At 57.6% G+C, this 61820-nt stretch overlaps 3 protein-coding genes across 31 annotated transcripts; 2 read left to right on the forward strand and 1 right to left on the reverse strand.

Moving 5' to 3' along the window:
- Positions 1 to 3859: 3859 nt before the first annotated feature.
- On the forward strand, positions 3860 to 10115 carry PAFAH1B3 (platelet activating factor acetylhydrolase 1b catalytic subunit 3). 4 transcript variants are annotated; one of them, XM_055250383.2, is made up of 6 exons: positions 3860 to 4246; positions 4358 to 4451; positions 4653 to 4742; positions 6380 to 6496; positions 6575 to 6697; positions 9785 to 10115. In XM_055250383.2, the coding sequence occupies exons 2-6, from the start codon at positions 4374 to 4376 to the stop codon at positions 10070 to 10072; spliced, it is 696 nt and encodes a 231-aa protein (XP_055106358.1). In that variant the 5' UTR covers positions 3860 to 4246; positions 4358 to 4373; the 3' UTR covers positions 10073 to 10115. The 4 variants fall into 4 exon arrangements, with proteins under 4 accessions (XP_055106358.1, XP_055106359.1, XP_055106362.1 ...); XM_055250384.2 differs by having other exon boundaries at positions 3860 to 3984; XM_063621093.1 differs by having other exon boundaries at positions 4008 to 4246; positions 6575 to 6658.
- Positions 10116 to 11354: 1239 nt separating this feature from the next.
- CIC (capicua transcriptional repressor) lies at positions 11355 to 38685 on the reverse strand. Of its 21 annotated transcripts, none has more exons than XM_063620871.1 (21): positions 38599 to 38685; positions 32594 to 35397; positions 20225 to 20374; positions 19905 to 20139; positions 19696 to 19825; positions 19418 to 19600; positions 19170 to 19335; positions 18050 to 18252; positions 17736 to 17961; positions 17199 to 17302; positions 15684 to 16917; positions 15405 to 15592; positions 14944 to 15065; positions 14684 to 14850; positions 14291 to 14584; positions 13869 to 14194; positions 13314 to 13558; positions 13062 to 13216; positions 12847 to 12978; positions 12416 to 12541; positions 11355 to 12327 (listed from the first exon to the last, which is right to left on the reverse strand). In XM_063620871.1, exons 2-21 carry the CDS (start codon positions 35385 to 35387, stop codon positions 11960 to 11962), a joined length of 7548 nt encoding a protein of 2515 aa, XP_063476941.1. In that variant the 5' UTR covers positions 35388 to 35397; positions 38599 to 38685; the 3' UTR covers positions 11355 to 11959. The 21 variants fall into 21 exon arrangements, with proteins under 21 accessions (XP_063476941.1, XP_055106073.1, XP_063476950.1 ...); XM_055250098.2 differs by having other exon boundaries at positions 12416 to 12547; XM_063620880.1 differs by lacking the exon at positions 38599 to 38685 and adding an exon at positions 37812 to 37943 and having other exon boundaries at positions 13062 to 13213; positions 13869 to 14191; positions 14291 to 14581.
- Positions 38686 to 52753: 14068 nt separating this feature from the next.
- On the forward strand, positions 52754 to 60318 carry ERF (ETS2 repressor factor). Of its 6 annotated transcripts, none has more exons than XM_055250166.2 (4): positions 52754 to 52917; positions 57342 to 57576; positions 57963 to 58078; positions 58167 to 60318. In XM_055250166.2, the coding sequence occupies exons 1-4, from the start codon at positions 52896 to 52898 to the stop codon at positions 59438 to 59440; spliced, it is 1647 nt and encodes a 548-aa protein (XP_055106141.1). In that variant the 5' UTR covers positions 52754 to 52895; the 3' UTR covers positions 59441 to 60318. The 6 variants fall into 6 exon arrangements, with proteins under 6 accessions (XP_055106141.1, XP_055106143.1, XP_055106142.1 ...); XM_055250168.2 differs by having other exon boundaries at positions 52773 to 52791; XM_055250167.2 differs by lacking the exon at positions 52754 to 52917 and adding an exon at positions 53640 to 54044.
- Positions 60319 to 61820: the final 1502 nt, after the last annotated feature.

Genomic DNA, 61820 nt, shown 5'->3' on the forward strand with positions numbered 1-61820 from the left:
GCCTAGGAGGTGGAGGCAGCAGTGAGCCATGATCACGCCCGCCTGAGGGAGAGGGCAAGACCCTGTAAAAGAAAAAAAATTAGGCCAGGCGCAGTGGCTCACGACTGTATATCCAGCGACTCAGCAGGCTGGGGCAGGAGAATTGCTTGAACCTGGGAAGTGGAAGTTGCAGTGAGCCGAGATCACACCACTGCACTCTGGGTGACAGAGTAAGACTCCATCTCAAAAAAAAGTTAGTGTAGTGTTGTGATTCATAGCTAGGCTTGGTTTAAATGCCCAAAATGGCACAACTGGGCTGTGTGACCTTGGAAACGTTTGTAACTGGTCAGACTTAGTTTTCTGACCTGTAAAATTGGGTTGGTAATAAAACTACCTTCCTTATTTGGTTGCTAGAAGGATAAACTAGACCAATATGTCTAACTTGAAATGGGCCTGGTGAATGAAGAATGCCTGGAAGCTTTGTTTCTCACTAAGCTTTTCTTCAGGAACTGCTCCAACTTATCCCCTCAGACTTTATTTTTAAAAATTTTTTTCTTGGTTGGGTATGGTGGCTCATGCCTGTAATCCCAGCACTTTGGGAGGCCAAGGCAGGTAGATCATGAGGTCAGGAGATCGAGACCATCCTGGCTAACACAGTGAAACCTCTTCTCTATTAAAAATACAAAAAATTAGCCAGGTGTGGTGGCACACGCCTGTAGTCCCAGCTACTCAGGAGGCTGAGGCAGGAGAATCACTTGAACCTGGGAGGCAGAGGTTGCAGTGAACCGAGATCACGCCATTGCAGTCCAGCCTAGGCGACAGAGCGAGACTCTATCAAAAAAAAAAAAAATTCTCTCTTATTATATCACTGACTTGAAGGCATAATTATGACTTTTTTCTTTTCTTTTCTTTTTGAGACAGAATTTCAATCTGTCACCCAGGCTGGAGTGCAGTGGCACAATTTCGACTCACCACAACCTCCACCTCCTGGGTTCAAGCGATTCTCCTGCCTCAGCCTCCCAGCAGCTGGGACTACAGGCGCAGACCACCTTGCCCTCTTTGTATTTTTTTTTTTTTTTTTTTGAGACGGAGTCTCGCTCTGTCACCCAGGCTGGAGTGCAGTGGCGCGATCTCGGCTCACTGCAAGCTCCGCCTCCCAGGTTCACGCCATTCTCCTGCCTCAGCCTCTCCGAGTAGCTGGGACTACAGGCGCCCACCACCACGCCCGGCTAATTTTTTTGTATTTTTAGTAGAGACGGGGTTTCACCATGGTCTCGATCTCCTGACCTCGTGATCCGCCCGCCTCGGCCTCCCAAAGTGCTGGGATTACAAGCGTGAGCCACCGCGCCCGGCCTAATCTTTGTATTTTTTAATAGAGACGGGGTTTTGCTATGTTGGTCAGACTGGTCTTGAACTCCTGACGCCAAGTGATCCGCCCACCTCAGCCTCCCAAAGTGCTGGGATTACAGGAGTCAGCCACCATGCCTAGCTGATTATGACTTCTTTTTTGGGGACAGGGACTCACTCTGTCACCCAACCTGGAGTGCAGTGACACAATCATGGCCCACTGCCACCTCATCTCCCAGGCTCAAGCAATCCTCCTGCCTCAGCCTCCCAACTAACTGGGACTACAGGCACTTGCCTTTTTTTTTTTTTGAGACGGTGTCTCGCTCTGTCACCCAGGCTGAAGTGCAGCGGTGCCATCTTGGCTCACTGCAAGCTCCGCCTCTTGGGTTCACGCTATTCTCCTGCCTCAGCCTCCGGAGTAGCTGGGACTACAGGTGCCTGCCACCACACCCAGCTAATTTTTTGTATTTTTAGTAGAGATGGGGTTTCACTGTGTTAGCCAGGATGGTCTCAATCTCCTGACGTGATCTGCCCACCTTGGCCTCCCAAAGTGCTGGGATTACAGGCGTGAGCCACCACGCCCGGCCTTTTTTTTTTTTTTTTTTTAGACAGGGTCTCACTATGTCACCCAGGCTGGTCTCAAACTTCTGAGCTCAAGCGATCCTCGCACCTCAGCCTCCACAGTAGCTGAGACTACAGGCATGCATCACTGCATCTTACTCCCTCAGACTTTGTTTGTTTATTTTTGTAATTAAGACAGAGTCTCGCTGTGTCACCCAAGCTGGGCCACTGTCGCCCAGGCTGGGCTGCAGTGGCGCTATCTCAGCTCACTGCAACCTCTGCCTCCCAGACTCCAGCAATTCTCCTGCCTCAGCCTCCCAAGTAGCTGGGACTACAGGCGTGTGCCACCATGCCTAGCTAATTTTTCTTTTTTTTTTTCTTGTATATTTAGTAGACACACGTTTTTGCCATGTTGGCCAGGCTGCTTGACCTCAAGTGATCCGCCCATGTCAGCCTCCCAAAGTGCTGGGATTACAGGCATGAGCCTCCACGCTGGCCTCCCTCAGACTTTAAAATCAAGCTATTCCACGATATTCCCCATGCCTAATAAGAAAGTGATTACCTGTGTCTTTTCTTTCTGCTTGCCCATTCTTCATTATCTTTCAGATCCGGCTGAGATACTATTCCTAGGAAACCCATAGTCCTCAGAGTCCTTCTCCTCTTCCTCCCCAGAGGTCCCTGTCTCTCCCTCAAACACAACTTTGACACCCCTACACCTCTGTGTCTGGATCTGTCTCCCTAAACACATTGGGACAAGGTCAGGAGCTGACCCACTCATTTACTACTCATTCAGCAAGTTCTTGTGGAATAACCACTGTGTGCCCGGCCCCGTTCCAGGAAAGTGGATTGAAAAGGAACATAAACGGCCAGGCGCGGTGGCTCAAGCCTGTAATCCCAGCACTTTGGGAGGCCGAGGCAGGCGGATCACGAGGTCAGGAGATCGAAACCATCCTGGCTAACACGGTGAAACTCCGTCTCTACTAAAAATACAAAAAATTAGCCGGGCGTGTTGGCGGGCGCCTGTATTCCCAGCTACTCGGAGAGGCTGAGGCAGGAGAATGGCGTGAACCCAGGAGGTGGAGGTTGCGGTGAGCCGAGATCGCGCCACTGCACTCCAGCCTGGGGGGCAGAGAAAGACTCCATCTCAAAAAATAAATAAATAAATAAACACAATGAATAACACTCATCTCTGTTTCGGTATCAATCCACCTCGAAGGAATGAATACATGGGAAGGTCCCACCTGGAGTGGGGCTACAAGAACATGACCAGGACGTTTAACGGGGAGTGAGCCCCCTACCTGGTCCCAGAAAAGAAGGAGATGAGAAAACACTGAGGTCTGAGAATAATTTGGGGCAGCGTTGGGGGAGAGGCGCGACCCTAGGTGGCCTTGGCTGTGGATGTAGGTTTCAGAGCTCAGACACACCCAGTTGGCCTGTGGGTTTAGAGAGGGTGTAGAGGCTGCAGATCTGCAAGATGATCTCCCGGAGGGACGCCAGACTGGACCTGAGCCCTGGAGGCGTCTCTAATTTCCTTTCTCTTTCTGCACCTTCTTCTACCCTCCACGCAGGTCCTATGGTGTCTTGAATGCAAAGATATGTAGTTTATATGTTATGCCACGCGCGCGCACACACACACACGGTGTTTTGAGTAGGGGTGCTGTGATGTCTTGAATACAAAGATATGTACTTTAGATTTCCACACACACACACACACACACACACACACGCACGGTGTTTTGAGTAGGGGAAGCCCACGAGCAGATAGGCTCACTAAAGCCCTGGCGCGGCCTTAGAGTGGCTCTTTAGAACGGAGCCTCGAATTTTTACATTTTGTCATCTTCCTTTTCTGCCCTCCACATCAGTAGAAAATGGGAGCGTCCGCCCCAGCCAGGTGCATTCGAGCCACCCCTTCAAGGGAATACAAGAATGGACTCGTCCACTCGCTCCCCTCCCCCCACCACGTGAATGGGCCACCCACCCCCCGCCCCCGCAACAGTAGGTGGTCCCTTCCGCACATTTCACTCTGTACAGCAAATGGTTTCTTCCCATTTGCTAGACAGAGGGCTAGATTTTCCCCGCCCACTCTCGACTCTTCAGGTAGTTCGCCCCTCCCCGTGACCGGTGGGTGGTTTCTCCCTCCTCCCTGCCTCGGGAGCTGGATGGTCTCGCCTCTCCTTCCCCCAACCCCGTGCTGGGTTCGCGGCCTGGGAGTCAGCGGCCCGAGCGGGAAGCGCCGGGCGAGCCCACTGTGCGGCCGTCGTGGGGGAAGCGAAGGTTCCTGATTCCACCTCCCTCCTAAGTGAAGGTTTCCGTCCCTGGAGAGGAGGCGACGCCCTGTATCGGCCTTCGTCCTCCGCGGGTGTGCTAGCGTTGGGACGGTCCTTTGTTGCCGCGAGGGTTAGGAGTGGGCGTGGCGGAGCCAGCTCCGTCCGGAACACTCCCGGGCCGACCCGACACGCTCATCCTGCAGGAGCTGCGGCGCCAAGATGAGTGGAGAGGAGAACCCAGCCAGCAAGCCCACGCCGGTGCAGGACGTACAGGGCGACGGGCGCTGGATGTCCCTGGTGAGCGTTCCCACCTGGGATATTGAGGAGTCCAGGGTGCGGGGGCGGGGGGTGGCTCAGGAGAACGGCTGGTTTGTGGCACTCTCACTACCTGATTGGGAAACTGAAGGCATGCCGTTGAGGAGGCGCTGCCTAAGGGAGCAGGGCGGGGCGGGCCCTGGAGCGTGCGTGCCATTGACTCCCTTTCGCGCGCTCTCGCAGCACCATCGGTTCGTAGCTGACAGCAAAGATAAGGAACCCGAAGTCGTCTTCATCGGGGACTCCTTGGTCCAGCTCATGCACCAGTGCGAGGTGAGGGCAGTCCCTCTCCCCCTGCCCCATCCAGCCCTGTGCCCATGCTGACACATCTGGACCAGAACCCAGGCCAGGTGGGGTATTATGGGAGTACCCAGATTGGCCTGAGGCAGCCCGAGGCTCTGAGAATCTTGGTGTAAGGTGCAACATTCTATTGAGAAAGAAATGTATGCCTTGGTTTTATCAGATTGGATTTGTGTATAATGTACTAAGAGCTAAAATGAGGCTTTCCTGCCATAGGCTTGCCTAAAGTGAGGCTCTTTCTTGTTTGCTTTAAGTAGTGCGCAGCCCTGTTGGGTTTACACAAAGCTGTAGTCACTTTACAGGAAGTGAAGGTCAACTCTAATGGCACTCCACAAAGAGGACTCAATCATAATAATATCTTTCCACAAAGCATGTCCAACTGTAATGGCTTTCATCAAAATAAGTTTCAGCTGTAATGCCATTGGTTCAATACATGGCTCAAGCAGACTGGATTTTCATAAAGTCAGTCTTGCTTCTATGGGGCTTGGTTTGTTTTGTTGGTTGGTTGGTTTTTGAGACAGGGTCTTGCACTGTCACCCAGGCTGGTGTGCAGTGGTATGATCCCTGTTCACTGCAACCTCTGCCTCCTGGGCTCAAGCGATCCTCCCACCTCAGCCTCCCAAGTAGCTGGGACTACAGGTGCACATCACCATGCACCTGGCTAATTTTTGTAATTTTTGTAGAGATGGGGTTTTGCCCTGTTGCGCAGGTTGGTCTTGAACTCCTGGGCTCAAGCAGTCCGCCCACCTCAGCATGAGCCACAGAGCCTGGGGCTTGGTTTAAGTGAGAGACTCTAGGCAGGGTGTAGTGGCTTACGCCTGTAATCCCAGCACTTTGGGAGGCCAAGGCAGGCGGATGACCTGAGGTCAGGAGTTCGAGACCAGCCTGGCCAACATGGCGAAACCCTGTCTCTACTAAAAATACAAAAATTAGCTGGGCATGGTGGCACATGCCTATAGTCCCAGCTACTTGGGAGGCTGAGGCAGGAGAATCGCCAGAACCTGGGAAGCAGAGATTGCAATGAGCCGAGATCGCACTACCACACTCCAGCCTGGGCGACAAGAGCGAAACTCTGTCTCAAAAAATAAATAGGCCGGGCACCATGGGCTCACGCCTGTAATCCCAACACTTTGAGAGGCTGAGGCGGGTGGATCACCTGAGGTCAGGAGTTTGAGACCAGCCTGGCCCACATGATGAAACCCCATCTCTACTAAAAATACAAAAAATTAGCTGGACATGGTGGCATACGCCTGTAGTCCCAGCTACTCGGGGGGCTGAGACATGAGAATCACTTGAACTAGGGAGGTGGAGGTTGCAGTGAGCCGAGATAGTGCCGCTGCATTCCAGCCTGGGTGACACAGTGAGACTCTGTCTGAAAAATAAAATAACTCTGTCTCAAAAATATAAAATAAAATAAAATAAAATAAGTGAGAGACTAATAGATTTCTATAAAGTGAGGTTCAGCCATGCTGGAGTTTGCTGCAGGTGAAATTTTAAGACTGCTTCCATGAAGTAAGGTTCTTCCATAATGGCATTTGGTTAACACTTGGACAGAGGGGGATGGTCCATGTGGACAGTGCCCTTGTGCCCATACCACTTCTTGCCCATAGATCTGGCGGGAGCTCTTCTCTCCTCTGCATGCACTTAACTTTGGCATCGGTGGTGACGGCACACAGCATGTACTGTGGCGGCTGGAGAATGGGGAGCTGGAACACATCCGGCCCAAGGTGAGCGGAGCTTGGGTGGGGCTCTAAAACATCTTTTGGCTGCCCCCTCACCGCTGCTTCATGTCTCTTTTTCCACAGATTGTGGTGGTCTGGGTGGGCACCAACAACCACGGACACACAGCAGAGCAGGTGACTGGTGGCATCAAGGCCATTGTGCAACTGGTGAATGAGCGACAGCCCCAGGCCCGGGTTGTGGTGCTGGTGAGAGGCTGGGAGGGTGGGAAAGGAAGAATGGCAGTGGTCTGGGACCCCCTCAGATATAGCCACAGTTGGCACGGTTCTAGGCAGCTTGACATAGAGCAGTGGCTTTCAGGCAGAATCTCACGTTGGAGCTTGCTACACCCTTCAGAGTGGCTGTGGTTGAGAATGTGCTCAGAGACCAATTAGCCTTTTTTGCCCAGGGATGGCTTGAGACTTTGGAGGTATTGAAAAACTAAAAAACGGGCCAGGCACGGTGGCTCATGCCTGTACTCCCAGCACTTTGGGAGGCTGAGGCAGGTGGATCACCAGGTCAGGAGATCGAGACCATCCTGGCTAACACAGTGAAACCCCATCTCTACTAAAAATACAAAAAATTAGCCAGGTCTGGTGGCGGGCGCCTGTAGTCCCAGCTACTTGGGAGGCTGAGGCAGGAGAATGGCATGAACCCGGGAGGCAGAGCTTGCAGTGAGCGGAGATCGCGCCACTGTACTCTAGCCTGGGCGACACAGCCAAACTCTGTCTCAAAAAAAAAAAAAAAGAAAAACTCAAAAATGATTGGGCATGGTGGCTCATGCCTGTAATCCCAGCACTTTGAGAAGCCGAGCTGGGAGGATTGCTTGAGCCCAGGAGTTCAAGACCAGCCTGGGATATAGCAAGACATCGTCTCTACTAAAAACTGTTAAAAATTAGCTGGGCATGTCTGGGCGCGGTGGCTCACACCTGTAATCCCAGCACTTTGGGAGACTGAGGCGGGTGGATCACGAGGTCAGGAGATCAAGACCATCCTGGCTAACACGGTGAAACTCCGTTTCTACTAAAAATACAAAAAGAATTAGCCGGGCGTGATGGCGGGCGCCTGTAGTCCCAGCTAACTCGGGAGGCTGAGGCAGGAGAATGGCGTGAACCCAGGAGGCGGAGCTTGCAGTGAGCTGATATTGTGCTATTGCACTCCAGCCTGGGCGACAGAGGGAAACTCCGTCTCAAAACAAAAAAAAAAATTAGTTGGGCATGGGCTGGGCGCAGTGGCTCATGCCTATAATCCCAGCACTTTGGGAGGCCAAGGCGAGCAGATGACCTGAGGTTGGGAGTTCAAGCCTGACCACACGTGGAGAAACCCCATCTCTACTAAAAATACAAAATTAGCTGGGCGTGGTGGCACATGCCTGTAATCCCAGCTCCTTGGGAGGCTAAGGCAGGAGAATCGCTTGAACCCAGGAGGCGGAGGTTGGGGTGAGCCAAGATTGCACCATTGCACTCCATCCGGGGCAACAAGAGCGAAACTCTGTCTCAAAAAAAAAAAAAAAGCCAGGTGCGGTGGCTCACGCCTGTAAACCTGTAATCCCAGCACTTTGGGAGGCCGAAGAGGTAGGATCACGAGGTCAGGAGATCGAGACCATCCTGGCTAACATGGTGAAACCCCATCTCTACTAAAAATACAAAAAATTAGCCGGGTGTGGTGGCAGGTGTCTGTAGTCCCAGCTACTCGGGAGGCTGAGGCAGGAGAATGGCAAGAACCCGGGAGGCGGAGCTTGCAGTGAGCTGAGATTGCGCCATTGCACTCCAGCCGGGCAACAGAGTGAGACTCCATCTCAAAAAAAAAAAAAAAAAAAAAAATTAGCTGGGTATGATGGTGTGCAAAACCTGTAACCCCAGCTACTTGGGAGGTTAAAGGGGAAGGATCACTTGAGCCCAGGAATTCAAGGTAACAGTGAGCTGTGATCATGCTACCGCACTCCAGCCTGGGTGACAGAGACCCTGTCTCACCAGAAAACAAAAGAAAAACCCTCAAAAAACCTTGAATAGGCCAAAAGTTGTCAGGCATTCCTGGGGTAAATCTAGGCTCCGTCACTTGTAGGTAGCTAGGACATTTCCTCTTCTGAAAGGGGATTGATCCCTTGGCATGAGCCATGATGTTGGTATCTTTTATTTATTTATTTATTTTTTTGAGACAGAGTCTTGCTCTGTTGCCCAGGCCAGAGTGCAGTGATGCAATATGGGCTCACTGCAACCTCCTCCTCCTGAGTTCAAGTGATTCTCCTGCCTTAGCCTCCACAGCAGCTGGGACTGCAGGCACGTGCCACCATGCCTGGCTAATTTTTGTATTTTTAGTAGAGATGGGGTTTCACCATGTTGGCCGGGCTGGTCTCAAACTCCTGACCTCAAGTGATCCACCCACCTCAGCCTCCCAAAGTGCTGGGATTACAGGCGTGAGCAACCGCTTTTGGCCTATTTATTTTTTGAGACAGGATCTGGCTCTGTTGCCCAGGCTGGAGTGCGGTGGCATGATCTCAGCTCACTGCAACCTCTGCTTCCAGGGCTCAGGTGGTTCTCCCAAGTCAGCCTCCCGAGTAGTTGGGACTACAGGCACACGCCATCATGTCCCGCTAATTTTTGTGTATGTTTGTTAGAGATGGGGTTTCACCATGTTGCCCAGGTTGGTCTCGAACTCCTGGGCTCAAGCAACCCATCCAGCTCTGCCTCCCATCGTGCTGGGATTACAGGCGTGAGCCACTGGACCTGGCCAATGTCAACATTTTTCTAAGTGATACTTGGAAAGAGGCTAGGCTGGGCGCGGTGGCTCACGCCTGTAATCCCAGCACTTTGGGAGGCTGAGGCGGGCAGATCACGAAGTCAGAAGATCGAGACCATCCTGGCTAATACGATGAAACCCCGTCTCTAATAAAAATACAAAAAATTAGCCGGGCATGGTGGCGGGTGCCTGTAGTCCCAGCTACTTGGGAGGCTGAGGCAGGAGAATGGTGTGAACCCGGGAGGCAGAGCTTGCAGTGAGTCGAGATTGCGCCACTGCACTCCATTCTGGGCGACAGAGCAAGACTCTGTCTCAAAAAAAAAAAAAAAAAAAAAAAAAAAGAAAGAAAAAAGGAAAGAGGCTAAAACCCAGAAGTCTCTTGCTAAATGAGGGCTAGGATGTGATATTTAGGAACTACCCTCCCACCCTCCCCACTTGCCCATCCCTAGTGTTTTCTGCAGCTGGAAACTTCATGGTGGTGGGTGGAGGACAGGTTGGCACAGAGAACAAGATACTCAAATGCTTGTTTCCTTACTACGCCTCGTGTTCCTGCTCAGGGCCTGCTTCCGCGAGGCCAGCATCCCAACCCACTTCGGGAGAAGAACCAACGGGTGAACGAGTTGGTACGGGCGGCACTGGCTGGCCACCCTCGGGCCCACTTCCTAGATGCCGACCCTGGCTTTGTGCACTCAGATGGCACCATCAGCCACCATGACATGTATGATTACCTGCATCTGAGCCGCCTGGGCTACACACCTGTTTGCCGGGCTCTGCACTCCCTGCTTCTGCGTCTGCTGGCCCAAGACCAGGGCCAAGGTGCTCCCCTCCTGGAGCCCGCACCCTAAGCATCCTGCTGCCTTCCCACAACATTAAACTCTCCTTCCTCAGTGTGCTGTTTCCTGCTTTGTGGTCGAACCTGTCTGGGTATCTGGGTACCACCACTAGTCCTTATCCTGATCTGTGACCCTGCAGTTCTGCAAGGTGTTTTTTGTGTGAGACAGGGTCTCTCTCCGTCACCCAGGCTAGAGTACAGTGGTGAGACCACAGCCCACTGCAACTTCAACCTCCCAGGCTCAAGTGATCCACCCACCCTCAGCCTCCTGAATAGCTGGGACTACAAGCATGTGCCACTACGTCCAGCTTATTGTATTTTTTGTAGAGAAGTGGTTTTGCCATGTTGCCCAGGCTGGTCTGACTCCTGAGCTCAAGCAATCCACCTGCCTCGGCCTCCCAGGGTGCTGGCATTACAGACGTGAGCCACCATGCCTGGCCATGGTTCTATTTCTGCCCAGGGCAGGCATCACTGATCCATTAAGGCACTGTGATTCTTGTGGTTAGGTTAATTTCCACTATCACAATAGTGTGCTTCAGGCAGGCGTTACCAGTCAGTAAACACTAGGTAAGACCAGCTTGCCAGCACTATCCTACAGGACCAAGGTCAAGCAAGAATAATGGGAACACAGTGACCCAGTGCATATGCTGTTGCCCTGGCTGGAACTTCCTGGTGCTCCATCTCTAGCTTAGATGCCACTTCTGTGGAGGTGTCCTGACCCTCCCACTCCTAGTTGTCATCCCTCCACACAGGGTGTAGGTATCTTGTCACCTCAGGTGGGCACTGTGTCCCCATGCTGAGCGGGAGGGGTGTCACCCAGGGGAGTTCCTTCAAGCCTGCTTGCAGTGCAGGCCCGGGCCACATGGGGGCAGCAGGGGTCACACTGAGGACCAAGGGTACTCCAGGTAGACTAGGCTCCCTCCCACCCACTGCCACCTCTGGGCTAGGACCTCTTGGGGCCTGTTTCCTGAGTACAAATGACCCCGGAGCCAGTGAGGGTAAACCATCCCAGTGGCATCTTGCCTCAGGCCTTCCTGAAACTCACACAGTCCAATGGCTAAGAACAGGGCTGGCAGGCACTGAGGCTCCCTGAGCACACAGGCTCCTAAACTGGAGAGGGGCCATCTGGTCCACAGCAAGTCAGGGACCTGGCCTGTGTGGTTCCTCTGAAGTTGGGGGCAGTGGTACTGGAATTGTTGCCCCCGCCTCATGGAAAGCCTACCACTCCATGACAACTGAGGACAGTACTGGTACAACCAACAGCCCTCCCTGTTAAGAGCCTGCAGCCACACAGGTGTGTTAAACAGCTTTAATCTCGCTCATTGCGGCTTCTCGGCACAGTAAGAAATATTGCACATGATCAACATGTTTTGTTCTGGGGAAGGGGGCAAGGGCAGGGGGAATCACCTTCTTAGAAAGTACAACCCAAGTTGGGAGGGCAGAGGGGGTGAGGAGAAAACCCTCCCCATGCCTGTGGCAAAGTGCAGGAGCCCCCACCCCCAAACTAACCTGAGTCCAGCCCCTCTGGGGAAAAAAGGGGTGCATGAACTCCCCCTATTCCACAGGCGCCTCCCTGTGGCCCAAGGCCCGCACCACCCTCCAGCTTGCAGCCCTCACAGGAGCCATTTTGCATAAAGTGAAAAGCTCTGAAGGTCACACGCTCCAGGTTATGTACAGGGGCTTGGAGGAGGGAGACTGCCCCTGCAGCCCCTCAGCTGCCCCCCGGCACCGGGAGGGAGCTTCGAGGGAAGGGGGTATTTACAAGAGGAGCAGGCCTCATTCCGCCCCAAACTGGAGAGGACGAAATGGCTTTACCCGGGAGGAGATAACCTTCCTGCCCCCACATACTGTCCATGTCCTGAGGGGGTACCATAAGTCCTGGGATCTTCTCAAGGGTCCCTCACCTGCCTGTGGCAGCTGTGGAGGGACCTGGGGGTGGGGGGGAGGGCTGGGGAGCCCCCTCCCAGCCAGGCTGTCCAGGCCCCGACTCTGGGGGTGGAGGCAGTGGCGGGGCAGACTGGGCCGTGCCAGAGTCCGAGCTGGGTGAGGTGGGGTCAGGCCCCCCCGCGGGGCTGGGAGTGGGGGCAGGGGCAGCAGCGGTGCCAGTGGGGGGCGGTACAGGGAGAGGAGCCTCAGCTCCGGGGGGCTGCTCTGTGGGAGTGGCAGCCTGCATGATCTTCTGGCGCACCTCACGGATCTTCAACTGCAGACAAACCTTGGAGGGGAAGATGTCTGCATAGCGGGCCTGGAAGGCGGCTGTGGCCTGGGCTGGAGACAGAAAAACGGTGGGGAGCACAGGATGAGATGTGCAGGTAAGTCCCACCTGAGTGACCCCAAGACTCAGAGACAGGCTCACCTGACGGGAAGAAGCCATGGTCCTGGAAGAGCTGCATGACCAGGGCCCGGCGCTGGTCCAGGGTGCGCCGCAGGGAGGAGTACGGCACCTTCTCATACTCTAGCTCCCCAAGCACATCCTCGGCTTCTGTACCTGTGCAGGGCACAGGCAGCATGGCAAGGCTGCAGCAGCGGCAGGGCCTTCCTGCCACCGTCTGAGTGCCCACCTGAGCCCTCACTGCATTCTATTTCACAGGGGAGTCAGAGAGGGGTCCCGCCCACAGTCACAGGGCAAATTAGGGGCCTACCAGACTCCAGAACCCACCCCTGATGGGCTGTGCTTCCTCCCAGCCTGGATGGACCCACCCTACCTCTCCCACTCTCTAACCGCCTTCCAGAGACCCACTCCTCTTGCAAGCCCCCAGGCCCCCACGGTTCTGCCCACCACGGCACCTGTACGGTCAAAGGTGAAGATGTCCCCCTCGCACTTGGCACTCTTGGGGGTGTTGGGTTCCGAGCTGCAGCTGGAGCGTCTTCTCATCTTGCGCTTGGGCGAGGTGGGGTCCTCGGGTGCTGAATCCAGGTCTGGCCAAACAGAAGCAGACTCAGTGCAGGTGGCCCCAGTCTGCCCTCCACCTAAGGACCCTGGGTGCCCGATGCTCGCCTACCCGTGGAGTTCTTCCTCTTCTTGCGGTAAGAGCCCAGGATGGCCCGGGGTGAGGTGGCCAGAGACTGCAGGGTGGGGGAGGGCAGCACCTCCTCAGGCCGAAACTCAGGCAGCTCAGCAAAGCGCTCTTCGAAGTCCACTTCTGACAGGACCCTGCTGGAGGGCCGGCAGGGTCACCTCCCCCGCCTCAGCCTGCAGCTGCTCCCACTCCCACCACCCTACACGCTCCACCAAGGCCCCAGCCCATGCTCACTTGTCCACAGAGTCAAAGGTCTTCTTCAGGGGCGGGGGCCGCACCTTCACCTTCTTGCCAGTACCAGCCGCCTCCTTGCGCTCGGGGGTGTCCCCGGCTGCCCGCCCACTGCTGCTCTCGCTGCTGCCACCAGGGGCTACGGCTGGAGCTGGGGCTGGGCTGGGAGGAGTGGGAGGCTCCCCACGATTCTCCAGGCCCTGCCCAGGGACGCGCCAGTCTGAAGATGAGCTGGGGAATTTGCTGGCCTGGGGTGGAGATGGGCAGGGAGATGGAGAACACTGAGCTCAGACTCTGGGGCAAAGGCCAGAAACAAAGAGTTGGATCTGAGCCCGCCCAGGAGACCCCTTGAGAAGGCCGTCACACAGCCTCAGGAAGGCCAAGACAGGGGCCTCAGATGGGAGGGGAGACAACACAGGCAGGCAGAAGGGACAGAGGGGACCCTTTAACCTGAGACACACACAGGCATGGAGGGAAGAGTAGGACAGAAAAGCAGAGACGTCAACGGAGGGGCACAACCGAGTGGCAGTGGAAGCCCCACAGCCTGCAGGCGCTCACCATGGTCTCAGGACCCTTGGCACTGGTCCGCTCCTCAGCAGGTGGGGGCAGTGGGGGGCTGCTCCGGGCCGTGGGAGTCCAGGTCTCTGGCAGGGGTGGAGGGGCTGGTGGTGTGGGCTGCCCCTCAAGCTCAGACTCTGGGGCAGTTGGCTCTCGGACTGGGCCAGGCTCCAGAGGCTGCCGGGGTGCAGGGCCAGGCCGCCCAGAGGCACCTGCCTCAAAGGACCCCACGGGAATGCTGGCGATGGCTGCCTTCACTTTCTGGGGGGCTTTCGGGCTGGGCCGCTGGGCCTTGGGGGCCACTAAGCTGTAGGTCATGGAACCTGCTGGTGGGGAGAAAAGTGTTTGCTGAGCCAGGCCTGACTGGAGCCCATCCCCTGGGTCCCCTAACTCACTCTGCTCTGGGTTGATCTGACACCTACCTGTGGCACTGGGGAAAGGGCTAGTCGGGGCTGGGGTGGCCGTGGCAGGGGCTGACGGGCCCTTGGGCAGAATGGTGGCTGCAGGTGGGGTTGTGCTGGTGGCCACAGTGTAGACCAGGCTTGGGGGGGCCTGGGATGGCTGGGCCAGGGGTGCTGAGGAGGTGGGTGCAGGGCTGCCAGAGTAAAACGCCGTTATGACAGGACCTCCAGGGGCTGCACAGGCAGGCGGCAGCTGGGGACTGGGCACAGGCGACACGCCCACCTGACCGGGAGCCAGCAGTGGGGCTTGGCCTGCTGAGAGACAGAGAAGGAGAAGCAGAAGACCAAGTTAGGGCCTGGACTGCCTCAGCCCCACCCTGGGTCCCCAGCACTGCCTGCCAGGCCGCCCCTCACCTGAGAGCAGGGGCTGCACGAAGGCGGGGCCGCTGGGCCCCAGCGAGGTGAAGCCTAGAGCTACAGAGCTCGTGGGCCCGTACGAGGTGACTGTTCCAGCCTGGCTGGACGCAGGGCTGGTACCCAGGGGCAGCGCGTGCCCGCCCGCTGACTGCACATAGGTGATTCTGCCGCAGGGAGAGGAAATGGGGACGAGTGAGGTAAGCCGGCCCCGCCCCACCCCTTCCCTGGCCTCTGAGTGTGGGCTCAGCTGCAATTACCTGGTAGAGGAGGGCAGCAGGACCTTCTGAGGCTGCGAGGTGGGTCCAGGGAGTGTGGCTGGGCTCAGGGGTGGCACCAGGCCGCTGGGTGTGCTCACAGGCACCGGGGTCAGCTGGATGATCTGTGGGGAAGGGCACCCATAGGGCAGGATGAGCTGTGGCCCCAGACTGGGGCAGGGGAAGACCAAGACCTCAAGTGGGACTCTAAGCAAAAGCAAGGAACACAGAACTTGGGGTGAGAACAGGATGGGCAAGATGACAGTGAGAGGTGGGGACACAGAGAAGGAGTAGGGTACAGACACTGAGAACTTGAGAGAGTCAGGATGCACAGAGACATCACGGAAGATGGCAAGACAGAGAACCAGAGACACGGAAAAGCAGAAAAGACTGAAAGAAAGACAAAGAAATGATGGGATACAGGGGCCAACACCCAGCAGGTGAAGAGAAAGGCAGGCCCTCACCTTGCTGGGGGGCTGGGCACCATTCTGCACAGGTACTGAGAAGGGCGGGCTCACCAGTGGCAGCGGCTGGCCGGCCCCTCCACCCCGCACTGACATGCTAGGGGCGGCCAGGGGCACTAAGACCTTCCCAGGTAGCAGCTGGGCTGAGCCACCCGGGGGCGGGGCCTGCACGGGAGAAACTGACTGGGCTGGAAGTTAAGAGGCAAGAAAGGAAAAGGTTACAAGGGAGCCAAACAGGACTATGGCCCCTCTCCTAGTGCTGCCCGGCCCAGGTCTCACCTTTGGGGGGTGGGGCGGAGGGTACAGACTGCAGGATGGGGATGCCAGGAGTGGGTGCAGTGGCGGCCAGGACTTTGCCGTTGGTGGAAGTGCCCGGTGGGAGGGTGAAACGGATGCTGGTGGTGGGTGCAGGGCCGCTGGGAGCCGCTGCCTTGGTCCCAGGGGCTGGTGCTGGGGCAGGTGCCACCTGAAGCTGCTGGGGCAGCGTGGGCAGGATGTACTGTACCTGGGTGATTCCCCCAGCCTTGCCCAGGGCACCTGGTTGCAGGATGCCCAGGGGTACTGGCCCATTGGGGCCACTCCCAGCACCTGCTCCTGAGCCCGCAGTGGTCCCACCGCCAGGGGCCCCCTGGGCGATGAACTGGACAGCAGGGGGTGCAGGGGCCCCATACCCCGGGGTGCCCACCAGTAGGTTAGTGACAGTGGCAGGCGCCTTCCCCACAGTGCCCAGCAGGGGTCCAGCCACCAAGTGTGGGGCTGGTGAGGTGGCTGCTGCCGACTTCTTGTCCGAATACACTAAGCTGACACCCAGCGGGGAGCCCCCAGGCACCCGAGACCCAGTGCCCATTTCAGTCCTGGCACCTGCTGTGTCATTTGGAGACGCCTCAGCCCGGCCAGAGGAGGGGAAGGGCTTAGAGGCGATGGGCACAGGTGTGCTGCTGACAGGCCGCACCACGTTGGTGACCATGGTGGCAGCAGGACGGGACAGGGGAGCTGCTGGGGCCCCGTAGGCCAGTGATGGGGCGGGGGTGGAGGGCACTCTGGCTCCGCCGCCCTCTTGCTCCTCCTTGTTTGGAGGCAGCACCAGTGTCTGCAGGATGTTTCCTCCTCCGCTGGGAGGGGCTGCGATGACCGAGGGGCCTGGTGGCTCCAGGCCACCCACACTTTCAGGTCTCTTGCGCCGGAAGGTGGCAGGATCCGTTGGGAGGAACCGGGTCGCCTTGGAAGGTGTCGCTGGACCCCCAGCCCCAGGGGGTGGGGGCCGTAGGGGGCCCGCTGTGCTGCCCTGACCAGACTCCTGGGCCTTGAAAGTTCCTGAGCCCAGTGAGAAGGAGGTGGCTGCCGAGGCTGAGGAGGAAGCAGGCGAGGACGCAGAGGAGGATGGGGCGGAACCATAGCCTTTGCCAAAGCCTACAGGAGGATCCGGGGGCCCTGGGGGCTCAGGGTCCAGTGGGGGGCGGCAGTGGGTAAAGGAGGAACGGATCACAGGTGAAAACACCTTCCGACCAAAGCCCTGCATGAAAGGAAGGGAGACACCCCAGCTCAGGACACTCCGACACCTCAATAGCAGCCCCCTAGCCATGCCCATCCAGCCTGTCAGCCAGGCCAGCCTAGGGCTGCATCCCTGCCAACTGAAGGCCTCAATTCATCCTGGCTGTGACCCAACTCCCCACGAGGCAAGCAGCTTGCCCTCTCTGGACCTTAATCTCCCCCTCTCAAGCACCCGGGAGAAACAGACATTCCCGTGGCTTAGGAGGGAGTGTGATGGGACAGCACCGTGACCCAAGCCCTCACCTTGTTGCCCTCTGGGTCCTCCCCAGAGCTGTCCCCACTCTCGCTGTCGGTCACCCGCTCCTTGCACTTGAGATCAATGTCGGTGGTGCCGAAGCCATCGTCAGCTGAGGGAGTGGAGGGAACAGTATGGGGAAGGGGCTAGATGCAAGGGGACCCAGGAGGAACAGTCTGGAGCCTGGATCTCAGCTCTGCTCCAAACCGGCAGAGAGTGCTGTCCAGGAAGGCTACTCCTCAGCCCAGGGCTGTGCCCACATGCCCAGTGCCCAGTGCGGGAGCCTATGAGCCTGCAGGAAAGAGCCCCTAATACTGCACCTGAAGATCTGGTCACACCCTTGTCCTCCAGATTTCCTGCAGGGCTGGGGGCTTCCTGAGGGCAGGGCTGGGTTTATTCAGCAGGGCCTGAACTGGCCACATGCAACCAAAAACCAAGTGGAAAAGAAACCAAAGGGGCCTAGGGGCCTGGATCCAAGTTCTGCCCACCCTCTGAGCCTTGGCTTGCTGGGTCCTGGGCAAGATTCTGGGCCCTGCAATGCTCACCAATGACATCATCATCCCCTTCCTCCTCACAGATGACCATGCGCTCCTCATCACTTGTCATGTCCTCACTGGCCGCACGCTGAGAACGAGAAGCTCGGGTGGGCAGCAGCGGCGGCCGCCCAGTGGCCGCCAAGGCACCTCCCTCACCAGGGGCTGCAAAGGGTCCTGGAGCTCCATACTGGGTAGAAGGCTTTGGGCCAGAGTACGATGCAGGGCCAGACACCATCTGCAGGATAGGTGGCAGGGAGGGTTCAGCGGGGCTGCTGCCTTGGACAGGCTCCCTGCCCACCCCCCAGGGGGCCTGCACCCCAGACCTGCGTCAGTTCCTGTAGCGCCTGACTGTCTACTTCTCCGCCGTCCAGGCTGTGTACCCCACTGTGGGAGAAAGCTCGGGGCCGGGCTGAGCCAGGTCCCCCAACTGTGTGTAGCCGTTCTGCTCCACAGGAGCTGCTCCCCGGAGCCTTGGTGTCTGAGCTCAGGAGTGTCTGGGCTGCAACGGACAGGAGCTCAGAGGACACTGTAAAGTGGAGGAGGGAGCTATGACAGTCAGTACGCCTGTCACCAGCACCTAGACTGGCCCAACAACCCATAGATATTTCTAGGTACTAGGCAGAAGCAGGCTGGAATTTCTGGGCCACTTGGTGAAAAAAAAAAAAAAAAACACCACCCACCACCAGTCCAGCATCTCCTTCCTGCTGATTCCTGCCCTCTGGGGTTGCAGCAGGCCCATTCCCTGGGGGACAGCCCTCCTGAAAGTAAGGAGGCCTGGAGAGAGGTTCACGTGGTGCTGGCTAGCCAACCGCTGGCCTGAACCTCGGTTCCCTCATCTCAAAGAGGAAGTAACTAGTGTCCCCACTCTCATAGAAGTGCATATCCATAGGAACTATCCATCTATCCTCACAGAACTGCCATACCCATAGGCTCACTCCAAAAATGTGCCCCAGAACATCGCCAGGCACACCAGACACCCTCAGTAAGTGGAAGCAGCCCATCAGGGGTGTTTGTGAGCTGCAGTGGCTCCAACTATGGTGTTGGGGGCCAGCCAAACTGGGGTTTACATTCTAGCTCTGTCACTTGCTTGTTTATGACTTTAAGCAAGTGATTTTGCCTCTCTGAACCTCAGTTTTTTCTTCTAGAAATAGAATGGGGTTTTGTAGACTAGAGCTTATATTCCCTGTAGTGCCTGGCACATAGTAAACACTCATTAAACAACAGTTGATAATGAGATTGCTGTTTGGGAATCTTAGTATCTGTCCGGATCTCCCTGGCTCCTTCACATGAATCAACTGCCGGTTCCTTTACGGATAAGGGTAGCCAAATAAAAGCGATACAGCAGAGAGGAGCTGCTGGGGCAGGGGAGGAGCAAGCAAGGGGGTAGCTGGTGGCTCTCGGGGAGGAAGGTGGCAGGGTGGGAGAACCAAGGGGCTGACTAACCCCCAGGGGCAGCAGCAGTGCCCGTCTCCGACATGCTCCGCTCCCGCGTCTCCTTGTGCCCTCCTGCCAGCCCCAGGCTCGTGGGCTTGGCCTCTGAGCTGGACTTCTTTCGGTCCTTGTTGCACCACTTCCAATCTGGGTGGGCCTTGAAGTGGGCCTCCTTCACCTGGCAGGAGAGGGCAGGGCAACCCTTCACTCACCCACCCCACCAGAAGAAGCTGGGAGGAGCCAAGAGGCAGCTGCATTACCTGGAAGGCCAGGTCGTGGTACTTCTGCTTCTCCTTGGGCCCCAGGGCGTACCACCACTCGCCCAGGATCTTGCTGACGGTCCGGTTGTCCTGGTTGGGATGACGCTGGTGGACCAGGGCCCGGTGCCGCTTGCTGAAGATCATGAAGGCATTCATGGGCCGCCGGATGTGGTCCTTCTCCCGCTGCATTAAACACAGCCCAGAGCGGGACAGTTAGGACCAGGGAGACAGGTGTGGGTGGCCACAGGGTGAGCACGGGACAGGCAGGGATAAAGTACCTTGTTGGGGCTGCGCCCATCCTTCTCAGAAGATGAGTCCCGTTCCTTGGGTAGGGCACTGAGGGACTGGGTCCGACGTTTTCCGGGCGGTAGAGGCAACTGGATCTCAGGAGACATGATGGAGAGGAAGCTGCGGCAGGGCAGCAGGGACAGTGAGGGCCATGTCTCTGGCCATCCCACCCTCAAGTCCCAGGCCTCAGGGAACTCACGCATCATCATGATCACTCTCTGTCTCACTGTCCAGCCGGGGCTCTCCTGGGGGGCCGGGGGCCTCCTCCTCTGTGGTGGGAGGCGGACCCTTACCAGGTTCCACCACCCCCAAAGGGTGTGGGGGTCCAGGTCCTGGGCTCTCAGGGCATGTGGCTCCAGGGGGCCGCCCAGGGTCAGCACTCCCTGTCCCACCTGGTGGCCGTTCATGAGCAACAGCTGCCGACTCAGCAGGTTCTGGGGACACAGAGGTAGATCAGAGGGCTCCTAGGCCACCTGGACCCCACACCCTTGCCTGCCCCCAGTCCCCCCTAGCCCTCACCTTTGCTCTGGTTGGAGGCCACTGGGTGGCTGGCAGGTTGCTGGGCCTCGCTCGGCTGCACGGAGGGGTCAGGCTGGCTGGGTGCCAGGAAGGGGACTAAGGAGTGCCAGGGGAACACAGCCACAGAGCGAGGTTCCACATTCGTCCACACTGTGGAAAGGAGCCAGGTGAATGTGCAGCAGGAGGGCCTGGCCCCAACCCCAACTCAAGCTCTTCCCCACCCTAGATGAGGTAGCCCCACCCCTTTTGTCTACCCCCCACCCCCAACACCAGAGCCTCTTGGACTCGTCCATGCAACGTCACTCAGGAAAAACTCCTCCCTGAAAGGTTTCTAGATTTATAAAAAAGAAAACAGAAGCGGGGAAGGGAAATAGTACTCACGCCCCACTCCTCCCCCCACCAATCTACACCAGCCCTGCCACCAGGGACCAGGCCAGAGGAACGATTTGCTCCTGTCACAAACCAGGTCATGCTTGGCTGCCATCCCACACTCCCAAGGCCCCAGACCTCTACGGGCTGGGACCCCCCACCTCCGTCATGCCACATTCCCAGCAGCCCAGTCGCCACCCAACACAGCCTCTCACCTTGGCCTCATGCTCTCTTTCCCTTTCCTGAGGCTTACGGCCCCACGTCCCCTCCCCTCCAACTCTCCGTTCACTACCCACAGGCTGTGGGGTCTCTTACAACTGTGGCGTGGGAGAGGTCCTGCTCCTTGCCTTCCTCCCCCACCACAAACAGAGTGCCAGACCTGCCCTTCCTGGCTGGGCACAGGTGGCTCCAGCAGCTCTCTCCTTTGCCCCCACAAAGACAATGCACCATCCACAAATCGGCCTCCCAGCCTCCCTCGCCATCAGCTCCTCGGCTTATCTGTAGTCCAGGGTCCAGCCCCCTTGCCCAAAACAGGGGAGGGTGTGGTAAACTCCTTGGAAGAAAAACCACGGACAATGGGCCAGAAGACAGAATTGTAACAAGTCTCTACCCAGAGAGGGCACAAGTGCCAGGTGTTTCCTTGAGGATATGCACAGGAAGATGCTTCCTCACCAAGAGGCTGGTCCCAGGGGTCCAACCTTCAGCCCCAAGAGGTGGGTGGTGGAAGAGCAAGCCCTAGGCTGGGACCTACCCCTGGCTGGACTTTTGGGGAGGGCCTAGGATACGAGTGGGCTTCCCCTCGCACTGCCTGGCTCCCTGGGGGAAGTGGAACCAGCAGAGGAGAGAGGCCCCTGCTCGGGGAAGATGAAGAAGGGAGGAGGGAACCGCCCTAGCCCTGCTCTCCATCATTCCAGGCCTTCCCTTGATCCAGATCAACCTGACCTGAGGTGACCTCCCCATGCCTTCAGAAGCCTGGACAGGGGGGAGCTCTGTGCGAGGCACTGGCCTCGAGACCTGATTCTGTGAGGGGCTGACAAAGGAAAAAGTAGACCTCAGGAAACAAGGGACTGGGATCACGAAGACAGCACTGAAGAGCACTCAAGACTACGATGACCCTGTCCCTTACCCCTGAAAACCCGCTGGGCCCTCCAACCCCATATAAAAGCCTCCAGGGACTTAGATCTGTGTCTCTCTTTGCAAAGATCTTTCCCATCAGGGCCTCCTCCTTTCTGGGGGGTGGGGAAAAGGGACCCAGCAGACAATGGAGGGCAGTCCTTTGGTCCTGCTCCCTCCTGAACCCCTCCCCAGTGCACAACCCTCCAGGTTCTTAGGTGTCGCGCTCTCTGCAAACTACACCACACACACTGCAGCCCGTCACTCTGATCTCAGCGAACAGTGCCTCACTCGCTTCCTGAGCCCTGTCCTGAGCCCCACTACCCAATCCAAGCCTCCTCCCCTAGGACCAGCAGGTCTCGTGCTGTTCCTATTCTACCCCATGCTCCAGAGCCAATTACTCTGCACCCCTCACCTTTCTATTACAGCCGACCTGTGCCATCCCATCACTTTAACATCACAGCTGTCCCCAGATACGCCCCACTCCGCTACACTCCCACCTGCCATCACTAACCACTCGGCCCGGCCGAGCTCCGTAACTTTCCCCGTCATCCCTTTACTCTGCCTCTACTGTTCTCTCCCCTACTATACCCCCATCACCGTTACTCCGCACTTAGCACCCCGACACCTTGACCCCTGCAGTCCCAGGGCCCAGGCGCTACTGACCGAACATGCCGAGGCCACGGGAGGCCGCGCTGGACGCGGGCATCAGGGGCCTGTGGGCGGAATACATGGTCCGGCGCAGGGGGGACCCGGCAGGGGCTCGCACCTCCTCAGCGGCCGACGCCGCTCCGCCCGCAGCCCGCTCCTCGGCCGTCGCCGCTTGGGCCCGGGGGGAGCGGGAGGCCGTCGCCGCATGCCCCCCCCCGCCGCCCCCCTCCGGCCGCCCCACGCGGGGGTCTCCGCCGGGCGCGCCTGCGCACAGCGCCGCCTGCCTCCCGCCGCCCGGGGGGCGGGGGAGGTCAGCGCGCACCGGTCCCGCCCCGCCCCCCGGCGCGCGCGGGGGCCGTCACGGGGCGCGCGGCACGGGGGCCATCGGCGCCGCCCCCTCCCTCTCCCTCCTCCCTCGCGGAGTCCGGCGGGCGGGGCAGGCGGGGCAGGCGGGGCGGGGCGCGGCGCGCGTGCGCGGGGGCGGCCCCCTCCCTTCCCCGCTCGCTGGCTCGCTCGCTCGCTCCCTCCCTCCCTCGCAGCTCCGGCGGGTAACGGCTCTGGCCCCGCGCGCCCCGGCTGCCGGCGCCGCTGCCCCGCCTTTCCGGGCCCCGGGCCCGAGGCTCAGCGCCGGGTCGACCTCCGGCCCCGGGCGGGCAGACGGACCAGCGTGCGTGCGTCCGTGCGCTCCGAGCGAGCCCCGCGCCGAACCACCGCCGCCTCCCCGCCCCGCCACTACTACGCGCTCCCCTCCCCCCGCCGCGCCTCCCCCCGCCCCTTCCCCGCTTCCCCCGCGGCCTTCCGCGCAAGCCCGGCCCCCCGCGAGTGAGCCCATTGGCTGCCGCCGCCGCGCGCGGGTCAGGCCCCGCCGCGCCCGCCCCCATTGGCCGCCCCGGGGGAACGTCAGTCATATGCAAATAAGGGCAGGGCGGGGCGGGCTCCTGTTGGCCCCGAGCCGGCCGGGGGCGGGGCCGCGGTAGGAGGGTGGCAGGGAGGGCGCACTGCAGTAAAGGCACCGAGCCAGGGGGGCGGTTCGGGGCGCCGCGCTGCGGAGGTCCCAGGGTTGTGCGTGGTGCTGTTGTGTGTCCAGTCCACGCGAGGAACACGCTCACGCGCGGCTCGGCCCGCCTCCCGCACACCCGCCTGGGCGCGCCTGGCCCCGCTGGGCAGACAAACTGCGCGTAGGGCTGGGCGAGGCATCCTGAGCCCTCACCTACTCACACTCACACTCCTCACAGACATACACAGATACACTTTCGTGCCACACCCATTATCTCCTACACACCCCACGGGCACATATGCCCTCTGTCTTACACCCACACTGTCACACCTCACATACCTGCTCACACATAAGTACAACCTCACATGCTCACGGTCCATCGCTCCCCACCCACCATCGTGCATTCACCCGTCCTGTTCACATCACCCATCTCATCCATGCCCTGTCACACATGCCTCGCCAAGCCGCATCCTCATCACACCCCCACCAGCCCACATGAATCATGCAAACAGACAACATGTCAAACAGGAGGAACTCAGCATAGCCCTGCTTGTCCACTACACACACTCCACACCCCTCCCACACAACCACACACTCCTCCGTCACACACACAGCCTTCCTAGCACTCACAAAGCGCCTCCTATCCCCAGTGCACACTCAGCTCTCACAGACACCATCATACCGACCCCACCCTCTATATAATCCTACCCTAATGGGCGCTACCTGCTTCAGTACGCAGGCCCATCAGGTATACAGAGCTCAGTGGCCACTGCCATCATTCAGCCACCCACCCTGACACTCATTGGCCACTCTGGACCCTCTATCTAGCAGCATAAGGCAGGGAACCACAGAGCACACCATGGATGGCCCCACCACATTACTCTGCCAGCCACCCACTAACCCCCACCCCCCCAGAAAAAAAAGGGCCAGGAAGAAAGGAAACTAACACTTACTGGGGCTGCTGTGTGCTGGGAGCTTGTATGTATTATCTGGTTCATTGAATCCTCACAGCCACCTAGGGAGGTATGCTTTATTACACCCATTGTTCAGGTGAGAAAATGAGCCTCAGAGATTGAATAAATTGTGGCAAGATCATGCAGTCAAGATGTACCAGCCCAGAGCTCCAACTCAAGTGCTGTTTCCATTACTCAAGGCTTAACCTCAGGGTGGACCCAGGGAGGGAACTCCAAACAGAGGCTGGGGAATATAGTTAGACAATGATACAGAGCCACGTGGACCACAGAAAGGTGAGGGGGCTCACACGAAGACACAGGCAAGGATGTGGAGCCCATCTGGTAGAGACCCAGAGGCCCTGGATCACCCAAGAGGGGCCCTGGGGCCATACCCGGTAAAGGCACAGGACTGGGGTTACACACTTGGGCACGTAAAGGTTGCACAGGCTCAGATGGACCAAGACTGGGCTCTTACACAGGCTGGATGGTCGACAGGAGCGGACGAGCCCTTTCCCCAACCTGCCTCATCCACTGACAGAGCTGAAGGAATGGAGAGGGGGCAAAAACTGGGTAACCTGAGCCCAAAAGGGAAGGGAAGGTCTGTAGCCCTCTGACCTCCAGAGACTGCAGGGCCAGACACTTGGCTGTGAGCCTGGAGGGGCAACCAGAGGGACTATTAGGTGACTGCCCCCTCCTTCCTATGCAGCCCCAGACTCAGACCCTCCATTACCTCACTGCCCCAGGGACTGCAATGTGAGGCACGAATTGAGGCTGAAATCAATGTGGCCCGCTATCTCCCCACCACTGCCCCCACCACTGCCCCCTCCTCTCCCCACCGGTGAGTGAGTCACCTACTGGCAAGTTAACCCCTTCTCTACTGCAATACAGTCCAAGGACAGAGCTCAGAGGAGCTCTGCCCCGCAGATCCCCCACTTCTGTTGGTTGAGAAAAAGAGCCAGGCATGGCACAGGAGGGAAAGAGGGCCCCACACATCTGGGAGGGGTGCACATCTGGTAGAAGACACAGTGCCCACGGAGGAGAGATGGGAAGAGGCCCCTTGCGGGGCAGGGTACAACCAAGTGGGGGCCTAGCCTGGCAGGGAGGGGCGGGAATCCGGGCGGGAAGGGCCCCCCTGCCCTGGGCGCTGGGCCAGCCCTATACTTAGCTTCTATTGTTCAGGGTGGAGGAACCCTGGGTGGGGGTGGATTAGGAGCAGAGGGGAGGGAGCAGGTCCTATCCCTAGACAGCTCCCTCTCTTTTGCCATCCCCAACCCTAACTGGGGTCTCCCTAGTTGGAAAAAGGTACTGAGCACGACTGTGATGGCAGCCACCCCCCTGCACCAACCCCTAACCAACTCCACAGAAGGACTGCCCCTAAACAGCCCCCACGGTGCCACCACACCCAGGCCTGGGGACAGGGAACCCAGACGAAGACATCAACAGCCACCCGGGCAGGCGGTACAGGCTGAGGCCTGCCCAGAGGCCCGGGGCCAGCAGCCAGGGATGCTGACAGACTGAGGGACAGGCAGACGCGCACTCTAAACTCACGGGGCCCATTTATTGAGCCCGCTAGGCACCGCACCCCTGCCGGCCGCCTGCGGCTCCCCACCCTGCTCTCCAGGCCCGGGTCCCCGCCTCAGCTCACCACCCCGGTGTCCCCAGCTCCCCTCACCCGCTTTCCACATACACACCCACCCACCCACCCCGGGCGGCGTCGGCGACGGCCAGGGTTGCCTGGGGAACGAGCCCAGGATTGGGCTGGCGCGGCTCGGCAAGGATGGGGGGCTAAAAATAGCGCTAGGGTGAGTCAGTGTGAGTGGGGCTGGGGTGGGCAGGGGGACCAGGAGGAAAAGACAGACTGGGGAGAGTGTGTGGGGGATGGTCCCCAGGGATTGGGAGATGGGTGGGATGCGGGAGTGGGGGTATTGAGAGACGTGGGTTTGGGGAAGGGAAGGTGCGGGGGCGGGAAAGGGGTGTACAGGCGCTGGGGCTGGGAGGGTTGGTCGGCGCGGGCTGAGGGAGGCGCCAAGGCCCGAGCAGAGGAGGGGGCGCCGCCCTGCGTTCCCTCCCCTCCCCGCGCTCACGAGATTTTCCACTCGCCGGCTGGCCCCCAGCCAACCCCCGGCAGGCCCCACAAAGCTGCTTTGTGCAGGGAGGGCGGGTGGGTGCCCGGCCGGCCTGACACCCACGCGGGCCGCGGCGGGGCGCCGGCCAGCTGGCACCCGAGCTGTCTGCGGTGGGAGGGAGGGTCCCCCACCCAGCTCGAGGACGCGGCCGCGTAGGGGTTAATCGCTCAGAGGCGGAGAAGCAGGTCTCGGCCAATCAGCGGTCAACGGGCGAGACGGCAGCCAATGGGAAGGACGGAGGCCCGACACAGGAGGCCTGCACCCAGGGGCGCGCGGGAACCCACACCCCTGGGTGCCAGCGGGGGCTGGGCGCGGCCCTCGCTGGGTGCCAGTCCGCTTCTACACAGCCCCCGAAGCACCCGGTTTCCCTGACTACTTCGCAAGAAACAGGCTCATAGGGGGGATAGCATCTTGCAGCCGCGAGGTGGCACGGCCGGGATTTGAACCCAGATCTATCTGGCTTCACAATCAGTTTTTCCGCCGAAATAGGGGGACGGGAGTTCCTGCCCGGGCCCTCGTGGGGAGCGGGAACAGGGAATAGGGTGGGGGTGAAGGAGGCGGCGCGGCGGGCTAGGGTCCAGCCGCCTGCGGTGCAGCCGCTGCCGCCGGTGGTAATGGGAGCCAGACGCCGTCGCCGCCGCTAATGCGCCTCCCTCCCGGCCACTAATGGAGCCATTAATACCCGGGCGCCGGGGGCTCCGGGACGTACCCCCCAACCCCCTCTACCGCGCATGCGCGCGCCTGCTATCCCACCGCCGCCTGCCGCCCCACCGCCGCCTGCCGCCAGGAGGCAGCCTGAGGCCTCGCAGCTCCTGGTGCTGGGGGCTGCTAAGCTGGGGGAGCTGGGGTCTCTTCTACAAAGTCACCAAGACTCCTGCAACTTCACAAGCTCTTCCTCCTCTCCTCCTCTTCCCCAAGCCATCTTCTTCCCAACTCCTGCCTTTCCAGGGCGGTCGCCAGGGGTCTCTGACACCTAGATCCAACATTTTCCCTCCCCTGCTCTAAATGCCTTCTTGGTTCTTTACTGGCCCGCGTAGAGCCCCAGCTTCTCAGCCTGGCATTCAGGCTGGGCCTGTCGTCCACGGCACCCTTCTGCTAAGCCTGGACTCTGGTGTCAGCTCCAGCCTCAACTAGCCACTCGGAGTTCATGCACGTTCACTCCTCCTGGTCTTTGCTCAGGCAGCTGTTTCAGGTGGAATTGCCTTTTCCTTTCTTTGACTACTCTGAAATCTACTCATTCCTCATACTTCAGCTCAAATGTCACCTCCAATGAGAAACCTACCTGATCCTCCCTTATCAGCCCCCATGAACCACTGAGTTGTCCCTGCCCCCTGGCTTCCCCAGACTCAGTACCTCCCTGGGCTCATCCTTGCCTGTGCCTGCATCCACATCTGCCTTCCTCACCCACTTGCCCCAGGACTGCTCAGCCCTGGGCCTGGCAGAGGGATGAGGAGGGAGCTGGCTCCTGCTGGTGGAGATAGGGTTCACTGTTTGAGACAAAATGGAAATTATGGTGGGCACTACCTGGATCTGGGGAGTCAGGAGACCCAGGGTTAACCCCTTTGGCCCCTCTTTTTCCCCACCTGCCCAAGCATAGTTGGTAGGTACTGCCTGGTCTCTGAGGCCCTACACATTGCGATGCACTATATCTGGGACTCGTTTCAATGAAGCTGGCATCAAATGAAAGGCAAGGGGTAACGGGGGAGATAGGATGACCTGGGTCATGCCCTCTGGCAGGTGGGTGGGCACAGAAGCTTCTTTCCTGCCGCCCCCTACAGCTGGATCTCCTAGCTTGGTCCACACAGCCCCCACTTTCCTGCCTGTCTTGGGAACAGGTGCTTGGATGGTGGATGGGTCTGCAGGATGGATGTCAGCACATCTCAGCAGATTTCAGGGACAGTAGTAGGCAGTTAATTTGTCAAAGAGCATGGGGGGCTCCCTGGCCTGGACAACCTCCCAACACTCCCCAAGAAGGAAGTAGGAGACCTGGTGCTTGGCAACTGTCCACTGTCTTAAAAGAACAGAACACCTGATATGCACAGGGTGGGGCTGGGAGGCTGGCATGGGGGCAGCAAGTCCATCTAAAGAGTGGGAGTAGGAGGGCCAAAGAGAGGCCAAGGCTGGCCCAGAGACACAGGATGCCAAGAATGGCAGCCACAACAGAAAGAGGGTGGGCTGAAAGCTCAGACAAGGACTGAAGTCCAGAGAGGGACAAACCCAGGAAGACATAGGGAGCCCCCAGACTCAAAGAAGAGTCAGACAGACAGAAGTCCAAAGAGAGACACATGTATAGACCTAGAGATAAGAGACCAGAGAGAGATATAGGAAGCCAAGGATAAGACAGACAGACAGAGCCAGACCGCCAGACAGAGGCCCAGGAGAAGGCGCAACGCCTATCAACAAGGGGAAGCCAGGCAGGAAGCTGGGAGCTGGGAGGGAGGCCATACCAGGAATGGGGCTGAGACATCTGGCCTCCTGGACTGGGGCTGCAGGCCCTGGGGCGGGATCCTCTCCTGGGGAGCAGGCGGGAAGATTCAGAGGGAGGTGGCAACGGCAGCTGGCTGGCCATGCCATGCGCAGAATGTGGAGAATGCCAGCCGCCTGCCCCAGCAAGTCCTCCAGCGGAAGCAAATGCCTGGCTGGGGGCAGGAGCAGGCAGGCTGCCCTGGGCCGCCCCCTCACACCTGCTGCCCTCTGATGGAGGGTCAGGCCCTGGCACGGGCCAGCAGAAGGGACCAAGCCTGCAACCTCACTATACCACTGAACACGGTCTGCCCTATCTGGGCCCCGTGGGGAGAAGGCTCCAAGCTGCCTACCTCCCAAGGGCTTAGGGAGGCCTCTGGGAGAAGAATGAAAGGGCCGGCTGTTCAGGAACCTGAAGGCAGCCTGGATACCTCAGCATGGGTGTTGTTAGGGAGGCGCTCCTCAGAACTGCCAGGATAGGCACTGGACAAGTTATGACAACCAGGTGGCCCCCAGCAAGGGGCCTCCCTTCTCTGATCCTCAGTCTACCCCTGGACAACAGGCCTGGCAATCTGCTTCACAGCATCAGGTGGAGCTGATGAAACGGCCCCAAGCCCGGGGTTAGGCACACAGTCTTCACTCAGTAGAGTAGGTATTATTGTTATCATTGTTATTATTGAAAGTGCTTAAGGGCCTGGGATCTGGAGCCAGACAGTCTGAGTTCAAATCTCGGCTCTCGACAGCTGGGTGCGGTGACTCATGCCTGTAATCCCAGCACTTTGGGAGGCCAAGGTAAGAGGATCACCTGAGGTCAGGAGTTGAAGACCAGCCTGGCCAACATGGTGAAACCTCAGCTCTACTAAAAATACAAAAATTAGCCGGGCATGGTGGCGCACTCCTGTAATCCCAGCTACTCAGGAGGCTGAGGCGGGAGAATCACTTGAACCCAGGAGGCGGAGGTTGCAATGAGCCAGGATTTCGCTACTGCACTGCAGCCTGGGTGACAGAGCCAGACTCTGTCTCAGAATCCTGGCTCTCTCTCTTCCTAGCTGGGGGACCCTGGGCAAGTCACTTAGCCTCTCAGGCTATGGTTTCCTCCTCTGTCCAATGGAACTAATAATCATGGTACCAGCCTGGGGCATTGTGAGGATTCAGGGAGTAAAGGCTCAGCAGGACTCATTGAAGTGTGCCAGGCATGTGCATCACCAGTGCTGCTCGGTGAGTTATTATTACTGCCACTTTTGGTAGTGAGAGTCCCACAGTCCAGAGGTTGGGAGATGACTCAAGGCTCTCATCCTGCCCCTCACTGGCTGGCTGGCCTCAATCAAGACTCTCCATTTGTCAGGCCTCACTTTTCCTCATCTGGAAAATGGTAGCAAGAGCCCTGCTGGGCCTACTCTGGTAAGCCTCAGCATCCCCTGCACCAGAGCCATTCCTCCCCACACAGCAGGAGTGGCCACATGAGACAATGCTGTAGGGGCCATGTTGGGGGTTGTGGGCATATGGAGGGGTGAAGGGTAGGGGAGTGGTTAGAGACCCTCTGATTTAGTTTCTTCATTGCCTAAGGACAGAAATCCCTGCTGTGAAATTTTGCTTGTATCACCTATAACAACAAATGTAAAAAATGTTGGCGTCAGGGTGAAACACACAGCTCACAGCCTCAGTTCTGTACATGAGCATGAAGGGCAGGCATAGCCCGTGTCCCTGTGCCCTGTCCCTAGGGACTGGCCTGGGCTGGAGCCCCAAAAGGGCAGGGCCAGGCCAGTGCTCCTTCCTGAAAGGGCTCCTGCCCCAGCCCAAGCCACAGCGGCTCCTACCCACATCCACACCCAGCCTCCTTCCTCCCTGGTCTCCCTGCTTCTGGCCTCAGAGACTCAAACACACCCTCTATGGTGCAGCAGTGGTTGAATCTGCTCAAAACCTTCCATGGCTCCCTAGTACCCTCAGGATGCAGTTCATAATGATCTTACTTAAGAGTCCTCTCTCATCTGACCCTTGCTCACCAATCCAGCCACACATCCCCAACACCCACCCGCCATCTAGAGCCTTTGACTTTGCAGATTCAACATCTTACAGATATCTGCTTTTGCCTTAAGGCCTTTGCACAAACTCTTTCCTCTGCCTGAAGATCCTTCCTGCCTACACTGCCGAGCTCACATCTGCACACCCTTCAGGTTTCAGTTCATAGGTATCTGGCCCTTCTTCCAAGAAGCAGAGCCATGACTTCTCAGGCTGGACAGGCATCTTCTCTGGGCTCCCACAGCCTCCTGGCTTCCTCCACCCCATCCCTGACCACCCCAGACTGTTACTGTCTAGGGAGGAGTCTGTCTTTTCCAGAGGCTGTGAGCCCTGTGTAAGTAGGGCTGTGTCCTCAGCACCATCCAGTACAAGGCCAGGCCCAGCACAGGGCCAGGCCCTGAATCAACAGTAGATTAATAAATAAATAAAAATAAATAAGGCCGGGTGCAGTGGCTCACACCTGTAATCCCAGCATTTTGGGAGGCCAAGACAGGAAGATTGCTTGAGCCCAGGAATTCGAGACCAACCTGGGCAATATAGCGAGACCTCATCTCTATAAAAATAAAAAAATACATACATAAATAAACAAATAAGAAAGAAATGCTAGGAAGGAGCTTCTGACAGGTCTGTCACCCTCTCTGTGTTGCTCCTACAAGGCCCAGCCTGGCCTAGGTCTGTGGCTGTCCAGCACCATCTCAGAAATGCCACTCTCCCACCCCCAGCCTCAGCTCTCCAGCCACCCTGGCCTTCCCTCTCCCCCTCCTAGGCTGTGCTCCTTCCGGCCTCAGGGCTGTCCCATCGCCCTCCTCCCAGGAGGCTCTTCCGCCCCACGGTTGCAAGTTCCCACTCATCCTTCAACTCCTAGCTTACACGCCCTGGCCTCAGGGCAGCCAGGCTAGATTCACACCTGGAGGAGTGCCCAGCACACCCCTGCTGCCTTCCATGGCCGTGCCTGTGATGTTTACTGGACACAGTGGTAAAGATGAGGGCTCCAGTCCTGGTCCTGCCACCTCCTGGGAAGGACCTGTTAGAGCCTCCATCTGCCCATCTGTAATCCAGCACTATGACCACGTGGTCACGGGCCAGCCTGCCTGGTTTGGGGGCTGCTCCAGGATTTACTAGCCATGTAACCCTGGGCTAATTATGACCCTGGCCTTAGTCTCCTCTAAAGAAGCATAATCATAGCACTTTCCCATTAGGGTGGGTGTGGAAGCTAAAATGAGCTAATATTTGAAAAGGGTCTTTAGAAGAGGGGGTACATGGTAAGCGCTCTATGAGGTGGATGTGAAAATTTGGCAAGCTCACCTACATGCAGTGCTTACCATGGCAATGCCCTCGCCCAGTCCCCCAAGACATGGAAGCTGTTGCCACAATTATTCTCTTATCCCATCAGCTCCATGGAGACCTGACTCAGTCTGCACTCAATAAAGGTTTGCTGACTGATAGACCTCTTGAGACCACATTCACTGACAGGAGACCTCTGGAAACGGTGCCTTGAGCCTTTAAAGTCCAATCCCTTTCCTGACATGTGAATTCCATCTGCAACATGTGTGCAGAGAGGAGGCCGGCCTCCCCTTGAAGCCCTCCCAAGGTGAGGAGCTCACCTCTCGAGAGTTCGGCTTGCAAGAGGCCCTCTACGAGGTGAGCCTGGCGCAGCCCATCCACTTCCACCTCTTACCTGTTCCAGGCCGGCCCATGATGACTTCCTTCTTGGGGGCAGGGTGGCTGGTATAGCTGCTGGGCACCAAAACGGGCAACAGGGCAGCAGGTGAGGGGTGGAAGGCCACAGGCTGAAAGGGTGAAGAAGCCAGGCCAAAGGTGGGCATCGGCTGGGCCACGGCAGTTGGTGCAGCTGGAGGCACGGTGATGGGCACGGGGGCTGGCAGAGGTGGGGGCAGGCCAGGCTTCCCACTGGCCACCCCAGGGGGCACTGGGGTCTCACGGCAGCCCCGCCCAGGTCCCCCAGCCCGCACCTCACCAGCAGTGCCCACCTCGCCAGGGAATTTGGAGGGCAGTGGCACATCAGGATTGCGGACAATAACAGGTGAGTCCCGCTGCACGGCAGGCACCCTGCGCACAGAGGGCCCTGGATCCGAGGTCAGGCCGGCAGGTGGGGGCAACAGCAGCAATGGTGAGGGCTGGCGGGAGCGAGAGAAGGGCACAGCAGGGGACACAGCCCGGAAGCCAGCCGGCGTGGAGGGTGTAGGTGTGTGGGACACTGAGTCCACACCAGAGTCTAAGCTGTCACTCTTGGGAAAGTCTGGGGCGGCTCCTCCACCCCCTGCGCCAGGGGCCCCCAAGGCCCCTGGGTGCGGCAACAGCTCTGTCTTCCGTCGCCCAGGGCTGATGGGCACGGTGAAGGTCAGGTTGGTCTGGAAGGTGGGTAGGATTCCAGAGGAGTGGCGCTCTCGGGGGGCAGGTGGCGGTGGATGGGGGCCCAGGTCTGGTGGCGTCAGCACACCTGCCTTAGGGGTGCTGGCACTCAGGTGGCGACTGCGGACTGCAGTGCGCTGGATGACTGGCGAGGCATTGATGGGGCTGAAGTTGGCAGGGCGGAAGCCGAAGAGTGGCGAGGGTGAGGGTGACGGGGCTGGCGAGAAGGGCGATTGAGTGGAGACAGGTGAGAAGGAGGGTGTGCCTGATCGCGAGCTGCCCAGCGACACCAGCATCACGGCCGCCTCACACTCGTCGAACTCAAAGCGTGACAAGTCAGCAGGGGCCACCAGGCGTGGCCGTGAGTCTCCACGAGCCGCCACACTGCTGGCCTCACTGTCCCTCGACGTCTCATCACCCCAGTCAAACTCCGTGCTGCCCTCACGGGCTGCCACGGCTGCGGGCCGGCCCGCCCCCCCGGGCCCACTGTCTGCCAGGCCCTCCATCTCTTTGGTTCGCATGGACAGGTGGCGTGAGCAGTAGCCTCGCCGCTGTGACTCCTTCATGCAGCCATCTCGCGAGCACAGCCGGCGCCACTGCTTGCCGTTGAACTTCTTTCGTATTCCGCTGGGTGTGCAGACCACATCGCCCTTCTTGTACTTCTGTTGGGCGGCTGTCAGTGGTGTGCGGGCCCGGGCTGCCGGTGCTGTCCCCTTTTCCAGGGAGGCCACGCTGCTGCTGCGGCTGCCGCCCTGGCTCCCCTCCTGGCAGGGTGAGGGCTGCTCGCCAGGGCGGCCAGGGCCCACAAAGGCTGGAGACTTGGGTGGCGGCGACAGGAGCTGGGGTGGGGGCAGTGGGAGCAGGGCTGGGGTACCCAGGGCTGGGGGGTGCTTCTCCTCGCCCTCCTCACAGTGAGTACCCAGGTTGCCACCAAAGCTGATCTTAGAGACCTCAGCGTCCTCAGGCTGTTTGGGGTCCAGGGCAGCGGGGCAGGGTGGCAGGGTGGCCCCAGGCTCCGCCTGCTCTTCCTCAGGGCCTGTAGGGGGCTTCCTCAGCATGGTCTCAGGTTCCCAGGGGGGGCGCAGCAGGCGTAGGCTGGAGCGGGCTACCCACACGGCCTCCTCTGGCTCACGGTGCAGTGGCTGTGGGGGCTGCGGGAGGCTGCCTGGTGGGCCTGGCTGGGAACTGGGGCCAGGGCTGAGACGGACCTTGTAGGCAGCTGGCTTGGTGGCCACCTCTACCACCACGCCTTCCCGATAGGCAGCCACGCCGGGCTCCACACAGGTACACACAGCTGTGCCCACCACCAGGGCACCTGGTGGGGGTGTGGCATCCAAAACTACATCCACACCAGCGCCTGGCACCCCCTCATAGAAAGTCAGGGCTCGGTCACCAGGGAACTGCACGCCCAGGTCTTGGCTTCGGCGCACCTGGCGCACCACAGCCGGCAGGAAGAGGCCGTCACCACGCCGAGCCAGCACCCGCTGGGACCGCAGCTGCCGCAGGTCATAGCTGCCACTGGTGCTGCCAGGGGGCCAGGGGCCTGGACCACAAGCCTCAGCCGGCTCATCCTCCAGGTCCGCCGAGTGCTCGCTGGCTGTGTCAGTGGAGGAGGAACGAGTGGAGGTGGGTGGCCGTGGAGGCACCCCCAGGCCACTGGCCTCCTCAGGGGTCCGCACCCGCTCTTCAGGGGCCCCAGCCACCCCACTGCTGCCAGCTCCGTGCTCCTCCACATATTTCTTCTTGGGCGCTCGAGACTTGAACGTGGCTGTCTTGCGGCTGAGTGAGGGCTCCCAGCGGCCTGCCTCCCCATCCCCTTTGGGGTCCTCTGCTGGGCCTGGAGCCGGGTCGCCAGGGTGCAGCTCCAGTGGAGGACCTTCAGCCCCAGGGCCCCGCTCAGCCTCCTCCTCCTCTCCTTCCTCAGCCTCTTCGGGCCCGGGCTGCGGTTGCGGCTGCTGTGCCTCGTCGTCCTCCTCCTCTGGCTTGTCACCCTCCCCAGCCCCTCGCCGCCTCAGAGCCTTGGCCCTGGTGGCTGGGGGGGACTTGCTGCCACTGCCAGGACCTGAAAGGCCAGTGCATGCCTTCTTCATTGGCTTCATTTTTGTCCACCTGCAGGGTGGGACAGCACATGGGGATTACGCAGAGCAACTCAGGAACCCCCCCAGAGCCAGTGTACCCTAAGATTTCCCACTTGCTGAGTCTACTGTCTCCATCTCACCATCCCCAAGGCCTCCTCTCTGGCTGCCCTCAACTCATGTGATACCCCAGTCAGCACCAGGCACAGGTGAGCACCTGAGTCCCCTGAGTATACACACGCTGGCTCCTTGGAGAACATTCACAGACACCTGCTGGCTCTGCAGAGGACACAGAGCACATGCTTTGAACGCCCCAAGGGGACATCAAAAGCACTAATGGTTCACACCTATGGAGCACTCCCTGTGTCCTGAACTCCATGCTAAGCTTGCCTTTATTAACCCGTTTCATCCTCACAACAGCCCTAAAAGCAGGTGCTACTATCGGCCTCATTTCACACCTGAGGAAACCGAGCCACAAAAAGATAAGGCAACTTGTCCAAGATCATCCAGGTGGGAAACAGCAGCGCTAGGGTCTGAACCCAGGCTCTCCGGCTCCAGAGTCCGTGCTCCTGACCATTTCAGTGTGCTGCCTGTCACATGATCCAGAGGGCACATTTACTCGCACTGTCACCATGCAGAGAGTACATGCACTCAGACACACACACACATGCACAAGCACCAAGTCACAAAAAGGGTGGTGACTGAGCTGTGATATGAGCCTCTCTCCACCCCCCCACCCTCCCTCCACCCCTCTGGGCAGCCTGGCATGGCCAGGCATTGTGGGAAGAAGTGGGCAGCTGAGAGTCCCGAGGGACGGCTGCCCACTCTGCTCTGCACCCCAGGGCTGCCAGGTACAGCCATCTCCCCAGATCCTGGCAGGGAGCAGGCAGGGGCATGTCTGGGGCAAGAGCTCATACCCAGCACTGCCACGGGGCCGTGCATGAGCACACGCACGCGCACAAACACACACACACGCACACACACGCACAGAAGCACGCACACGTCATCACACAGTGGGACACAGAGCTACACCCCAGGGTTTCTCTGTCCCACTGGATGGGAGCCTGCTCCTCCCCCCACAGCACCCAGCGTGATACCCGCAAGCCCAGCCCCCCTCTTCTTGCCTGCATGCATCTCCGCCCTGGCTGGGCTGGCTCTGGCAGGGTGGCTGAGTCGGCTAGCCCCCCGCAGGCCCCCAAATATGCCCTCCAACTCCAAGTGGGGATAGGTGGGATAAGGTCAAAGAAAGCAGGACAAGCCCAACAGGCCAACCTCACCCACTTCCTGAACAGTCATTACTGCCCGCCCCCTTTCAAGCTGCCCTGAGAAAAGAAAAGGGGAAAAAACTTTACTCTGAAGTGACTAAGAGAACCTGAGAGGCCAAAACAGAGGCCTCTAGGAGGGTTGGGGGGCCCAGAACCATAAGCCAAACACAGTGAGAGGCAACCCCTACTCAGTCTTCCGGCTACTGGGGGACCCTTGACCTCATGCTCTCTCACTAGGGGCCTGCTCCTCCTGTGGACCCTGGAGTCCCAGGCCTGCCCTTTCTTGGGCCAATCCTGGGGTCCTCACAGGCAGAGCCTGGAGGGCGCCCCGGGGCTGGCACCCAAATGCCCAGAAGTTGGGCAGCCATCACCACCTAATACCCACTGACCCACTAGACTACAATATGTTGGGGACTGAGATCTGGCTCCAGCTTTTTCTAAACACAAACCTTTGCATACACCACCCAGGGCCTACAATCATGCCGCCTGGCCCCCCTAGACCTTGCTGCCTGGCCCAGCCTCTCTTCACCCCAGAGCTGCTTTCTTTCCCCTAGGGCCTACTCTCTTCCTGTCCACCCTGTCTGAATAACTCCCACCCAAGCCCCGGGGGCCCTCACCTTCCTCAGATCTGAGTAGTAACTCCCGGAGCCCAGGCCAGCCCAGACCCTGGCTCTTTGGGGTCTCATACCCTCTGTTCCCATTAGCCCTCCTGGCACCAGCTTCTCTGACACTCTCTCTCCCATCCTGTCACTACCTCTATTTCTACCTCTCTGTTAAAATGCCCTAGGCCCCCTCCTGTCACCCCCTCCTTGTCACCCCCATTTATCTCTGTCACCTATTCCTCCCAGTCACTCTCCTGTCAGCCATCTCTGGACCTGTCACCTTCTCTCCCCATCACCTCTCCTTGTCACACTCTCCAACTCTGTCCCCTCCCTCTCCCTGTCACCCTGATCTAGTCCTGTCACCCCTCCATTCCTGTTACCCTTCTTTGCCCACCACCCCCTCCCCCAGTTACCCTTTTTCTGTCAAACCCCCACCACTTCCTCCACTCCCTCCTCCCTTCCCACCATTCCGCCCACCCCTTTCCCCCTGTACCCCCTCCCCGTCCCTGCCACCTGTCCCTTCTCGGCCCCCAGCCCCCCGGACCCCCCTTTCCTGTGTCAGCCCTGGCCCCGCCCCTCACCTTGGGCTCGGCAGGGTTTCGGGGCGGGGGGCCGTGGCCCCGGCTCGGTCCGGTCCGGTCCCTCCCCGCCCCCCCTCCGGCTCTCCCTCTCGATTCTCCCTTTTTTTTTTACTCCAACACACAAAATGGTGAATGGACCTGCAACAGCTGGAGCAGCCAGCCAATCAGCGATCACAACCCCGCTGACCGGCGCCAGCCTAGACCAATAGATATCCGCAGACTGGTCGGCTCCGCCTCTCGGCGACGAGCGACGCTCGCGACGACCAATTGGGCCCATCGGGCAGCGCTAGGGGGCGGGGCCAAAGTCCAAGACCGGCCTCCCTCCGGGACCGACACCATCCTGAGCCTACGACTGCCGGATCTGCCTAGGGCCCTACCCTACAACAAGTGAAGGACACCAGCCGTGTCCAATTGCAGGCCGTCTTAGTTCCAAATGACAAATACAGTACCCAGTCGCCATGCAGCCTAGGCCGGAACCCAGCCTCTGTGAGGGACAGTAGCCAATGAAATGAAACGAGGAGGGGCTAAGGGACACGTTGTCCAATGGGCGGAGGTAGAAGGCGTGGCCCGAACGTTTGTTGACTGGCTAGTCGCAATTCCTGCTGGGAATCGTAGTCTTCTCACGTCTTCGGCCCATAGCCGACAGTACAAGGCAGACTACAACTCCCATGTGACAGAGTGCCTGGAGCACTAAAGAACCCCGGCGAGGAGAAAAAGTCGAAAAGGGCAGTTCGTCGTGAGTCTCACTGGACGCCAGGAGTATCTTAGACCCAGGGCCCCGACTCACCCGTATTCCTGGCTCTGGCGTCGCCGGTGGCTCCTCTCAGTGGCAGCGGTAGCGGCACGAGGGGGAGGTGCAAGGAGCAGCCAACCGCCACCCGTGAGCCCCGCAGCCAATCAGCAGCGGCCGGGGCGGTGCAATGACCTCACCGGTTCTACTCTCTTACCCCTCCCCCACGTGGTTGTTGCTGCCGGTAGACGGAGTAGGGAAGTTTTGGTTGGGGGAGGGGAGGAGAACCAGTGATGTCACCTTTCCCCTTCTTGATTGGCTGCCTGGTGGCAGGGACTACGACCAATTGACGGTCTCGGAAAGTCTGGCGCGGCCCCGCGGAAAGCCCTGTTGCCACCGGGCGGGGAGAGAACGCGCGCTTGTGGGGTGTCGCGCGCTGCAGTATGGGCAACGCGCGCGGCCTGGGGCCCGGGGGACAGGTCACCTCCTCCAAGAGTTTGACATTTAGGACAGCGCAATTTGACAGCCCACTAGGCTTTGGGGCAGGGGGCCGAGATGAGGAAATGCAGCGCTTCTTAGGGCTTCGCACTGCATTACGTGGAGAGCTACACTTTGTGGGTGTACGCCCCTGGCGGAGGCAGAGTTTTAAAGATCCCAGGGGTAGGGGATTATCACACTGGAGTGGAGGAGGACAGGGAGATGCCCTGTTTGTAGTAGGTGCCTGCTGTCCAGATACGGGTTTACCCAGGTGTGAACCTGTCTGCAATGCATCTATGCCCTCCACTTTGTATTCACCCTGGTCCGAGGCTAATGGGAAGCAATATGGGTATGCTGGCCGCAGGGAGGCTTTCTTTTGCCTGTGACAGGTTCGAATTCCACACTGGAATTCACACCACTTGTGAGGAAACTGCATCCAGTCTATTGCAAGTCATCCTGTCCATGAAACACTCAAACTACGTGTGAAAGAATGTGCTAGGGCATAGAGCTGGTTCGTAGCATAGAAGAAATATTAGTTGTCCAATGGGGTTCATGGAATATGAAGGATATTCACATCTATGAGAAAGTCCCACTGTTCACAAATTATTTGTCTTGAGATTGGGGGAAATTCACTGTCCACAAGGAGTTCAGACTTGGAAGGAATCTTATAACCTACACTGTTATATTTTTATTATTGTTTTTTTTCCCCCGAGACAGAGTCTTGCTCTGTCGCCCAGACTTGAGTGCAATGTCGCAACCTCGGCTCACTGCAACCTCTGCCTCCTGGGTTCAAGTGTTTCTCCTGTCTAAGCCTCCTGAGTAGCTGGGATTACAGGCACACAACACCACACCCGGCTAATTTTTGTATTTTTAGTAGACACGGGGTTTCACCATGTTAGTCAGGATGGTCTTGAACTCCTGACCTCGTGATCCGCCCACCTTGGCCTCCCAAAGTACTGGGATTACAGGCGTGAGCCACCCTGCCCAGCCCTGTTATATTATTTATACAATCTTAAACTATCATACTACTAGTACTACTGTAATATAATTTTATTTATTTATTTATTTATTTATTTATTTATTTATTTATTTATCTGAGACGGAGTCTCGCTCTGTTGCCCAGGCCAGAGTGCAGTGGCGCGATCTCGGCTCACTGCACACTCCGCCTCCCAGGTTCACGCCTCAGCCTCCTGAGTAGCTGGGACTACGGTCTCCCGCCACTGCACCCGGCTAATTTTTTGTATTTTTAGTAGAGACAGGGTTTCACTGTGTTAGCCAGGATGGTCTCGATCTCCTGACCTCGTGATCTGCACGCCTCGGCCTCCCAGAGTGCTGGGATTACAGGCATGAGCCACCGCGTCCGGCCTATTTATTTATTTTTAATTAAATTTATTTTTTTTTTGAGACGGAGTCTTGCTTTATCACCCAGGCTGGAGTGCAGTGGCGCGATCTCAGCTCACTGCAACCTGTGCCTCGTGGGTTCAAGCGATTCTCCTGCCTTAGCTTCCTGAGTAGCTGGGATTACAGGCACATGCAACCATTCCTGGTTAATTTTTGTATTTTTAGTAGAGACGGGGTTTCACCATTTTGGTCAGGCTGGTCTCGAACTCCTGACCTCATGACCCGCCCACCTCGGCCTCCCAAAGTGCTGGGATTACAGGCATGAGCCACTGCACCTGGCCTAATTTTATTTATTTTTATTTTATTATTATTTTTTTTTCAGACAGGGTCTTACTCTGTCGCCCAGGCTGGAGTGCAGTGGCAGCATCATAGCTCACTGCAACCTTGAATGCCTGGGCTCAAGCGATCCTCCTGCCTCAGCCTCCTGAGTAGCTGGGACCACAGGCATGCACCACCATGCCCTGCTATTTTTTTTTTTTTTGTAGAGATGGAGTCTCACTATGTTGTCCAGGCTGGTCTCCAATTTCTAGCCTCAAGCCATCCTTCCATCTTGGCCTCCCAAAGTGCTGGGATTATAAGCATAAGCCACTGCATCTAGCCTTTAATGTAATCCTAAAAGACAATTCATCCTTCCATATTGGGTGGACCTGGAGTTGAGGGAGGTTTGACAAAGCAGTTTATATTGTGCACATTGGGTAGATGCTGAATCTGGGGGAAATCTACACTCAAGAGAGTGCACACTCACTGCCTTTGTAGGTAGCCCCATGGGGAGTGGTTCATGGTATCACAAAAGGGGTTCACAGCAGCCACAGAAAGTTCTCCATGCATGGAGATGTGCCCTGTCTGTGTTAACTTTGTCATCAGTAACGAAAGAGATTACACTGTCTGTGGGGAGGCTCATAAGGGACAGAGGTTCACATTGCCCGTGGGAGCTTACATTATGTTTGGGGGAGATTTTTATTGATTAGGGTAGGGTTTCGTGTTCCACAGTCCGTTTGCATCAGGAGTGAGGGAGAATTAGACTTTTAGCAGAGAGGTGTGTACTCTGCATGAGGGAACTCACTTGGCCTAGGGAGCCTGCTGCAGTGAAAGGAGGTCTCGACTGTCAGTTTAGGATGTTCTCTGGCTGTAGTAAATTTATAATGTCCATGTAGGGATCCCCCCTGCTTACAAGAGTTATACCATGTTGGGATGCTGAGAAGGCAGATCACTTGAGGTCAGGAGTTCAAGACCAGCCTGGCCAACATGGTGAAACCCCATCTCTACTAAAAATACAAAAATTCGGCTGGGTGTGATGGCTCATGCCTGTACTCCCAGCACTTTGGGAGGCCGAGGCGGGTGGATCACCTGAGATCAGGAGTTTGAGACCAGCCTGGCCAATATGGTAAAACCCTGTCTCTACTAAAAATACCACAAAAATTAGCCAGGCATGGTGATGGATGCCTGTAATCCCAACTACTCGGGAGGCAGAGGCAAGAGAATCGCTTGAGCCCAGGAGACAGAGGTGGCAGTGAGCTGAGATTGCGCCATTGCACTCCAGCCTGAGCAACAGAACAAGACTGTGTCTCCAAAAAATAAAAATACGGGCTAGGCACGGTGGCTCATGCCTGTACTCCCAGCGTTTTGGGAGGCCAAGGCGGGCGGATCACGAGGTCAGGAGATCGAGACCATCCTGGCTAACACAGTGAAACCCCGTCTCTATTAAAAATACAAAAAAATTAGCCAGGTGTGGTGGTACGTGCCTGTAGTGGGCAACAGAGTGAGACTCCATCTCAAAAAAAAGAAGAAATGGCCGGGTGCGGTGGCTCACGCCTGTAATCCTGGCACTTTGGGAGGCCGAGGCGGGTGAATCACCTGAGGTCAGGAGTTTGAGACCAGCCTGGCCAACATGGAGAAACCCCATCTCTACTAAAAATACAAAAATTAGCCAGGCGTGGTGGCAAGCGCCTATAATCCCAGCTACTTGGGCGGCTGAGGCGGGAGAATCGCTTGAACCTGGAAGGTGGTGGTTGCAGTGAGCCAAGATCGTGCGACAAAGCGAGACTCTGCCTCAAAAAAAAAAAAAAAAAAAAAAGAAAGAAAGAAATTATACTGCCTTGATAACAACTCACAAGCAGATTGTGTGGGGGCACAAATTGGTTTTTTGTTTGTTAGTTAGTTTGTTTGTTTTGAGACAGTCTTGCTCTGTTGGCCAGCAGTGGTAATATCTCACCTCACTGCAGCCTCCGCCTCCCGGGTTTAAGCGATTCTCATGCCTCAGCTTCCCAAGTAGTTGAGATTACAGGCGCACGTCACCACACCTGGCTAATTTTTTTGTATTTTTAATAGACACAGGGTTTCACCATGTTGGCCAGGCTGGTCTCAAACTCCTGACCTTAAGTGATCCAGTCACCTCAGCCTCCCAAAGTGCTGGGATTACAGGCATGAGCCACTGCGCGTGACCCACAAATTATTTATATGCTATCTCGCCATCTATATGAGAGACTCACAATGCATTTGAGGGTCTCACTTTCTACATTGGGGCTCGCACTGTATGTGGGGGTTTATTAGTTATGGACATTGCACCATTTGTATGGATTCATATTTTTTGTGGGTTGGACCAGGTGAATGTGCACTCAGTTCACTTGGACTTCAGCAAATACATATTATCAGCCTATTCTCTTTTTTTTTTTTTTTTTTTTTGAGACAGAGTCTCGCTCTGTTGCCCAGACTGGAATGCAGTGGCATGATCTCGGTCCACTGCAATGTCTGTCTCCTGGGATCAATCAATTCTCCTGCCTTAACCTCCCGAGTAGCTGGGACTACAGGTGCATGCCACCATGCCCGGCTAATTTTTTGTATTTTTAGTAGAGATGGGGTTTCACTGTGTTAGCCAGGATGGTCTCCATCTCGGGACCTCAAGATCCGCCCGCCTCGGCCTCCCAAAGTGCTGAGATTATAGACATGAGCCACCGTGCCCAGCCAATATTACAAACCTATTCTATGACACTCACTGGTCTAGGCGCTGGTGACAAGGCAGTGAAAAATACAGACTGAATCCAGCTTGGCTCAGTGGCTCAGGCCTGTAATTCCAACACTTTGGGAGGACGAGGCAGGTGGATCACTTGAGGTCCGGAGTTTGAGACCAGCCTGACCTGTAATCCCAGCTACTCAGGAGGCTGAGGCGGGAGAATTGCTTGAACCCGGGAGGCAGAGGTTGCAGTGAACCAAGATCGCTCCAGTGCACTCCAGCCTGGGCAACACAACAAGAACGAAACTCTGTCTCAGAAAAATATAAATAAATAAATAAATAAATAATAAATAAATAAATAAATAAATACAAACATAAAATAAGCTGGATACAATGCCTCCTGCTTGTAATCCCAGCACTTTGGGAGGCTAAGGTGGGAGGATCACTTGAGTCTAGGAGTTTGAGACCAGACTGAGCAACATAGTGAAACCCCGTGTCAACAAAAAAATACAAAAAAAAATTAGCCAGGAGTGGCCGGGCATGGTGACTCATGCCTGTAATCCCAGCACTTTGGGAGGCCGAGGCGGGCAGATCACAAGGTCAGGAGTTTGAGACCAGCCTGGCCAATATGGTGGAACCCCGCCTCTACTAAAATTACAAAAATTAGTCGGGCATGGTGGCGGGCGCCTGTAGTCCCAGCTACTCAGGAGGCTGAGGCAGGAGAATCCCTTGAATCCGGGAGGCAGAGGTTGCAGTGAGCTGAGATAGCGCCATTGCACTGCAGCCTGGCGACAGAGCGAGACTCCGTCTCAAAAAAAAAAAAAAAAAATTAGCCAGGAGTGGTGGCATGTGACTTGGTCCCAGTTACTTGGGAGGCTGAGGTAGGAAGATGGCTTGAGCCTGGCAGGCGGAGGTTGCAGTGAGCAGAGATGGCGTCACCGCACTCCACCCTGGGCAACAGAGCCAAACTCTATCTCAAAAAAAGAAAGAAAAAAGTAGCTGATTCTAGAATAGTCAAAGGTAGAGCTGGTGGAAATTCCCTTCAGATTGGATATCGGATGAGAGAAAGGGGGCAAGGATGACTCCAAGGTATTCAGCCTGAACAGCCAGCAAAATGGAATTGCAATTTCCTGAGATGGGGAAGCTTGTGGGGGCAGCAGTTTGGGGGAGTTCAGGAAGACCATTTTTGATTTGGCAAGCTTGAGAAATCCAAATAGACACGCTGGTGAGGTAGTTGGATGTGCCAGATTGGAGTCCAGGGGAGAGTTGAGATCGAGATAGAAATGCGGGTGGAGGCTGGGCGCGGTGGTTCACAGCTGTAATCCCAACACTATTGGGAGGCTGAGGTGGGAGCATCACTTGAGCCCAGGAGTTCAAGACCAGTCTGGCCAACATAGTAAGATCCCCATCTCTCCAAAAAGATACAAAAATTAGCCAGGTGTGGTGGTGCACAGCTGTAGTCTCAGCTGCTCAGGTGGCTGAGGTGGGAGGATCACCTGAGCCTAAGGATGTCAAGGCTGCTGTGAGCTGTGATCGCACCACTGCACTCCAGCCGGACGACAGAGTGAGACCCTGTCAAGAAGGAAAAAGAGGAAAGAGAGAAAGAGAGAGAGATCAGAGACGAGAGAGAGAGAGAGAGAGAGAGAAGGAGAGAAGAGACAGATAAACAAACCAATAAATAAATAAATAAATGTGGGTGTAATCAGCATAGAGATGGCATCTCCACCATGGGACTGGTGGAGGTTATCGAGGGAACGAGTCTAGACAGGAGAAAAGAGGGATCTGAGCCCTGGTGCCTTCAGCATCTTCGGTCAGGGAGAAGAAAAAGAGTGATACTCTAAGGGGGTGACATTCTGTTTAGAGGTGGTCACACTGTTTATGGTGGCTATACCATATGAGATGAGTCATACTATTCATTTTTTAAATTTTTGTTTTGTTTTAATAGAGAACACTGCAACAGGGTTTTGCAGAGGGGGAGAGATTGGACTCAATCCCCTGCATCACACTATTTTTTTTTCTTAAGAAACAAGGTTAGGCTGGGTGCGGTGGCTCAAGCCTGTAATCCCAGCACTTTGGGAGGCCGAGGCAGGCGGATCACGAGGTCAGGAGATCGAGACCATCCTGGCTAACACAGTGAAACCCCGTCTCTACTAAAAATACAAAAAATTAGCCGGGCATGTTGGCGGGCGCCTGTAGTCCCAGCTACTTGGGAGGCTGAGGCAAGAGAATGGCGTGAACCCAGGAGGCGGAGCTTGCAGTGAGCCGAGATCGCGCCACTGCACTCCAGCCTGGGGGACAGAGAAAGACTCCGTCTCAAAAAAAAAAAAAAAAAAGAAAAGAAACAGGGTTTTGGCCGGGCGTGGTGGCTCACGCCTGTAATCTCAGCACTTTGGGAGGCTGAGGCGGGCGGATCACGACGTCAGGAGTTCAAGACCAGCCTGTCCAACAGGGTGAAACCCCGTCTCTACTAAAAATACAAAAATTAGCCTGGCGCAGTGGCGGGCACCTGTAATCCCAGCTATTCGGGAGGCTGAGGCAGAAGAATAGCTTGAACCCGGGAGGTGGTGGTTGCAGTGAGCCAAGATTGCGCCAGTGCACTCCAGCCTGGGCGATAGAGCAAGACTCTGTCTTGGGGGAAAAAAAACAACAGGGTTTTCAGCCGGGCGTGGTGGCGGGTACTTGTAATCCCAGCTACTTGGAAGGCTGAGGGAGCAGAACTCCTTGAACCCAAGAGGCGGAGGTGGCAGTGAGCCGAGATCGTGCCACCGCACTCCAGCCTGGGCGACAAGAGCGAAATTCCACCTCAAAAAATAAATAAATAAATAAATAAAAAATGAAAAATCTGGGTGTGGTGGCTCAGGCCTGTAATCTCAGCACTTCAGGAGGCCAAAGAGGGTGGTTACCTGAGGTCAGGAGTTTGAGACCAGCCTGGCAACATGGTGAAACCCTGCCTCTACTAAAAATACAAAAACAAATTAGCCGGGCGTGGTGGTGTGCGCCTGTAATCCTAGCTACTTGGGAGTCTGAGGCAGGAGAATCACTTGAACCCAATCTCAGCTCACTGCAACATCTGCCTCCTGGGTTCAAGCAATTCTCCTGCCTCAGCCTTCCGAGTAGCTGGGGTTACAGGCACCCGACACCACGTCCAGCTAATTTTTGTAGTTTTAGTAGAGACGGGGGTTTCACCATGTTGGCCAGGCTGGACTTGAACTCCTGACCTCAGGTGATCCACCCGCCCACCTCAGCCTCCCAAAGTGCTGGGATTACAGGCATGAGCCACCGCATCTGGCCAATATTTCACCATCTCTGCCATCTCTGGGGGTGGCTATCAGTGTTGATAAAGCAATTGGAGTCACATAGGCCACTGAAAGGTTACAATATCCATGGACACGTTTGCAGAAACCACCAAACTTATGAGGCCCAGGCGACATTTTCACGAGGGACTTTCACTCTCTGCGGATCGTTCAGATTCTCCCATGAGGGATGCCGATCATCCGTGATCGTGTTTCATAGAAACAGTGAGTTTGAGCCATCCATCTGGGTCAGAGTGAGATTATGATATTAATACACAATTTCACACTGTCAGTGCTGTATGCTTTATTTTTTTAAATTTTATTTTTAAGAGAAAAGGTCCCTTAACACCTAGGTGATGGGTTGATAGGTGCAGTAAACCACCATGATGCACGTTTACCTATGTAACAAACCTGCACGTCCTGCACAGGTATCCCAGAACTTAAAATAAAAATTAAAAAAAAAAAGAAGAAAAAGAAAACATAAGCCTGGGCTGCCCTTTGGACACCACGGACACAGATCTGCCAATAAGAACCATCCTCCCGGCCAGGCTTGGAGGCTCGTGCCTGTAATCCCAGCTCTTTGGGAGGCCGAGGTGGGCGGATCACCTGAGGTCAGGAGTTCGAGACCAGCCTGGCCAACATGGAGAAACCCCATCTCTACTAAAAACACAAAATTAGCCGGGCGTGGTGGCACATGCTTGTAATCCAGGCTACTCGGGAGGCTGAGGCAGAATTGCTTGAACCCGGGAGGGAGAGGTTGCAGTGAGCTGAGATCCTGCCACTGCACTCCATCCTAGGTGACAGACGGAGACTCCATCTCAAATAAATAAATAAATAAATAAATAAATAAATAAATAAATTTTTTGTAGAGAGAGTCTCACTGTGTTGCCCGGGCTGGTCTTGAACTCCTGGCCTCATGAAATTCTCCTGCTTCGGCCTCCCAAAGTGCTGGGATTACATGTGTCAGACACAAACTACAGCCAGCCTGTTTATTGCTGTTCACTCTAACTGTTGTTACAGTTGGAGTCTGTAGGGTAGAGTGCTCTTGTTATCCACGGGGCATAGAGTTCATTCTGCTAATAATTATTAACAGTATTTATTGCATACTTACTTCGCATCTCTGATTTTTCTTTTTTTCTTTTTTTTTTTTTAAGACGGAGTATCACCCTGTCACTCAGGCTGGAGTGCAATGGCATGATCTCGGCTCACTGCAACCTCCGCCTCCCTGGTTCAAATGATTCTCCTACCTTAGCCTCCTGAGTAGCTGGGATTACAGGTGCCAGCCGCCACGCCCAGCTAATTTTTTTTTTTTTTTTTTTTTTTGAGACGGAGTCTTGCTCTGTCGCCCAGGCTGGAGTGCAGTGGCACAATCTCGGCTCACTGCAAGCTCCGCCTCCCGGGTTCACGCCATTCTCCTGCCTCAGCCTCTCCGAGTAGCTGGGACTACAGGCGCCCACCACCACGCCCGGCTAATTTTTTTTTTTGGTATTTTTAGTAGAGATGGGGTTTCACCGTGGTCTCGATCTCCTGACCTTGTGATCCGCCCGCCTTGGCCTCCCAAAGTGCTGGGATTACAAGCGTGAGCCACCGCGCCCGGCCTGTGTTTTTAATAGAGACGGGGTTTCACCATGTTGGCCAGGCTGGTCTGGAACTCCTGACCTCAGGTGATCCACCTGCCTCGGTCTCCCAAAGTGCTGGGATTACAGGCGTGAGCCACCTCGCCTGGCCACATCTCTGATTTTTCACAGTAACTTGATCATGTAGGATCTATTAACACCTCCATTTTACAGATGAGGAAAATTGAGGCTCAAAGAGGTGAACTTGGCCGGGCGCTGTGGCTCACACCTGTAATCCCAGCACTTTGGGAGGCTGAGGTGGGCGAATCACGAGGTCAGGAGATCGAGACCATCCTGGCTAACACGGTGAAACTCTGTCTCTACTAAAAATACAGAAAATTAGTTGGGTGCGATGGGGGGCACCTGTAATCCCAGCTACTCGGGAAGCTGAGGCAGGAGAGTGGCGTGAACCTGGGAGGCGGAGCTTGCAGTGAGCTGAGATAGGGCCACTGCAGTCCGGCCTGGGCAAAAGAGCCAGACTCCATCTCAAAAAAAAAAAAAAAAAAAAAAAAAAAAAAAAAAAAAAAAAAGAGGTGAACTTGGCTAGGCAGGGTGACTCACACCTGTAATTCCAGCACTCTGGGAGGCCAAGGTGGGCGGATCGTTTGAGCCCAGGAGTTGGAGCCTATCCTGGTCAACACAGAGAGACCCCAACTCCACAAAAAATAAAAAAAAATTAGCTGGATTGGCTGGGCACGGTGGCTCACGCCTGTAATCCCAGCACTTTGGGATGCTGAGGCGGGTGGATCATCTGAGGTCAGGAGTTCGAGACCAGCCTGACCAACATGGAAAAACCCCATCTCTACTAAAAATACAAATTAGCTGGGCGTGATGGCGCATGCCTGTAATCCTAGCTACTCGGGAGGCTGAGGCAGGAGAATCGCTTGAACCCGGGAGACAGAGGTTGCGATGTGCCAAGATGGTGCCATTGCACTCCAGCCTGGGCAATGAGAGCAAAACTCCGTCTCTCAAAAAAAAAAAAAAAAAAATAGCTGGGCATGGTGGTGGGCGCTTGTAATTCCAACTACTCAGGAGGCTGAGACAGGAAAATCGCTTGAACCAGAGAGGCAGAGGTTGCAGTGAGCCAAGATCGTGCCATTGCACTTACAGCCTAGGTGACAAGAGCAAAATTCCATCTCAAAAAAAAAAAAAAAGTAACTGGGCATGGTGGCATGTGTCTGTAGTCCCAGCTACTCAGGAGGCTTAAGTGGGAGAACTGCTTGAGGCAGGGAAGTCGAGGCTGTAGTGAGCCATTATTGTGCCACTGCAATCCAGCCTGGGCAACACAGTGAGACCCCCGTCTCAAAAAAAAAAAAAAAAAAAAAAGAGGTGAACTGAGTTCACTTGCATTGTCAGAGACAAGAAGTAGCAAAGGTTGGGTGTAACGGCCAGGTGTGGTGGCTCACGCCTGTAATCCCCACAGTTTGGGAGGCCGAGGTGGGCGGATCATGAGGTCAGGAGATTGAGACCATCCTGGCTAACGGGGTGAAACCCTGCCTGTACTAAAAATACAAAAGATTAGCCGGGCGTGGTGGCAGGCGCCAGTAGTCCCAGCTACTTGGGAGGCTGAGGCAGCAGAATGGCGTGAACCCGGGAGGCGGAGCTTGCAGTGAGCCGAAATCGCGCCACTGCACACTCCAGCCTGGGCGACAGAGTGAGACTCCGTCGCAAAAAAAAAAAAAAAAAAAAAAAAAGGTTGGGTGTAACTCAGATCTCTGTCTTGCTGGTGGGAGGGTAGGGGTCACTGGGTTTGTTACTGATGTGTTATCTTTTTTTTTGTTTGTTTGTTTTGAAACTGAGTTTCGCTTTTGTTGCCCAGGCTGGACTGCAATGGCGCGATCTCGGCTCACCGCAACCCCCGCCTCCCGGGTTCAAGCGATTCTACCTTAGCCTCCCGAGTAGCTAGGACTACAGACATGCGCCACCAAGCCCAGCTAATTTTTTGTATTTTTAGTAGAGACAGGGTTTATCCATGTTGGTCAGGCTGGTCTCGAACTACCGACCCCAGGTGATCCACCCGCCTCGGCCTCCCAAAGCGCTGGGATTACAGGCGTGAGCCACCGCTCCTGGCCTTTTTATTTATTTATTTTTAGACGGAGTTTTGCTGTTACCCAGGGTGGAGTGCAGCGGAGCGATCTCAGCTTATTACAGCCTCCGCCTCCTGGATTCAAGCGATCCTCCTGGATTCAAGCGATCCTCCTGGGTTCAAGCGATTCTCCTGCCTCAGCCTCCTGAGTAGCCGGGATTACAGGCGTGCCACCACGCCTGGCAAATTTCTGTATTTTTTTTTTTTTTTTTTTTTGAGACGGAGTCTCGCTCTGTCACCCAGGCTGGCGTGCAAGTGGCGCGATCTCGGCTCACTGCAAGCTCCACCTCCCGGGTTCACGCCATTCTCCTGCCTCAGCCTCTCCGAGTAGCTGGGACTACAGGCGCCCGCCACCACGCCTGGCTAATTTTTTGTATTTTTAGTAGAGACAGGGTTTCACCGTGGTCTCGATCTCCTGACCTCGTGATCCGCCCGCCTCGGCCTCCCAAAGTGCTGGGATTACAAGCGTGAGCCACCGCGCCCGGCCAAATTTCTGTATTTTTAGTAGAGATGGGGTTTCACCATATTGGCCATGCTGGTCTGGAACTTCTGACCTGAAGTGATTTCCCGCCTCGGCTCCCAAAGTGCTAGGATTACAGGCGTGTGCCACTAGGCCGGGCCCTGATGTAGTATCTTTGAAAATCTGCATTTTTTTTTTGGAGGGGGTAGTAAAAGAGGTAATAAATAATGGTAAATGGTAAACGTGGTGGTTTGGAATTGGTTAGATCTGGGTTCGAATCTTAGTTCCAATACTTCCTGGCTGTAAGATTTAGTGGACTGATTTTCCCTCAGAGAGCATCACTTTATCTGTAAATGGGGATAACAGCAGTAATTCCCCTCGTTGGGATTTTGTGAGGATTAAATGAGAAGATGCCCCTGACAATGCTTGGCCCGGTGCCTGGCACATCATGAACACTCGGAATTCGGGAGCTGTTATTCGAACAATGATGATGATTATTATTGCTGGACCACACTGCTCCCAGAGGGTTACAATATCCGTGGGGGAGCTGTACTGTCCGTAGGCAAGGTTACATAATTCCCGAGGGTTGTGGGGGAAAGCTTCCCTGGAGCCCTTGGTCTCCCCAAGGAGGAGGCCTGAGACTTTTTTTTTGAGGCACTGGTGAGGAGCCTGTCTAAGGCGGACTAGGTACCCCGCAAGCGAGGAGGCTGGGATTGAAGCCCTGGGTACCGGGAGCCTGAGCTCCGCAGGCCTTCCCTGTCTGTGAGTTTTCTGTGTCTCCCCGCCCATCTTCTGGATTCGTGCCCCACCCAGCCCCCCCAACTCCCGCCCGCCACCCATACGCCCCTCCTTTGGAACCTCAGAGTCTTTTTTGTGACCCTGTTTCCAGACTATGCCTGTGAATATTGCTTCTCTTTGGCCTCTACCCTGCTGCCGGCTGCTGGGCTCCATCAGATTTGCACTGTGATTTCCTGTTTCCCAGAGCCTCAGGCTTCATCCTTCCCTCCCGGCTGAGGCAGAGAACGGAGACTTAACACTTCTCTACGCTCTGGCTTTCGATCTTAAGCCCTGTCTTCCTCTCTCCTGGCGACCCTCAGTGCCCCTTGGGAGCACATTTGTTCAGACTTTGGTCGCCCCCTCGTATCCTGGCCCCGCCTCCGGAACCCCCGGTCCTGGGAGTGGAGGTGGGGGGACCTCCGGCGCCAGCCCTATCCCCGGGACAGCTGCAGCCTGGGGACGGTGGTGGTGGGGGCTTCCAAACGCATTCTCTCTGGTCACTTCCTCCCCAGCTGGACTGGGGCTATCAGGAAAGCCAGGACCCCATCCCCACAGGAGCGGAGGGCACAGCCGCCTCCCCATTTCCGATGCTGGGAAATGCATCCCACCCATTCCACCCCACCCCTGGACAGCTGCCCCCATTCAGGCTCAGGGTTGGGGGGTTGGGTACAACCAAGCTGGGAAATGCTGTGGTCTTCATCATCCTCTAAGGTCCTGACCCCGCCCCTCTGCAGAGAAGATTCTGCACCCTCCCCACAAAAGTTTCTGACCCCCGCTTTCTCGGAAGGGACCCCCGTTTTCCCATACAGGCTCCAAAAGAAACTCTGGAGCCCGCAGTGGGCAGGAGAGGAGGAGGGGCAGCAGGTAGCGAGTGCCGAGGACTTAAGTTAGCTGCAGACTCGGAGCCTCTGACTAGGGTCATGACCCGCGGGACCCCATCCCACCCCCACCCCCTCCTTCCTCCCTCCCCCGCCGCGCGGCCCCTTTAAGCCCAGAGCCGGCCGGTCCTCAGTGGCTGCGCGCCGACGAGCGTGTGTGTGAGTGCGCGGGGAGGGGGCGGGCGCAGTGTCTCCATGGCGACGCGGCGGTGACGTCGCCGGCCGGGGGGCGTGGGCGTCCCGGCCCCGGAGTGCGATATTAACCCGGGAGGCGGCGGCGGGGAGGGGAGAGGCTCTGAGAGGCGAGGCCGGGTGAGGCGGCGAGGGCGGCCCGACGGGCGCGGGACGGGACGGGGCAGCGCGGGCGCCGGGAGCCGCGGCCCGGAGTCGGGGCGCTTCGCCCTGGGCCCCCCAGCATGAAGACCCCGGCGGACACAGGTGGGGGCGGGGGCAGCACGTGTGGGGGAGACTTGTTGCCCCGGGAAACCGAACGGAGAAACTTTGGGGGGGCCGAAGGGGTCCGGGGGAGCCCGAGTGATCCCCAGTTCTGGGGGACCCCTCAAGCACTGGAGACCTGTTGCTTCTCGTGGCGCGAGCGGGGTTGCTGCCTGGGACCCCCGATTCCTGGCTCCGGGCGGAGTGGTGTGGGTGCTGCGGGTCTTGGTCCTGTATCCCTACCGGGACCCCGCAGGCCGGGCTCTCCCCCACCCCCGGGATCACGGGGGTGGCGGGGTCCTTCCTCTCCGCTCTTGTCACGTTGCACTCTGGGGGCCGGGACGTGTGCGGGGCGGGGGGGGCTCGTCCACCGGGCCCGCTATCCCTGGTTCTGCGCTGCGCGGTCCGGCTGGTGACCTTCACGGCGGCGCGTGCCCTGCACCAGGTTAGCGGGGGATACGGGATGGCCTCTAGGAGGAGGGCGTGAGTGGGGAGCCCGGGACTCAGGGTCCTGGCTGCGCCGCCCCTCCCCCGCCCGCCTCTGTCTGCTCCTCGCTCCCCCGCCCTCGCCGAGTCGCAAAGTTCCAAAGCGCAGCCCGAACGTTCGAAAAAGGAACTTTTTGTTTCCGACCTTAGAACGCGCGGCTTTAAGGTGGCTCCGGGGAGACCTGGGTACCCTCCTCCCGCGCCACCGGGGGCCAGGAGTTGAGGAGTGTGGGGAAGGTGGGGGGAGACGCAGAGGCTCCCCCCTCGCCCCCCCTCCCGGATCCACCTCTTCTCTTTCAGCGGGCCGTCTCTTCCCTCCGCCCCTCTCTTCCCCGCCAACTTGCTCCTCCTTAAGGGGCCAAGGTTACCCTCCCCCTCGGTCGGCGGGCGGGGGGCAGCGGGATTAACCCCCCTCCCACTCGGACTTTTCCCTCTCCCCTCCCCCGCCGCCCCCGGGCTCGCGCGGGCTGGACTTTGCGCCCGAGCGCGCAGGGGGAGGGGTCCCAGCCGCCCCCTGCCCGTCTACCCCGTCGGAATCCGGCCCGGGGCGGGGACGGGGGAGGGGGAAGGGGGCCGGGCGCCGCTGTTCAAACTTGTTTCCTTCCCCCGGCGGCGGCGGCGGCGGCTCGGGCTCCTGTGTGCGGGTGTGTGCCCCGACCGGCCCACCCACCCCACCCCATCCCCACCCCATTCCCACCCCATTCCCATCCCCATCCCCCTGCCCGCCGGGTGGGGGCGGCTTAATCTTAAAGGGCTCCGAGCTGGGCTCCGGCGCCAGGGGATTGGGACCGGGACCGAGGAGGGGCCCTGGGGGTGGGGCCGGGGTGCGGAGTGCGGTAGGGTCAGTCACGTGCGTCCCACACACTCCCCCGGCTTCCACTCGCTCCCGGGCGGCTGGGCCCTGGGGGCAGCAGGAGCCTACCCTCGCCCAAGGAGGAGGCCGAGGCGCCCAGACAACCTCGCGTCATCTTCCCTCCCTGCTACCGGCCTTGGCCTGATAGGATCCGCGGGTCGCTTCCCCAACCCTGTCGGGGGGTCGAACAGTGTGTGGGTTCTCCGGCTGGGGGAGGGGAGGGGCGGGAGGCCTAGAATGGCCTCCGATCGGTGCATCTTTCCCGTCTGCCTCCTGGCCTGCCGCTCCGCACCTCTCCATCCAGTCCTCCATCCCGGCCCCTCTCTCTGCCGTGGCTGTTTCCCACTTCCTGTTTTCTTCCCGGCTCTGGCGCCATACAGGGCCGCCTGGAGTGGGGGAGGTGGTGGGGCCCCCCCAGGAGGCCGGCGTGTTCTTCCTCTACCACCACTCCTCCCTTCCGACGCTCATACTCCCTTAAAAAAAGTTTGGGCCGTCATGTGAGGTTGGGGGGTGCCCAGGAGTTTTGTCCCCCCAGGCTTGCATAGTCTGTCTGGGAGAATCCCTACCCCGCCTCTATGGGACCCAGGTGTGCTTCTGGGACCTCGCCATCCCAGTCCTTGCTGTCTGTCTGCTGCCACTTCTGCACTCTGTCTCGCAGTCTCCTGAACCCCTCTCTCCATGTGCCTGCTCTGTCCCTGCCTCACTGGCCCGCATGTTCCCGAGGTCCCGCACCCCCAAGCTTCCTCCGTGCAGGTCTGGTGTTTCCCTGTTTTAAGCACGTGGACGCATACACAGCACACTCACACATGCTCCCCTTGCCCGTGCCTGGCTCCTGGCTCCAAGGCCTGGGGAACAGAGCCCCATTGAGACACCCTGACGTCACCCCTTCTTCATTCTCCCCCCCAAAGCTGGGAACAGGCCCTCATGTATGCTGTGTCCGATGAGGAAAGCCGCCGTTGGGGTGGGCCTGGGAGTGGGGAAGGGTCCCTGCCAGAAGTGGGAGCCAGGGTCCAGGCCCTGGAGGAGGGGTTGCTCAGGGAAGGGGTTTAACAAGGGGGTCTGGGATAGCTCCCAGAATGCGGCTTGAGGCCTTTCCAGAGCCCCCCCACCTCCTTTCCGAGTTCCCTTTGTGTTGCATGTAGTCTCTCTCACTCCCTCTCTTCTGCAAAGTTTATTTTTAGCCTCCTGCTCCCCCGCTCCCAGGACTGTCGCTGCACACACGTTGCCTGGTTACCGGGACACGGAGGCTGGGGCGGGTGGGCTGGGAAGGGTGGCTTTAATTTTGGGGGGAGGGTGGAAGTCAGTACATCCCCCACCCCCAGATTGATGTCTCAGGGGCTTCGCCCCCCTTCTAGGTCTAGAGCCAGATTGGGGCTGAGGTGGAAGTAGCATGGAGCTTGGTTCCCTGAGAGGGACCGGGAGCTTTTTGGAGGGGATGTGAGGGTCCATGAAGCTGGTGGCTGGGTCACCTAGGTTCCAAAGGACCCTGGGCCTTGCAAGAGACCTTGTGATCTGGATTCTCTAGAAGGGTGAGGATAATGGGGTGAACACCTAGATTCCCAAGAGAGCGATGGGGCTCTGGGGTCTCTGGAAGGGGTTGTCAAAGGCTGTCACTTTTAAATGGAGCAGGGGCTGGGTGCTGGTCTGTGAACAGCCGGAGGTCATATCCCTGGCACCCTGAGGGGCTGGTGGAAGGCTGGGCTATATCTGAATGGGGCAGGGACTCCGGGGGTTATGCAGTACTGCAGCCCAGTCTGGGCAGGAGTTGGGGGCCTGGGTACCTGTGGGAGACAGCTCTGGATTTGGAGGGGGTGGTCCCTGTGGGAGCAGGAACTACTGATTCCCTGGGTCCCCAAGGGGAAGGATCCCCTGTTGGATTCCAGACTTGGGTGGAGTCTTTGAGGGTGAATGTGTTGCCCGGAGGCCTTGTTGGTACCTGCTTGAGCTGGGGCCAAGGGAGGCGGATTGACCCCTCCAGCCTGACTGGATTTGGGAGCCGCCCATCTTTAGCCGGCCACCTTGGCCTTCTCTCTCTAGTGGCACCAGAGCCCCTGCCCTGCCTCCCCCCTCCTTCCTTTCCTCCCCTTTCCCTCCTCCCACCCCTCCATTACCGGCTGCCTGGTGCTGAATTATTGATGGCCCCTGATTACCCGGGGGTTTGGGAAATGACAACAACCACAGCCCCCCCACCCCCCACCCCAGGCTGCCCACCTCCTCCAGAGACCAGCCAGCCCACCACCAACCTCTACCCAAGGTTAATGCTGGGGGTGGGCAGGCAGGTGGGCAGGGAAGGAGCTGAAGATGAGAAGGCAGAAGTGGGAAGAGGGTGACAGCTCCAGGGTGCCTGCTCAAGCTCCAGGCCTGGGCTGGGCCCTCCAGCCAGGTGGGGCCTGGATGCCTGGGTCTGGGGAGGGCAGTGTAGCTCAGAGGGTCCAGGGCTTGGGGGGGGGCCTCTCAGACAGTCTGGGTTTCACTCTCCAGGGAAGACAGAAGCCTCTGTGTGTGCAAGCGCTGACCTCATCGGCAACCAGTCACCCCACCCCTCCTGGTCCTTTTAAGAAAAAAAAAAAAAAAAAAAAAAAAATCTTCCTCTCAGGTCTTAGGGTGGGAGTAGGGGCTCTGTTGGATCTTTGGAGGAGACAGTGCATGTTTCTAAGGAGGACGTCGGAGGAGCTGGGGTGGTGCAGCTGGCTCTGAATGGGAGTGGGGGTAAGCTGGGGGGCTGCACCCCAACCCGGCTGCCCACGTGTGCCCCTTCCTGCCCCTCCCCCACTGGCAGCCCTGCCCGCCAGCCTGGCTTGGTGCCTGGCCCCCTGGCACTGGCCCCGGGACCCACCGCCGACGGTTTCCTGTTTCTCCCGGTGTCGCTGGAGCAGGCTCCAGCTTCCCCTCCCCCCAGCTCCTGTCTAGCCCCTCACATGCAGACAGACAGACACACACTGTCTTCTCTTAAATCAGATCTTGACTTGGCTGAGGTGATACAGATTTCCCCATGTTGAAGGCAGGGCAGAGGTGGACCCTGGGATGGGACCGAGAGCCCTGGACTTGGCATCCTGACCCTAGGCCACTCCCTGCCTCCCGTCCCCAGGGTTTGCCTTCCCAGATTGGGCCTACAAGCCAGAGTCGTCCCCTGGCTCGAGGCAGATCCAGCTGTGGCACTTTATCCTGGAGCTGCTGCGGAAGGAGGAGTACCAGGGCGTCATTGCCTGGCAGGGGGACTACGGGGAATTCGTCATCAAAGACCCTGATGAGGTGGCCCGGCTGTGGGGCGTCCGAAAGTGCAAGCCCCAGATGAATTACGACAAGCTGAGCCGGGCCCTGCGGTGAGGACGGGCTGGGGACCCCTGAGCACATGTGGACTGCCCTCACTGGTTGCACAGCCCCTTGCCTGTGGGACAAGCATTGGGTCTGACCCCTGGCTTTGCCAAATCCTAGCTGTGTGACCTTGGGCCACTCCCAGCCCTTCCCTGAGCCCTTTGGTAACACAGACATTTCCTGAGGAGAGAATACAGTCACCAGTGGATCCTCTAGTCCTGCCTTAGACGTGAGGAGAGAGCTGGTACCCACCCTCTGGGCACTTGATTTGTCTTCTGTGGCCCACGTTCCTCAGTTGGCCTTTGGGAACCACACCTAAGTGTGTGTTAAGGTGTGGAGTCTAGACCTGGATCCCACGTACCTGACTTTCCCAATGGCATTTCTGTACCCACAGTTATTACTATAACAAGCGCATTCTGCACAAGACCAAGGGGAAACGGTTCACCTACAAGTTCAATTTCAACAAACTGGTGCTGGTCAATTACCCTTTCATTGATGTGGGGTTGGCTGGTGAGTACCAGGGATGGTTAGTGTGGAGAGGGTCTACATGCTCCTTCAGGCTAGGCCAGGGGCCTTGACACTGTCTCCCTTCTGCCAGGGGGTGCGGTGCCCCAGAGTGCCCCGCCAGTGCCGTCGGGCGGTAGCCACTTCCGCTTCCCTCCCTCAACGCCCTCCGAGGTGCTGTCCCCCACCGAGGATCCCCGCTCACCACCGGCCTGCTCTTCATCTTCATCTTCCCTCTTCTCGGCTGTGGTGGCCCGCCGCCTGGGCCGAGGCTCAGTCAGTGACTGTAGTGATGGCACGTCAGAGCTGGAGGAACCGCTGGGAGAGGATCCCCGGGCCCGACCACCCGGCCCTCCGGATCTGGGTGCCTTCCGAGGGCCCCCACTGGCCCGCCTGCCCCATGACCCTGGTGTCTTCCGTGTCTATCCCCGGCCTCGGGGTGGCCCTGAACCCCTCAGCCCCTTCCCTGTGTCGCCTCTGGCTGGGCCTGGATCCCTGCTGCCCCCTCAGCTCTCCCCGGCTCTGCCCATGACGCCCACCCACCTGGCCTACACTCCCTCGCCCACGCTGAGCCCGATGTACCCCAGTGGTGGCGGGGGGCCCAGTGGCTCAGGGGGAGGCTCCCACTTCTCCTTCAGCCCTGAGGACATGAAACGGTACCTGCAGGCCCACACCCAAAGCGTTTACAACTACCACCTCAGTCCCCGCGCCTTCCTGCACTACCCCGGGCTGGTGGTGCCCCAGCCCCAGCGCCCTGACAAGTGCCCGCTGCCGCCCATGGCACCCGAGACCCCACCAGTCCCCTCCTCGGCCTCGTCATCCTCTTCTTCTTCTTCCTCCCCATTCAAGTTTAAACTCCAGCCGCCCCCACTCGGACGCCGGCAGCGGGCAGCTGGGGAGAAGGCCCCAGCTGGTGCTGACAAGAGTGGTGGCGGCGCAGGCGGGCTGGCCGAGGGGGCAGGGGCGCTAGCCCCACCGCCCCCGCCACCACAGATCAAGGTGGAGCCCATCTCGGAAGGCGAGTCGGAGGAGGTGGAGGTGACTGACATCAGTGATGAGGATGAGGAAGACGGGGAGGTGTTCAAGACACCCCGTGCCCCACCTGCACCCCCCAAGCCTGAGCCCGGCGAGGCACCCGGGGCATCCCAGTGCATGCCCCTCAAGCTACGCTTTAAGCGGCGCTGGAGTGAAGACTGTCGCCTGGAAGGGGGTGGGGGCCCCACTGGGGGCTTTGAGGATGAGGGTGAGGACAAGAAGGTGCGTGGGGAGGGGCCTGGGGAGGCTGGGGGGCCCCTCACCCCAAGGCGGGTGAGCTCTGACCTCCAGCATGCCACGGCCCAGCTCTCCCTGGAGCACCGAGACTCCTGAGGGCTGTGGGCAGGGGACCTGTGTGCCCCCCACCCCCCATGCTTCTTTTGCTGCCTTAAGCCCCCTGTCCCCTGGAGGTGAGGGCAGCTCTCTTGTCTCTTCCCTGCCTCCTCCCTTTTCCCTCCCCACATTTTGTATAAAACTTTAATTTCTTTTTTTTAAATGGTGGGGGTGGGTGGGTGCCCAGGGCTAGGGGCTGTTCCCTGTCTCTGTGGGTTTCTGAGCTCTGGGCAAAGTGGTGGTAGGGGGAGGGAGGGGGAAGTTAAGGAGGCCGCCTCCATTCTGGGGAATTTATATTTGAATTGAGGCTTTGGCCTTAACACCCAGGAACTTTTTTTATTACAATCGCTTAGGAAGTAAAGCCTTGTCTCCCTCCCTGTTCTCTGCCTCTTGTACCCCTCTGACCCACCCGCTCTGCCCCACTCCCAACCCTCAGCCCCAGCCCTGCCTGCCCTGCCCCTCCAGGGGGCCATGAGTGCCTAGGTTTCTCATACCCCACAAGGTCACAGCAGGGGAGGGAGGGACAATTTTATGATGAACCAAAAATTCCACGTGTTGGGGGGTGGGGGGCGGAGGAGGGTGAGGGGTGCCGCCCATGGGCCACAAATCTCTACAAGTGCCTGCTATCCCTCTCCCACTCCCCACCCCAGCACCGGTCCAACCCCTTCATCCCCAGCTGCTCCTAGGATTGGCCCATGGGCAGGTGGGTGGGGGGATGGGAAACCAAACTGGAAGCCCCCTCTGCCTCCTAGCTGGGGCCTCTGGGGTGGGGTGGGGGGCTGTGGTCAAGCCTTATTCTGTATTGGGGACTGAGGGTGGGGGGAGTAGAGGGGCCACTGGAGAATGTATTCAAAACAATAAAACTTTGGACCTTTGGATGTGGTGATCAATGTCCTAGGTGCTGGGTGCAGCCCCCTGAGGGCCACAGCTTTTTCTTGATTCTGAAGGAGGGGCCCCAGCCTGGCTGCTAGTGGGTCTGTGGCCAGATCAGTATAGAGGGCCTAACCCTAATCAGAATGGGCCAAATCCAGGCCTGGGAAACCGTCCCCTGACCTCAGAGGCACATGAGCCCCAGAACTTGATGATAGTGGTCTCGGGTATGCCCCGGCTTCATGTGACTGCTCCCCTGTTGCATGGGGACCTTGTCCTTGAAAGATCTTCCCACTGTTTTTTGCCGCAACCCCACTGCCCTTGCTCTTCTGATTGCCTGGATGCCCTCCCACTTGTGGCTAGGAATTCTTCCCACACCCCAGGTCCCCAGTGAAGACCAGGAGCTCACTTTTACACTGTCCCTCGCACCCTGCCCACACCCCTCTTGTTGCTCTGAGTTCAGCTGGGAGTCCTTTGGAGAACAGCCTGTGGTGTCTCCTGAAATGTAGACCTTGCAAGGTAACTTGGTGATCTTCAGGTCCAGCTATGGGAACACCCCCAGCCAGCATGCAGCCAAGGGACTGGCTCACTAGTCATCGATGCTGTTGACCTACTGTGTGTCCAATACTTAAGAGCTGCAGTGTTGTAGCTCTTTCAGTATCCAGTAAGGTAGGGGCAACCAGTGCTGCTAAGTGACTTGCCCAGGGCCCTATGGCTGAGCCAGGACTTCAAAGCCCACGTTCTTTCAACAACTCCTGACTTTTCCTTCCTAACAAACACCAAGATAGTTGGATCTAGATCAGGCTTTCAGGATCAGAGGATTTGAGATGAGCTCATAAAGCTAGAAGCTGAGATTGGAGATCTTGAATCAGGGATGAAAGAATTAGGAGGAATAATCCAGGCTGGAAGTGCCCTTAGAGACAAGTCCTGTCTCTTTCATGCAGGTGAGGTGCCTGAGGCCCAGAAAGGGGAAGGGGTTTCCCCAAGGCCACACAGCTGCTAAGAGATGGAGTGGCAATTGAGGGCTTGTTGGACTGGCTTCGCCATGAAACTCCACCCTGTGCAACCCTGAGGGGGAAGGAACGTTGACTGGCAACTGCTACCCACTCGCACTTCATTTCATGCCAGCCAGGGTGGGTGGTCCCAGATGATGTCGGTTGGCAGGGAAGAGAGGATCCAGGGCTAGGATACTGGCAGGAAACCGAGGCTCCTGAGGCGGCCTGCGGGAAACTGCTCCCTCTCCTGGGTGATGTAAGTCATTCCCTGGGGTGGGGGCCACTGGGCTATTTCTGGAAGCTGGGATGAGACATGTCTCCTGGCAACATAGTTGCAGCTGAGTTGGTGGTGGTGGGGTGATGGAGAAGGGGATGTTGTCACTCGGGAGGAGAGGACCCTAACTACTGGCCTCAGCCCCTGAACCCAGTGTCTTCAAAGCACCTCTAACCACATCTAATATGGAATCATAAGTGCTCAGCTCAGCTCCCTAACTGCTGTCCAGGTCAGACCACAG

Source organism: Symphalangus syndactylus, chromosome 17 (assembly GCF_028878055.3).
Source record: "Symphalangus syndactylus isolate Jambi chromosome 17, NHGRI_mSymSyn1-v2.1_pri, whole genome shotgun sequence".
Taxonomy (NCBI): Eukaryota; Metazoa; Chordata; class Mammalia; order Primates; family Hylobatidae; genus Symphalangus; species Symphalangus syndactylus.

Bases quoted from the DNA above. Each gene is read 5' to 3' on its own strand.
- PAFAH1B3 (XM_055250383.2), top strand. From the start codon at position 4,374: ATGAGTGGAGAGGAGAACCCAGCCAGCAAGCCCACGCCGGTGCAGGAC. The intron at 4,743-6,379 runs GTGAGGGCAGTC...TCTTGCCCATAG, and splicing joins AGCTCATGCACCAGTGCGAG to ATCTGGCGGGAGCTCTTCTC. The intron at 6,497-6,574 runs GTGAGCGGAGCT...CTTTTTCCACAG, and splicing joins TGGAACACATCCGGCCCAAG to ATTGTGGTGGTCTGGGTGGG.
- CIC (XM_055250098.2), bottom strand. From the start codon at position 35,387: ATGAAGCCAATGAAGAAGGCATGCACTGGCCTTTCAGGTCCTGGCAGT. The intron at 15,593-15,683 runs GTGAGACCTGGG...CTTAACTTCCAG, and splicing joins CTCCGCCCCACCCCCCAAAG to CCCAGTCAGTTTCTCCCGTG. The intron at 13,559-13,868 runs GTGAGCGCCTGC...TCTCCACCCCAG, and splicing joins CCAAGGGTCCTGAGACCATG to GCCAGCAAATTCCCCAGCTC.
- ERF (XM_063620994.1), top strand. From the start codon at position 56,555: ATGAGAAGGCAGAAGTGGGAAGAGGGTGACAGCTCCAGGGTGCCTGCT. The intron at 56,637-57,341 runs GTGGGGCCTGGA...TCCCGTCCCCAG, and splicing joins GGGCTGGGCCCTCCAGCCAG to GGTTTGCCTTCCCAGATTGG. The intron at 58,079-58,166 runs GTGAGTACCAGG...CCCTTCTGCCAG, and splicing joins CATTGATGTGGGGTTGGCTG to GGGGTGCGGTGCCCCAGAGT.